Genomic DNA, 72,089 nt, shown 5'->3' on the forward strand with positions numbered 1-72,089 from the left:
TGATGAATTACTCGCTCGGTGAAGAACTTCCTCCTCACCTCGAGTCTAAACCTCCCCTGGTGCAGCTTGAGACTGTGTCCCCTTGTTCTGGTGCTAGTTGCCTGGGAGAAGAGACCAACCCCCTCCCAGCCACAACCACCCCTCAGGTAGTTGTAGAGGGCAATGAGGTCACCCCTGAGCCTCCTCTTCTCCAGGCTGAGCAACCCCAGCTCCCCCAGCCTCTCCTCATAGGGCTTGTGTTCAAGGCCTCTCCCCAGCCTTGTTGCCCTTCTCTGGACACGTTCAAGTGTTTTGATGTCCTTCTTAAACTGAGGGGCCCAGAACTGGACACAGGATTCAAGGTGTGGCCTAACCAAAGCAGAGTACAGGGGCACTATGACCTCCCTGCTCCTGCTGGCCACACCATTCCTAACGCAGGCCAGGATGCCATTGGCCCTCTTGGCCACCTGTGCACACTGCTGGCTCATATTCAGGTGGCTGTCGATCAGCACCCCCAGGTCCCTCTCTGTTTGGGAGCTCTCCAGCCACTCCGACCCCAGCCTGTAGCTCTGCATGGGATTGCCGTAGCTAAAGTGCAGCACTCGTCACTTGGACTTGTTGAATGCCATCCCATTGGACTCTGCCCATCTGTCCAGTCGGTCTAGGTCCCTCTGCAGAGCCTTTCTACCCTCTAACTGACTAACATCTGCCCCTATCTACTAGCTGTCAGTAATTATAAAAGAGAAATGCCAATTTTTTTATTAATGAATAAAAATAGAATCTAAAATCCTGTTTCTGCTGCAGAAGTGGAATACAAAATCAGTTTTGTCACTCAGTGTAGAGGTGCTGATCCTTTGAAATATTAATGTTCTGTTTAGCAAATAAAAGCAGCTTGCCATTTGGGTAAACTGGTGACTGTCTCCATCTCCTTACCTTTTAGCACATGACAACTTTCCTTGGGGGGGGGGAAGGAAATCTGTCAAAAACTATTTAGTAGAACATATAAGAAGAAAGGATGAGAAAAACTGAGGTATTTCTTCAGCCCATTAGTTCTAATCATCAACATAAAATTCATTTTGATTTAGTTTGGAAATCCAACAACTGCTGGGTTTAAGTTTTCATTCTATTACAAACACAGAAACATTGCAAAATCTATTACAAATTCCAGGCCTTCTTTTACAAGATTATATCACTGCTTGTTCGAAGTCTACTGACTGAATTTGTAACTTAGCTAATCACTGTCAATGCTGGAATGCTGCAGTGTGCTCTTCATTGAATAACACTCACCATTAGGAAGCTTAGAGTTTTTTTCCTTAGGTTCCCAAGCACTTTTAGAAGATCATATTAACCCTCTGTATATAGAGAATTACAAAATAATAAGGTGAAGCCAGCTCCTGGAAGGTGGCCTCACGGTGAACTTGAGGAGTCAGCTTGCACCTTTCCCTAGGATGTACCAAAGAAACTCCTTCAAGAACTTGGTCAACACAGAACACCTCCACTTAGCCTCAGTAGCAAGTCCAGCTAGAAGACTTCAGTAGTTGAATTCCCAGGTTTTAGGGAGTTTTTAGGTACACAACTTCCATAAGAACGTAATCTTAGACATCTCTTATAGGATCACTAGAGGCTGTGAGACTGACTGAAGATGTCTCTCATCTACCACATTTTCAAGCATCCAACCCACACAGGCTAGTGGAGAATAACATATTTGTGCACACAAAATCAAGATATGTAACATGTACTTGAACATAATTTCCCAAGTGGGCCATTGATATTTTCAGGTTATTGGACTCATCTCATATTTGAGCATGTTGAACATTTGGACTGTGCAGTTTTCAAGCAATTCAGCTCAAAAAAACAAAAAAAATGTGACTCAACTTATTGCTAAGAGGTATATTTTCCTCTTCAACATTAATAATTTAAAGGGCTACTATTACACATAGTTGGTTGGGTTTTTTTACAGTTTTAGTGGTTTAAAAATGTTATTTCCCAAAGGCTCTTCAAATGTGAGGAGTCTAAAGGCTTTTGAACCTTCCTTGATCTGAGAGCCTGGAACTTGCTTTCTATATTGGGGCATACTCTGTTAAATACCAAACAAAATGTCACTATAAACATAGCTGAAATTGATGAACAAAAGTTATCCTTTTAGACCTGACTGACCACAATTGACCACAATTTCTGTGTTCACTTCTTTACACTTATATCAGCATGAATGCTTATGGGACCATACATATACCTAGCTTAACTGGGGAGGAATAAAAGGGGAAAAGGAGGTAGTGGTAGACGCGAGAAGAAAGAAGCAGAACGTTCTCTGTCTAACTTTGCTGCCGGTGAAAAGGGGCATGTAACTATACCCTAAATCAGAAAGTGCAGAAGTTCAAGCTTAGCTAGGGAATGAAGATCTAGCAAAGCTTTCAGCCAACCTTCCTTAGCACTCAATAAAGCATTTTTAATATATATATATCTTTTGATTAACCACAGGTAGGCATATTACTGCTAATTTTCAGTTTAGGTTAAAACTCCATGGAGACCTTTGGTTTTCAGTGCCTGAGCTGGCATTCACAATTTGTGAGGTGTCAGGTGAGTACTGATGAAGTACCACTAGGTGTTGTCTTGCTAATGTGCTTGGCCGGGAAGCAGAACAAATTCACAGCAGAAAGAGCTTATAATAACTCACGGATGAGGATACATCTCAGAGTGGATGATGGGTGTTAGAGGTCTGGATAGAGCAGTTTAAGACTGGATTTAGGCTTTTTATGTTATGAATAAAGAAGTTTATGACTGCAACCTCAGATTTTGAACTGGGTTAACATATAGTGTTAACATACAGTGCCTAAAGGCAGTTTTATTCACTTACCTAGGGTAGATGGCTTAAATCTCAGACTAAGTGGAAGTAACAAAACAGTTTAAAAGTATGTAGATGACAGAGACCTTTAAGCTTACAGATAAACTATATTTAGACAAAATAATCCCTAAAAGGTCCTAAAATCATGGTATTATTGCAGTTTACCTCTTCCTCTCCCAATCAACCTGAACATGAAATTTTAAGTTGTACAGTTTTCTTCTGTAGTTATTGATAACTGGATACTCTGCATTTTTGACAGGAGTATTCCCAGAGCTCTAAAACAGCTTCCTTTGACAAGCCACAAGAAATAAATAAAACCATAGATAGCACAGACAATTTCTCTGCTTCTCTATAAAACAGGCTAATGGATTATTTTTTGTTCAGCCACTTCCACTGAGAATTCTGTATGCAACCAAATATTTTAATGCAGTTGTCTGTGTTGAGTCTTGATGTATATTACTTTTGCAAATCACAACCAAGTTACCTTGATCCTTGGCAGTGACTGGTATCTTATGCATTAAACATGCAATCGTGTGGCAATTAAGGATGGTGAAATTATATCAGAGTTGTATGATGATGAATTTCACTTTTTGTCAGTGTTTGGGAAACAACCTCTGTGTAGGATCTTCTAGGAAATGTTTTGATTGTCTCTTCTGTTTAGTAGCATTCCTCGCTGGAAGATCATAGGGAAGTGTTCATGAAGGACATACTTTAGCAAACACATCACAATTAATGTGTCAAAACCAAGGCTGGCATAAACCAGAGAGTTTTGCCAGTTTATATAGCATCATGCAAACATTCAGATTGGAAAGGACCTTGAAGATCATCAAGTTAAATCATTGACCTGACAATACCAAGTCACCATTAAACCATATCCCTCAGTGCCAGATCTATATGTTTTTTAATGCATTCAGGAATATTCACTCAGCCACTTCCCTGGGAAGTCTGTTCCAATGCCTCACAATGCTTCTGGTGAAAAAAAAAATAAATTCTAATATCCAATCTAATCCTCCCCTGGTGCTACTTGAGACTGTTGCCTCTCTTCTACTTGGGAAAGAGGCAAACATTCACCTCTCTACAACCTCCTTTCATGAGATTGTAAGTGTGGTAGAGTGTCCTCTCAGCCTCTTTTTCTCAGGTCTAAACAATCCCAGTTCCATCTTGACACTTGTGCTCTAAGACCTCTCACCAGCTTCATTGGTATTCTTTGGACAAACTCTAGCACTTCAATATCTTGCTGTGAGGCACGCAAAACTAAACACAGTATTTGAAGTGTGGCCTCACCAGTCAGTATAGAGGGACAATTGCCTCCCTAGGCACGCTGGCTTCACTATTTCTAACACAAGCCAGGATGCTGTTTGGCCCTCTTGGCCAGCACTCTCAGGTCCTTTTGCATTAGACAGCTTTCTAGCCACTCTCTCCCAAGACTGTAATGTTGTCTGGGCTTGTTGTGACCCAAGTGCAGGAGATCCAGCACTTGAACCTCATTCAACTAGCCTCAGCCTCCTAAGCCTTGGGGAACACAACCTGGAACTGGGTATCAACTGGATTTAACACAATTCACCTCACCACCATTCTTTGGGCTAGGCCATCTAAACAGTCTTTTACCCAGCAGAAGGTATATCCATCCAAACCATGAGCAGCCAGTTTCTCCACCAGAATGCTGCGGGAAACGGTGTTAAAGACTTTACTGAAGTCCAAGTAACAACACCCACAACCTTTCCTATGTCCATTACATGGTCATTTTGTTGTAGAAGGTCAGGTATGACAAGTAGGACGTACCTTTCATAAATCTCTGATGACTGGGCCTAATAACTTGGTTATCCTGTAGATGTGACATGATGGTAGTTGAGACAGTCTTCTCCATAACCTCCTCCAGCAATGAGGTCTTGCTAACAGGCCTGCAGTTCTGCTGCTCCCTCATCCCCTTGAATGATACTTGTCAGGTGTCTCCATTAGTTTTCACTCAGATGAGAAATGTGCTGTTGAAGATACTCTCCTGACCTCCCCCACCTGCAACACATTACATTCCTGAGCAGTCTTGAGGGTGTAAATTTTCATGCTTTCAGGTGAAATGAAACTGCTAAGGTGTACCTGCTCGTCAGGTCTAGCAGAACTAGCCCCCAGTGCAGCCCTAAAATCCACATAGCGCAGTGAGAGCGCTGAAAATCCAACAGCTGTACTGACTGAGTTGCAGTATGTGCTCTTGCATAGTAAACCTTTTAAGAAAATCTAGTTTGTCTTCATCTCTGGTAATAAAGGAGCAAGAAAGTATATTTTCCTCAAAGTTTGAAAGATTCAGTGCTTTCTGCAGCTTTTTGTGGCTATAAAGTTTATGTTTATTAAATCAAAACATGAAAGATAATATCAATGAGGTATTTAATAATGCAATCAGATCAGTAAAATTTTTATGTGGAATGCTGAGTCTCAACTATTTACAGTAAGCAGCAGAAAATAAAGCCCAAATCTGAAACATTAAAAAAACCCCAAAACAATAATTCATTTTCACTTCCTCCCCACTCACGCTGCTGCCAGAATCATTATTGCAGCTTACAATTCATTCACCACATTCTCTGATCAGTCCTCTGGAAAGAAGGCAGCTAGGAATAGCATGAATTTTTCATGCTGTGGGAACGCATTCCAGTATTTGTGGCAACTCAGGGAAGTCCTTGCTTGTGTTGCACGTGGGATACTGTGTACAGTGCCAGCAATTTGGACATTTGCAGCAAGTCTGTCACCTTGCTCAAGTACCAGTCTCACTGTGTCATCGCAGATGATCTGCAAAATATGGATCCATGCTGGTCATACATGTTGGAGTAGATACCACATTATTATGGAAATAGAAATGATTCACTTATGTAGCTACACTATATTGTCTTCTATAAAGCTCTCTATCATCTTCTTTCAGAAGATTGGTCCACTTCTCAGAAAAGATAACTTTTTTTTCCAGAGATATATGGCTAGGGTTTTACTAAAGGGAATTAATCAATCCAGTTTTGGTATCTCCCAGAAAAGATGTTTACTATTTAGTTTTGGCTGGTTATTGCTTGTTTGGTTTTGTGTTGTTTGTGTTTTTTGGTTGGGGTTGGGGTTTTTTTTGTTTGTTTGTGTTTTTCCCTGGTAGATGACCCTTCATTTACCCACAACTTCATTTCACTTTGGAGATTCCAAGAATTCAAAGGCCTTTCTGAGTATCAAAAACCCCTGGGCTACCCTTCTCTTACACCCAAATCTGCATCAAAAAGGATCTGTTAACATTATCTACTATTTTCTGAAATAAAATCATAAACATATATTTTTAATTCTTTTTTTTTTTTTTAAAGGAATTAAAAGAAACAGCTGGCATAACTAAAAATAATCTTTTCATACCAAAATTTGGCAGCATCAGCTGAGAGGTTAATTACAGGTTAATTTCACCAACTGCAATGCTAAGCAAAAGTATCCTGTTACTCTTGCAGTCACAGGAAACTGTGACCTGAGTAAGAATTTACTGACCTGTATCATAGGCTAAGTAGCTAATTCAAAGATATTGTTGAAATTCACGGGTGTGGTTTCACTTTTTCATATGCTAGAATTTATTTTGAATTTTTCTTATGTTTACCTGATGAGTAATGTACCATGTGAATGTATAACTCACACTTAAACCACCCAGTACATAAACAGAATACTGCAAGTATTGCAGAGATATTTAGATTTAAATATCTAACTCCTAACACCAAAATCCACCCTAAAGGAGAAGGCAATCATGCTAGTTACTCAGTGTTCCAGTACTCCACGTTGTGTTGGTTACATAATTTGTAATGGCAACCCTTACTCTGAAAAGTCAGCACAGCGCAAGCCATTGTGCTGCCAAGGGGAGCTGAACTTCCATGCCAACTACTTCTGAAGTGGCTCAATCTTCCTCATATGCTGCTAATATCTCTTTTTCATTTAGGATGTAGAACACCTTAGATCATCTATATCATGAGCTCCAAACCCCTAGATGTCAGCTGTCTCTCTGGGTGCTTTCCACCAGTCTGCAGGTAGCGTCATGCTCCCTGACTCACCTCTCACTTCTGATTCTGTGCAGACTGGCCCAAGGGCTGCTGCATGAAGTATCTCCTGTTTGATCTACTCAAAGACTTGTCACTGCTAGGGGTGAAAAGTTTTCTTTCAGGTGACTTGATAGGGATGATTCACATGGTGACTGTCATGGATTAATCTCAGTCAGCAGCTGAGCACCACAGCTGCTTGCTCAGTCTGCACTGGCCAGCTGTGTGATGCTCAGCTGCCAAATGAGGTTAACCCACAACAGTGACTATTCTCAGTCATATTCATGATGCTTTGTTCAGAAAGCAGTGCTGTTAATTTCACTGAGGCTACTGAAGGAACTGGACAATATTCACTATAATTAAAGGCTTAGAGACCATAAGAATAAATGGGAAGAAAATATCATTATAATCTACATTGCTGATTCTAATTAGATAAAAGTGTTTGAGTGTTATATACTATAAAACTTTTTTTAGCTATCCTTGTATCACTGAACTTACTAAATCCAAAACATAATTCTTTCACTCTCAAGGATATTTTCTGTTCCTGAAGAAACAATTGAAAATAGAAACATAGCTCCAATGCACGAGTTACCATGTATGTTAACTCCTTATAGTTTTATTACCCCCCCAAAAAAATCCCTTCCTTATCTTGCTCACAGACATAAGAAGATGGAAGAAATAATATAAGAAGGTAAACTACAAATATATCAGCAATTTTGGAAAAGTTTGCTATGCATAATGGCAGCAGCATGGATCGAAGTGCTCAAGCTAACTTTCCCTCCTTGCTTTGGTTTGCAACTTTTTGCTTCCAAGATCAGCCTATGCCAGCAATGGTTGGCTGTTGACAATATTTGACCTGATGAGATGAAAGCTGTGGGCGTACATAGCCTCATAACTTGTAATGCTATCCTGCCACTATAGCTTATATCTAAACTCACAAGAAAAGCCAGAAAGAATAAATACTCATGAGTATTTCACAAGAAGCTGCCTTTATCATGATTTAGCAGCAAGGTTTTCCTCTTTTTTTTCTTCATCTGTAAGAAATTAGGAGCATAAATTAATGAGCAAGTCTTCATTGTACAACCATGGAAATTATTACTGTCCAAAGCCAGAAGAGACCAGGTACTGTTCATGAGCTATAGCTAGCATACATACTATCCCAAAAGCAAACAACATGACTGTTTTGGGAAGAGCCACACAATTCATACAGCAATCTATTAAGGCTGCTGAGTGTGTCATTACAAGCATAATTTGACCTCATCAGGGATTTAAGTATTTTGATAGGAATAACAAAGGTTATACAGCTCCCATTGACTTCAGGATGAATGCTACAAGCAGAGTTTTCCATAATTAGTCATTCTTCTGCATCCTCCTACTTTGTTCTCTTTGCATTCTCTTACTAAATGAGACTGCTACATTTGTGGTTTCTTTTAAATGGCAAAACTTCCTCAAAAATCCACACCACAGGCAACAGGTACACATTACTCCACAACAGCATTACCTCACTAACAAGGAACAATTATGAGAACAAAATAGCTGTCATAATTGTTATCTAGTACATTCATTTATTGTTTAAGAAAGCACCATTAAACAGTGATCTCATGCAAAACCCTCAAATATAATAATCTAGCATATGCTGCAAAGTAATTTCTTTCAAAATCCTCAAAGATGTAGCAGAATATGTTGGAAGAAAATGAAGTACACGTTGTGTACCACTCAAAACTTAATAGAAATTGATGGTGTTTTTCTTTAGCTGCTGTTATAAATCTTATGTAGGTTCACTATCCAAAGAAAGCAAAATAAGTGATGTATAGGTAATTTTTGCTTCTGACATTGTTAAATATTGCAAGAACACGGTGCAAAAGAAGAAATTATACAAATTCCCTCAAGAAAACAGAATCCCTAAGGAACAGCAAAATAGAAGATTCTCTTTTAACAGGGTGGGATGGAAACAGGATGTTTGGGAAGATCTTCAAACTGAAATAATTTGGTGACCATACATTTTGAGTCCTGCACTGTTTTTTCACTGATGTGGTAGTAATTCATTTAAATTCATTAAATATGTACAAAAGAAGTTCTTCCTTTTTGTCTCAGTAAAGGACATTAGTAAACAGATTTAATATGTGCCAATAAAATTTAAGATTTTCATGTGTTTTATAATATGAGGCAGCAACCAGATTCAATATACACTAATGCTTCCAGTCTCTGTTAAAATATGTACAGATTCAGTTCCATGTGTACCCTACAACAGAAGAAAATTGCAGATCTTCAGAATATTTGGCAACAAATGCTCACTCTTTATAGGTTATAGAACAGCCCTAAAACAAATAGATCCAGATGGCTATTCAGCCTCTTCCACCATGTGGGAATATATAAAGTGGCACAGTAAAAATGCCTGGAAAAGTCACTCTCTTGGGCTGTTGTGCAGCTATTATCAGACCTACTAAAACACTCACTCCTGTACTGCTACTTTTTTTCTCTTGGGCACAAAGGATAGGAAATATATGTGTTTGATCATATATCCATAGATGTCAGACACCTATTTTTTAGGCTATACACTTCTGCTTAAACCTTTATTTAGAATAAACCAAAGCAGGTTGGAAGAGACCTTCAAGATCATCGCGTCCAAGCCATCAACCAATCCAACCCACCCAAACAGCTAACCCATGGCACCAAGCACCCCATCAAGTCTCCTTGTTCCTATATAGCTGTTTTAGGGAAGATAAGGGCTACTGTCTCCTCCACAGGTAGAATAAAAGAGCATGATTTCAGGATCCTATTGTGTAGCTCTTTACATCTATGCATGTAAACTAAAAGCAAATCTATCTTCAACATCTAAGAAAGAGAGTAAGTAAAAATTGTTTCTGCCAAATAAAAGCAAACAGATCACTTCCCTATCTTTTGGCAGACATAAAAGGTGGAGAAAAACAGAAAACAACAAAAAATGCAACATTGCTAACACTTCCCCTTTTGAATGAGGAGATTACAGAATGCATGGTACCTTCCAATTCAGGCATTGGTAAGTGTGTATGTTTTACATAGCTTCAGAATACAGAGACAAAGACAAAATGCAAGCTATCAGAGCTTACCCAAAGGCAGAGCCACTTACACATGATGCTTTAAGATCTGCTTTCCTAGAGTTAATGAATTTATTGTTAGGTTTTCTTGTTCAATTGTCTGTGTCTTACAGATTTACGGTACCTCACCAAAATTATTTTCTGTTCCTTTCTTCCCAGTTTAGCTTTATCTTAAAGAACACACATTTAGGCACTGTGTAGCTGGTGAGCTTGTCCCACTATTTAATTAATGTGCATAATAAATCACACAATGCCACAAGTGGAAAACTGCAGAGTTTGTAATAATGTAATAATGATTTTGTGTCCTGTATCCTCCAATGCTGAGAAATAAAATTGACAGTCTGTGTACTGCTGCCTTCATTTCCATGCATAAACCCCACTTACACACGTGTCTAGTCAAAATCATCCAGAAGGGAATGTGCCTCCCTTAACCAAACCTGAAGTAAATTGAGCCTTATGGTGGGGAATTATAGCAATCCCAAGGGACAGAATTCAGCTATCTCCTCTAAGCTATAGGTGTAGATCTAATTTTGCTTCTCCACAGAGATTTTCCTTCCTTTAGGCCAAAGAAGATGGCAAGGTTCCTCCATCTAACTTCCTGGCTTTCTGACCTGTGGCTCATCCTGCCCAGACCCAGTACATCAGGGAAGGTCTGCGGTGCCACATTTGCATTCTGTGTGGCACTGGGTGGGTGAACTTCTATGGTTTTGATGGTCTTCTCTGGACCCTTGAAACCAGAATTTATTTCTCCCTCCAACACAGAAATAATGTTCCAGCTGTTCAGCATGTGCGTAAATTGCATTATGGCATTCAGCCCAGTGTCATAACACAGATGCAGTTTCAGTTTACTGTTTATCTTGGCTGATGCACTAAAATTATGTCCTCAATCACCCTTCATTCACTTCAGTTTCTTTCAAGTTGATAAGCTTGATGTGGTAGTGAAATTACAAGATTATTCATGATATACATGTGTGCATTTCCAGTGCTGAGTGTGCAGACATCAAAAAAAACCCATCAAAAAACCCCCTGAAATTCATGGTTGGATTTCTCAATAATTCTGCTTGAAGCATGCAACCTGCTCAAACTGAAGAGCTCCAAAGAGATGCAAAATTTAATGAACACACATACTGCTTAATTTGTGTTGAGTCACTGCATAAATTTGGGAAAAAGTACAGGCCAATTCTCTATCTGCACTTCACACTATAAGAAATAGAAAACCAAAACATCAGAAATTAAATAGTTTAACCTCATCCTTGTGATTCCATAAGGATGAAATTTACTTCCCTGCATAGCCTGATTTTAAAATACTTACAGCTGGAAATAGCTTCGATAGCAGCATCCATTTCCAGTTAGAATAGAATAGACCAGGTTGGAAGAGACCTTCAAGATCATCGTGTCCAACCCATCAACCAGTCCAACCCACCCAAACAGCTAACCCATGGCACCAAGCACCCCATCAAGTCTCCTCCTGAAAACCTCCAGTGACGGTGACTCCACCACTTCCCCAGGCAGCCCATTCCAATGGGCAATCACTCTCTCTGTATAGAACTTCTTCCTAACATCCAGCCTAAACTTCCCCTGGTGCAGCCTGAGACTGTGTCCTCTTGTTCTGGTACTGGCTGCCTGGGAGAAGAGACCAATATCCGCCTGCGTGCAACCTCTCTTAAGGTAGTTGTAGAGAGTAATAAGGTCATCCCTGAGTCTCCTCTTCTCCAGGCTAAGCAACCCCAGCTCCCTCAGTCTCTCCTCACACGGCTTGTGTTCCAAGACCCTCACTTCGTTGCCCTTCTCTGGACATGCTCCAGCAAGTCAACCTCCTTCCTAAACTGAGGGGCCCAGAACTGGACACAGTACTCAAGGTGCAGCCTAACCAGTGCAGTGTACAGGGGCAGGATGACCTCCCTGCTCCTGCTGGCCACACTGTTCTTGGTGGAGGCCAGGATGCCATTGGCCCTCTTGGCTGCCTGGGCACACTGCAGGCTCATGTTCAGCCTACCATCGACCAGTACCCCCAGTTAGAAAATCCAAATACTTCAAATGTATATATTTAAATCTTCTACTCCCAAAATATCATGCAAAGGCCCTAGAAGAGTGAATAAAATTTAAATATCAGAGGAACAATTCTTCCTGATTTGTTAGATGTGTGATGCATAGAAGTACCAGGGAAAAAAGTGTATTATTTTTGTGTTTCCCATATAAATGATATCTAAGTATTGGCATATAAATTTAAACAATCCTTAGAACAATCAGTATTTCTTCAGCAGAGAATTTTCTGCAGATTCAAAAGTAAAATATGTATCTCTTGTTTATTTGTAATATCTCCATATAGAGGGATTTTTTTTTTGTTTAATCACTGTGTTTGTTTGGAATGTAGTCCTAAAAATAGAAGCAAATTAAGCAATTTGTCTTCGCAGCTCATCAGCTTTTATCTAATCAGTGTGCCTTCAATACTGATTTCTATTCTAGTTCATCTATTTATATTTCATTTTCTTTTTTTTTTCCTTTCCTTTTCTTCCTTTCTTCTGGGACTAGTGCTTACTATCAGTGATAGCTTTGTTTAAACTTAGGTTGTCATTCTCTAGCTCATGGCCTCTCAATGCAAGAGCCAGGTAGCTGATAGAGTCATGAACTACAGAAAGGGAGCTGCCCCACTGAGTTCCTGAAGTCAGCTGGAGCTAAGGCATCCACAAGCCAATCCTGAATCTATAGAGTTATGAATCCACACACAGAACTCCCTTTTCTTTGCAAGGTGTGGAGGAATGGGAAAGAGAGTTTTCATTCCAACTTGACGTATCTTAAATAGCAGCATAGGGAGTAAAGAAAATGGCAAGGCAAAGAAATTGGTTTCTGTATCAATGTTGTCTTTTTTTTCAAGTGGATTTCTGTATAAAATTGTCCTTTAGGGATTTGTAAGCATTATTGCTACAAACATCCATTTTCAGGAGATCATAACATGGTTAGAAAAATTTGCCTGAGGCCAAAACACAATAGACAAGATACAGCCAACCTTAGGACTGCAACAGGAAAGAGGTTTCTGGTGAGGATATGGAAATAACTTCTGCCATTAGAGTATAACTACATGGCACAGCTATATTTATACAGCAGTTCTAGCTAAAACAATGTGAAGGAGAAAGACAGTACATGAAGAGTCTATTTTAAGACAGAACTCTAGAAAATACTTATTTGTCTAGTACAATTTAAGAAAAGGACCTGCTAAGAGGGATATGTTTGCTGACTACAAAGATATCGAGATGAAACTAAAAGACAAATAAGCACCACTTAGTGCGGTTGATTGACCTTGACTGGCCTCTAGGTGCCCACCAAGGTTCCACTTTATCAACAGTGCAGGAGAAGGAATTATGATTAAAAGCTCATTTGTTGAGACAAGGAAGTCATTCACCAATTACTGTCTTGGGCAAAACAAACTTGAGTTGGGAAAATTAATTTATTGATAATCAATAATGGAGTAGGTTATTGGGAAATAAGAACAAAGGTAAAAATACCTTCCCCCACCCACATCTGACACCACTGCTTCCCAAACTCATCTAATTCCTGATTCTTCTACTTCCTCCTTCTGAGTGGTGGAATGTGAATGCAGAATGTAGGTTGTGGTCAGTCATTACCCTTAGCCTCTGTTGTTCCTTACTTCTCACAAATATCTCCTACTCCATCATGAAGTCCCTCCCACAGGAGACAGTCCTTCATGACCTAATCCAGCATGGGTGCTCACCATGGGCTGCTTCAGGGTGGTCCTTTCCATGGCCAACAGTCTTTTTGAGGACAAACTGCTCCAGCGTCTTACATCACAGGATCACAGGATGTTAGAGGTCAGAAGGGACCTCTGGAGATCCTTGAGTCCAAAGGATCTTTGAGTCTTAGTCAATTGAGAACCGAAATAGGTAACCCAGAAGTTCTGTTGGCATCCTCTAACTCCATGTCTATTATTGCCACCAAGTACAGTACATTCCACCATCTAATCATTTCATTATTTTATTTTGTTTTCAGATCTTTTTTCAGTTGAGGATTTTATAATTTCACTTGGCAGTTGTCAAAGTTTCTCCTGACTAAAAAAATTAGTAAATATAGGGGTCAGTCCCAAAATAAACGAGCTCAGAAAGTCAGCACTGCTCATTAGGTAAATAAGCAGCATACAGCTTACATTTGCTGGATTGGGTGCATCACAAATTTTTTCACCCAGTGTGAATGAAAAAAGCTCAAGTCAAATAGAGACTCTCATGAGGCATACAAAGGAAGGCTTTACAAGACCTCCCCAACAGATAATTTGAATACTGCAATTTGTAAAGAGGATCTAATTTTGAATGGACAGGGTAAAAAGTAGAAGAGAGTTATTCTTGTCTCCTTTCCGTTCTCCTCAAGGTCAGCTGTTTCATTTTAGTCAGATGGCATCAAGAAAATTCAATGTCCCATTTCATAAGACACAGTCTCACTCCTGAAGGCATCTAGTATTTGTTTACTGTTTGTTTTGATGAGACAAGATACATGAATGACAGTAATGGTTAACATGTTTTGAAGGAAATCTTAATGGCATCAGTTCCAGCAGGTTGATTTGAGATCACTATAAGAGACAAGGCCATCCACACAAAATCAAACAACATTCTAAACCTCCAAATATCAGTAAGAGCTTTTCGGGCTACACAACAAAGACAGGAAATTTCAGTCTCCATGAATCACTACAGGCCCTTCTAAACATTCCTTCCCCAGCCTTCTTGTAGGTCCCCTTCACGTACTGAAATGTAGCCATAAGGTCTCCCCAGAGCCTTCCCTTCTCCTGGCTGAACAGCCCCAGATCTTTCACCCTATCTTCACAAAAGAAGTGATAAACCTCTCTTGTGTGATAACCTGACTGGATAAATAATTTACTGAGCTCTGCACAGACTGAGGGAATGTTTCCACCAGAATCAAGGTCTTCTCCTTCTGAAGAGTCTTCAAATATTGTACAAATACCTTGTTCTTCAACCAGTAGAATATGGGCAGACTTAGGCACAATATATATTTACAATAGTAAATGTAAGAATGAAAATCTAAGAAATTTGTAACAAAAGATGCACAAAGGAGAAAATAAACTTAGATAAATTACCTACAGCATAAATATCCCTTGCAGAAAATCTTACAAATTTTGCTTTTCTTATTTTTTCCTTACTTTTTATAAATATTTCTGTAAGAAAAGCACCCAAAACTCTATGATTGCTTAAAATCCAGTACCTGGGGCATAACAGACATTCCATCAAGTAAGAAGCCCTACAATGTAAAGGATAAGACAAAAAGTTCTCACTTAGGCAGGTGATACCTTATGTCATACATTTCATTATTTTAAACAATCATGCTTATTAACTAACAGCATCAATCAGTGGCTGTGATGGTAGAAATGATGATTTGTGAACATAAACACCCTGCATTATTTATTTTTTCCCTAAATTAGCTGTGCCTTTCTGGTAGTGTAAATCATACCTACAGTTATGGCATGGCATAGTGCCAGCAGCAGTTTAGGATCTGGCTATCAATCTTAAGAAGTTCTACCTCAATTCCACTCAGTGCCGTAACTGAGATCCCATGTGTCATACTTCTTTCTCCTCTTTATCATTCTAATTCTTCAAAAAGTTTGTTGCTTTTCTCATTCATCAGGAAGGGAAAAACATCACTTTTTTTCTTTTTAGGAAGCCAATGCCATAGGGCTCTGTATTTATTCATATTTCTCAACATTTTCCATTATCTTGTCAGCATTTCTGGCACTTAAATCACCCAGCTGAAATTACCTGAGGATTTCTGTGGGGCTTTCTAGGTTTCGTATCAAGAATTACGTGAGGCACCTTATGAAACTATTAATCTATGATCCAAAGCTACTGTTCACAGTCAGCCCTGGCAGTCATAAATTACTGACATCACAGAACTTTTTTGGTATTTTTTACAGCACTCTATTTGCATGAGTCTTTTGGGGCACTATCACCTTATACAGTCAAGTCAGTGGAAGACCTGTCTTTGATTTAGTGCTCATAGAAATAATCCACTGAACTGGAAATATTGAATGTATTTGTCTCAAAGGTATCTGGAAGCAAATGAAGGTGGAAACCCTCAATATGCTGGGGGGTGTAAGAGCAGGTTCCTTAACCTGTTCTTGTTAACCGAGCCTGTTTTACTTTGTATAGAATCAATTCACCATTTATTTTGAGGTCATATTATCAGATTAGAATGAAAACATTTTTTAGTTGTATTTAAGAACTGGAAATGATTGCTTAATCTGTAAGGCATAACGTGATGGTGAGTCATTAGAATCAGCTTTTATCTGGCACACGTCATGATCAGGAGTTTTTTCTTCCCTCCATGTTACACTGTCCAATAGTTCAGAATCAGCTATTACAGAAGTCAACACAGCACCCCATCTGACGTAATATGCATGTCCCAGCCACCAAGATTTATGGCATAATTCTCAGCTTGGTTCCTCACTCTTCCTGAAATGTGAATACCCTATCAAGAAGGTGATTTTCATGACTATCATTGAATCATGAGCTATGACTTTACATCTGTCCTTTTCATTATCACCATATCATTATGCAAATGTAGTTTCTGGCTGCTCATATCTTTCTTCAGTCTGCCCATTAATTACACAGCAATGCTGTACTGTAAATACCTCCCTCTTGAGTTGCACATTTTGATTTACATAATAACTTGAAACACGTTATTGCAAACATTTGTCAAGATATTCTGCATGTGAACTAAATACATGTTTATAATCCAACGTGGCTAAAGCTATAAGTCCATCATGTCTTCACCACCACATACCTACAGCCCCCCGGTATACAACTACATTCACTGAACAGTGGAGCTGCGGATAACACAAACACTGTTGTATTCCACATATTGCCCCAGTGAAATATATTCTATAATTAGACAAGCAGTGTCAGAAGCATCATTTTGTCTACCAAAAGCACAATGTATTCGCACATTTGAGGCAGTGCTTAATTTTAGCGACACAAGCAGCAGTGTTATTAACCACTGATACCTAATTTTTACAGCTCTACTGTCTCAGGAGAGACTTGTTTTCAAAAACAGAACAAAACCAAGAAACAAAGATATGCTTTCCTCATTTAATCCTAATTTTATGCAGTAAATGTGATTCATGCCACATCGTGAAGAAATTCCTTTCTGTCCTATGTACTGTCAGTCCAATGCTGCCAACAGAATATATAGCATTGACAATTATTGCTGTGATGATAGATAGCTCTGGGAGACTTGTTCTTAATATGCATTTTACATCAGGACTGTCCCCTTACCAGGATACATAATCAGAGCAATGGCTCCTTGTGTTATTCTTCACTTCAGCAGTATTGCCTTGTGTTATTCATCAGAAAGGCAGTGACACTTAAAGTCATACATCATCAAAATGATGGTCCTCCATGTACAATGCAAATAAGCATTTCTCAATATTGTAGGTGTGCTGAAGATTTTATAGGAAACATTATGAGAATTTTAAAAGAAAATGTATTATACATAAAAATTAACCACACCACCTAACAGTATCTCATCTGCAGGAACTTAATAGCACACTACTGTCTCATGAAATCAACCAAGATAGCTCTTTCAAATTTTGTTGGAACAAGCAGTATATTTATAGGGGAAAATGGAAAAAATGATAACTTACAGCATAATTGGGAGTATAAGTAGTATCACAAAATAGAACAATTAAAAAACCCTCCAAAAACTCTAAAGCTGAGGCTCCAACACTCACACAACTTTACTCTAAGTTCAGAAATCCAAGCAGTATTTCTAATTGTTTGTCTCATTTCCAATTAGACTGATTTTCTGAATCAATGCGTTCTCCAAGAGGAAATTTCTTGAACAAGGACAATAAGGACACTTGCAACCTTCTTTCAGCCTAACAGAACTGGAACTTAAATTTTGTATCTAACCTATATTCCGCAGTGATCGCAAACACTGCAAACCTGACCATACGAATCTTACCTTCAGATGCTTCCAGATTCCTCAAAGAACAGTGCTCCTCTTTTAAAAAAATCATCCAGGTAAATTTTTTGTGTGCTTTAAAGCCACAAACTGATGCCCTGGGAAGTGAAATGATGTTATACATTCAAACTGAAAACATCCTAGAGGAGGTTTTAATGCTATTGATCAGGAATTCAGCCCTTTGCTTGTGCAACACAGGTTACAGAATTCAAAGCAAATGTTTGAGTGCCTGCCATTGAAGACACCATCAAGGCGCTGAACAGAAAAAGGAACTCCATTGTCTTCACTTCTATTTAACTCTCAGCAGCAGTACAAAACAGTGTAATTATTGCAATAACAGTTACTACACCTTTCTAAAGGGATTCAAAGAAAGTATGTGGTTTAGCATGTGCTAGTGCTTATTGACCAATGTCTCCTCTGTCCATTAAATAGAAAATTCCCTCCTGTCTCTGCTCCTAACTTCTAATGGATATTAAATCTTTTCTCTCTTAAAAACAGAAGGAACAAACAACCAATGTCATCTGGGAGCCAAAGGGAAATTGTAGCTAAAAAGCACATTTAATACAGATCTTAAATGTTTTTTAAAAGGTAATTTTTATTCATTAGCTCTTTTTTCCATTAAAAAGTTATTATGAAACTAAACTTGCCTTTGTATCATCTCTTTGCAAGTTTAACTCTCTGATTCTTTCTGAAACTATTAGTTGTACTATGAGGTTACAAAGATGCATATGAAAACCTCTTACCTTCTAGGATTGTGGCATAGCCGTTGGGTTTCTGTCTTAAACCTCTTACCTTCTAGGATTGTGGCATAGCCGTTGGGTTTGTCTCTTAACAAACCTCTTACCTCCTAGGATTGTGGCATAGCCATTGGGTTTCTGTCTTAACTTCTGATATAGTAAAAAAAAATGTTAAAGATTATTTTAAGGGGTTAAGGAAAAAAAAGCAATTAGTTAAAAAATAGCAATTTCCCACCTAAATAAAAATCTATACTATTAAGCAGAGATCTTAATCTTATTTTTTTTATTCCATCTGCCCATATTCTTTCACTGTAGTTAGATAATCACTTCAAATTCTATGTATTTATAAAAATCAAAGGAAATAAATGAAATAATTGAATGAATGAACTAAGCAAGATGAAGAATTTCTTTCTATATTGTTCCCACAAGGGTTGTTCTTATTTACAAGGCAGTATATAATTAGGCTACAATTTACAAGCTGGAACACAGGAGGTTTACCTCAACCTGAGGAGACACTTCATTTACAGTGAGGGTGACAGAGCACTGGAACAGGCTGCCCAGAGAGGTTGTGGAGTTTCCGTCTCTGGAGACTCAAAACCGACCCAAATGTGTTCCTGTGCAGCCTGCCCTAGGTGATCTTGCTTTGGCAGCAAGGTTGGATTGGATGATCTCTGGAGGTGCCTTCCAACCTCTGACATTCTGTGATTCAGCATTTCATCTATTGCTCATATTTTTCTTAATTTTTACTAGTTTTCACTAGGATAGAGTTACATTTCTTTACTGTACCTTGTATGGGGCTATGCTTTGCATTTGTGACCACAACAGCATTGATAATACAGGAATGTTTCAGTTATTGCTGAGCAGTTCTTGCACAGCATCAAAGCCCTATCCATCTTTTACAGCACACCACCAAAAAGCATGCTGAGAGTGTACAAGAAGCTGGCGGAGTACACAGCTGGGACAGCTGATCCAAACTGACCAAAAGGATATCTTATTCCACGTGACATCATGATGAGCAACAAAACTGCAGGGAGAAGGAAAGTTGGCTGTGGCTGACTTGGCTCAGGAACTGGTTTGGCATCCATCAGTTGGTGGTGAGCATTTGTGGGAGTTTTGCATGATTTCATTTTCTTGTGACTGCTCCTTCACCTCCTTTTTGTCTTGTTTCTTTTTGGGTTTGTTTATCTTTCTTTTTCTGGTTTTGTTTGTGGGTTTGTTGTTGCTGTTCGTTTTCTTCTGTTTCTTTTTACTACTTATTTTTCTTAATCATTAAGCTGTATTTACTTAAACTCACAACTTTTCTCATTTTTATCCTTTCAATTCTCTCCCCCATCCAATTGGGTGAGGGAGCAAATAAATGTCTCTGCTCATAAAAGAATGGTGCATGTCCTATAATACCTACAAGACTTGAAATTAAGAAACCTCAGCTCCCTAACACTGGCCTTGTAGTTTTAGGTAAAAGTAACAACATCAGAAAATAAGGCTGGTGTTGGTCAAATAGTCTTGCTCTAAACAAATTAGGTTATTCCCAAGAAGAAAAAGGCTGATTAGAGAGTCTGAGAAAAAGGAGGAATGATTTCTGGTTAAAGAACCTATACAGCGAGAGTGATTGCCCATTGGAATGGGCTGCCCAGGGAGGTGGTATCACAGTATCACTTAGGTTGGAAAGGACCTCGAGGATCATCGAGTCCAACCTATCAACACAGACCTCATGACTAGACCATGGCACCAAGTGCCACGTCCAATCTCCCCTTGAACACCTCCAGGGTCAATGACTCAACCACCTCCCTGGGCAACCCGTTCCAATGACGAATGACTCGCTCGGTGAAGAACTTCCTCCTCACCTCGAGTCTAAATCTCCCCTGGTGCAGCTTGAGACTGTGTCCCCTTGTTCTGGTGCTGGTTGCCTGGGAGAAGAGGCCAACCCCTTCCTGGCTACAACCACCTTTCAGGTAGTTGTAGAGGGCAATGAGGTCACCCCTGAGCCTCCTCTTCTCCAGGCTAAACAATGCCAGCTCCCTCAGCCTCTCCTCATAGGGCTTGTGTTCAAGGCCTCTCACCAGCCTTGTTGCCTTGTTGTGGCGGAGTCGCTGTCATTGGAGGTGTTCAGGAGGAGACTTGATGGGGTGCTTGGTGCCATGGGTTAGCTGTTTGGGTGGGTTGGATTGGTTGATGGGTTGGACACGATGATCTTGAAGGTCTCTTCCAACCTGGTTTGGTTTATTCTAAATAAAGGTTTTTATTCTATTCTAAACCTGAGCAGAATATTTAAAAACAAATAAGAAACATCATATATATTAAAACTATACAATTCTTCACCCAAATTGATACAGAGACAGAGATAAAAGACATTCCAGGCACCAAAACTTTCCGTCATTAAAGAAATTAAGATCTATAGTAAAGCCTTTGAGTATTTCTAGGAATTTTACATATATTAACACCATGAATTTTATGGCTCAAATATTACAGCAAATATACTCACCTAGCAAATTACCCTGCCAATTGGAAAGACTTAGCTGAGGCTAAAAGTTCATTAACATATGCAAATGATAGTTCCCAAAAATGTTCTGTTTACTTTCCCTCTTTCATTCAAATACAACTAATCTTTGCAGTTCTAAGCATTGGTTGTCCTCAGTATGTGATCTCATGTCTTACAGTAAGGACTACTTTGCAAGAACCAAATGTGCATCATGAAAAGTTTTGTTCACTATTAGTCTACAGTGCCTTGCTTGTTTGTTAATTGTGGGGAAACCAGGAATAAAATATGAGACAACCCATTCCTACAGCTTATTTTTGACTGCATCCAGCTTGGAATGTCAGGACGAGAATTTAAATAACTTTCCACTGACTTTCCCTTAGGCACCAGAAGTAGCTCTGTGTAGCACAAACTAAAAATAAGGTGTTTGTTTAAATTCTTATATGCTTTAATATGTAATATTACTTACAGCATTGAGAAAGTGGCATTTTATGTGAAATACAGAGGAAATATAGAATATATACAGTTTCAAGTAGAACTACTACTTTAATCAGGTAATATTTACTCACCTAGAACAATGTTTTTGAATGATGCAAAGGAAGGAAACTGAGTGTTTTAAAAGCTATATTAATGTTATTATAGCTTTAGTAATTCTAGAAGGGCTATGCCTTTATTTCCTCATATCAAAATTGTGGGAAAATTCAGGAATAGCCATAATCAGTATTCAGCTATTGTTCCAATTCCCTTATGTGCAGTGCTTGTTTAGATATAAAAAGGACCTTCCTGGCTAGTAACCAGGCAATTATTCATGTTTTAAAAACATCATTTCACTGCCTGTAGGTAAGATAAGTTTATTGTGTGGATGCCTAGCCCACATCAAACAGATTAAAATCTCAATTTTGGATTTAGTAGTTCACCCATGTAAGTAATTAAAGATTTAGGAATAAAAGGTCCAAGGTAAACCAGATAACTTCAACTTATTCAGACATTTAAAATGAGTTTTAATAGAAGTTGCTCACCAAAATATGAGAGTCTGAAAAGCCAGTGGCTGATTAATGCTGCAAAGTGTTGTGGTGAATAAAATTAATGACCAAGAATTAAAAAAATGGGAATAAATAAGAAAAATATGATGCTTTCCCCTCAAAGACCATCCTGCTTCAAGAATAGTCTCTGAAAGTTTCTTATAAGCAACTCTGAAAATGAAAATAATTAAATCTTAGACCGATTTGGGGGATCAGGGCTGTTAAACATATTTAAACAGTGGCTTGAATGAAGTAGCAAACAAAGAAGGTTGAAACAGAGGCTGTTCGTGATGAGTTATTTTTGGTGTTGAATGCTGCAGGCTCTAAGATGGCAAATAATGAACAAAGTGGGTCAGGACAATGACAAAATTACATATTAACCACGGCAGGGAAAATTGCATGGAAATGATTCATTTTTTTCTGCTTACACACACTGATAGATCCTTAGTGGCTGAAAACATTGTGGGAAAAAACTAAAAACACCCCAAAAAAAAACCCCAAAAAAACCTAAACCACAAAACCAAAGCAAAACAAAAAACCAGAGCAACTTTAACGAGAAATCAATGACTAATCAGGTGAAACACAGCGTTCATAAGCTTAAATAACATGCTGTGATGGACATAATTAGAAATGGAATAATAAACTATATGCAATTGCCATAAGTGCAGCTGTGAGATGACCATCTTCAGGCTAAGAGACTTCTTTTCACACATAACAATAAAATATTTCTTCTTTTCACACATAACAATAAAATATTTTATCCTCTTATAATGTCCACAGACCTAATATAATCTCAATCTCTTGTGTAAGCAATGATTAAGCAAGATGTGCTGGAAAAATATAGAATTGAATAGAATTAACCAGTTTGGAAAAGACCTGTGAGATCATTGAGTCCAACCTATCATCCAACACCATCTAATCAACTAAACCATGGCACCAATATGGAGCTATTTGAAATACTAGGTCTGTACCTCTAAAAATACACCAAGAACAACTTTGCAATCTGACTCTTCACAGTATCACAGTATAACTTAGGTTGGAAAGGACCTCGAGGATCATCGAGTCCAACCTATCAACACAGACCCCATGACTAGACCATGGCACCAAGTGCCACTTCCAACCTCCTCTTGAACGCCTCCAGGGTCGATGACTCCACCACCTCCCTGGGCAGCACATTCCAATGCCGAATGACTCGCTCGGTGAAGAACTTCCTCCTCACCTCGAGTCTAAACCTCCCCTGGAGCAGCTTGAGACTGTGTCCCCTTGTTCTGGTGCTGGTTGCCTGGGAGAAGAGACCAACCCCTTCCTGGCTACAACCACCCTTCAGGTAGTTGTAGAGGGCAATGAGGTCACCCCTGAGCCTTCTCTTATCCGGGCTAAACAATCCCAGCTCTCTCAGCCTCTCCTCATAGGGCTTGTGTTCAAGGCCTCTCACCAGCCTTGTTGCCCTTCTCTGGACACGTTCAAGTGTTTCGATGTCCTTCTTAAACTGAGGAGCCCAGAACTGGACACAGGACTCAAGGTGTGGCCTAACCAGAGCAGAGTACAGGGGCACTATGACCTCCCTGCTCCTGCTGGCCACACTATTCCTAATGCAGGCCAGGATGCCATTGGCCCTCTTGGCCACTTGGGCACACTGCTGGCTCATATTCAGGTGGCTGTCGATCAGCACACCCAGGTCCCTCTCTGTTTGGGAGCTCTCCAGCCACTCCGACCCCAGCCTATAGCTCTGTATGGGATTGCCGTAGCCAAAGTGCAGCACTCGGCACTTGGACTTGTTGAATGCCATTCCACTGGACTCTGCCCATCTGTCCAGTCAGTCGAGGTCCCTCTGCAGAGCCTTTCTACCCTCTAACTGACTAACATCTGCCCCTAACTTTGTGTCATCTGCAAACTTGCTGATGACTGACTTGACCCCCTCATCCAGATCATTGGTGAAGATGTTGAAGAGGATGGGGCCCAGCACTGATCCCTGGGGGACACCACTGGTGACTGGCCACCAGCTGGATGTGGCACCATTCACTACTCTTAATGATGCTGCTCTTCAAAAGTAACCTAGGCATGGAATTTGTACTATTCCAACTATATTTCCTAAAGCATTCTTATCAACACAAATCTTCTCAACACAACAACAATAAACCAATTTATAGATACACATGGACTTGTGGTATGCTGAATGAAGAGCAGTGGGAGAGGATATCTCATATAGAAATAAGTAGCTAACGACACACTGAAAGCTATCAGAAAAAAAACAAAGTACGAAAAACTTAAGTTTCTCTGTATCAAACCATGTGATCACTAAAAATACAATAAGAATTCATGAGTAAAATTGGATGAAATATCTGCTTTCCCCTTCCTTGTTTCTCTCTGACCAAAATGCCTTGTGCACTGTCTTCATTCATCTCTTTGCCCATGTTCATTTTGACAATTAAGAAAAAAAAAAGAAATCTAGGAAGACATCTTTCAGAGAAGATGAAAGACATCCTACAGGGATATCTTACATGTTCCTATTTTGAGAAGTCCTTGTTTTCAGTCAAATTACTTGTAAGGGTGTACACATAAAACAGCATCAGTGCTTAGTGTTATAACAGTCCCTCATGGCAGTGCTTCCTTTTGCATAGTAAGTCTGCATGTTTACCCTAAAGAATGTCAATCATTCTATATTCAGTCACATATCTGCAATGAAAGACTGCTTAAATTATTCACAGTCATTATTGCAGATTAGAAATGTTGGGGGTTGTTTTACATAGCCCCCTCCCTCCAAATGGAAACTACAAAGTAAATGATCCTCCCTTCCTCATGAAGAACTGACTTGGGTGGGTGATCTACCAAGCACTGCCTACTGCAGATTTACAAATTGCTGGCAGTACAAGTCACATTAACTGAATTGCACAACTGAGGTCCATGTAAGCACATGCAACACATCTTATATATCCTGAGAACACCAAGAAAAAATGTGGGTAATGCAGAGAAGATTTGAACAGTGGTTCTGGGAACCCATCTACCAAGCTGTGTATGCATTTCAATCATGTGAACTTTCATTTCCCTGACTTGCCGAGTTCTCAGAAGGGATTCAGAACCATAGAATCACAACCTCAAAATATGTTTGATAGCAAGCTTGATATCTGTTTATTTTATGTAAGATAGAAGCTTTAAGCTGCTACAGGTCCTTACAAACTACACAACAGTTGCACTTACACTTCAGAAACCACCCCACTTCTCAGCTAGGCCCTGCTTAAATGTCTTTTTTTATTTCCATTACACAGTAGAAGACATTTTCTCTCTTAAATCTTTGTGGCTTTGCAAGGATTAATACTACTGTTCTCCTGAATCCATTCCCTCTTGCTTAGCAAGCATGAACACATGCAAGTGTGCAGTTTGTGAACCTGCATATTGAAGTTGCCATGGCTTTATCAGCCTTTCTTTACATGCAGCTATTTTGGTAACTGGTTTCCTAGCTTTCTGCAAACTCTTCTCTTCATCCCACACAGTTAAAACAGGCTTTTCTTATCTACTTCCTCTTCAACATACAGAATTTTTTTGAGCAAGCTCTTTTTGTATACTTGTAGCTATTGTATATTGATCTAATCCCAGTACTACAGCTGCCTGACCATATCCTGTTCTGTTCTTAGGAGATGTCTCAGCAACTGGATGAACTGAAATAACATGATACAGCATCTATAGGCAAAATGTATTGGTAGTGTAAGAATGGCTCTTAAAAGAACAGAGCAGAAATTGGGGCTGGATCTGCATGTTAAGTAGCAGCATATAACAATTAGAGATAGAGCTTATATTAAAAGTCCAGATGTTAAACACCTCCATACACAATGCACCTCCAGGATTATGGAGAATATTTTGTTTTAAACTGTAGTCTGTCTCAAAGAAAAACTCAGCCAAAGCCACACACAAAGCTTATACTAACCAAACATTAAGTATTGTGCTTTGCTGTAACTATCATTACAGCTTTAATAATCAGACTTCCCCTCAGATAAACCCTACCATGATCATTTAGTTTGGCAGGAATGCTGGCAGGACATTCTGGCCTAAAGAATTTATAGGAAGCGCATTAAGTTAACATTGACATATGCAAATTGTCTTGTTATCTGACTATGATGATATCTCATTGTTCATAAAGGGAAGTAAGATATTTTCACTAAATTAAAGTGTTCAAATCATTTGCCATGATTGTTTTTGGTTGGTAATTAAGTAAATGTTGTTCTATAATAATACAGGAACTATGGCAATATGATAATAAGTAGGGATGGAGTTTTGTGAAAGCTATCTGTGCCACCAATAATAACTCCACTCACCTGTATTCACCATTGTGATTAAGACATTATCAGACAAGTAATATCTAGAGTAGAGTAAAAAAACTAATGTGCAACTGGTATTTGCTTGCACCTTTCCAGATTGATGTTGGACATAATGCTTGGCTGCTTCTGCCAGATAATTTAAGATAAACAATAGAAATAGCTTATGTTTTTAAATGCAAAGAAGGATGGCCCATGACTTTTTTACTTATTCCTTGCATCTGGCATGAAGTGAACCTCAAAGTGATTTATTTTTCATTTAACCATCTATAATTTTAGATTTTTCAAAAAGTGATTCACAAGAGTGGCTGAACTTGGCATCACATAAATTTGGTCCTCTCAACAGCTGTCCACCTCCCATAGGGCACATACCTGCCTGCCTTTAACAAGCAGCGCCCATCAGTCTAAAAGACATAGTCCTGTGCTCACATTTGTATTTTAAAGATTTTTTAGTAAATGTAACTGTGATAGAATTTTACACTATTTGATAAAAGCATAGCTAATCTTACAGGTTTCCCTACCTGGGAGACAAACTTTCCTCATTTAAAATGAGAAGTTCTAGAAATGCCAGAGATCTGTACAGCTATAGATTTGAACCCAGTTCATGTTTTATCTGTTTCCATAGTAAGTCACTACAGGCCACAGACTGAATTGGTTCATACAGGATAGAGATCAAAGGACAGCCCACAAGCAAGGTTTACAGCCAGCACTAGGCACATTTGAATGTAACCTGCTCTGAAAGCAAGCATGAGCTGTTCCTAATCCCATTCGATAAACAAGTCCAGTTATCCAGGAAAAAAGATACAAAATAACCTTGCTCTTTGAGTGGGGCTTAAGTAGTTTACAGATAGAGGGAGAGAGTCATAATAAACTACAGGCTGAAGTAAATGCTGTGTATCATTTCCTGGACTGTGGTTAAAATCCCATAAATGGCTTCATCCTGTTAGTGGGTATGTCAGGCTGTGTAATTTACTTGAATACACAAACTACTCAGAACTTTCATTTCTCTCCCAATGCTCACACTACACAGATGCTTTCACATTAAATGTGATGCCAACTGTACATCGAAGAGCAAAATCCATCTTTCAGAGTATCTTGTGCACCCCTCACAAAGCTGCCTTCTTATTGGGTGCAAAATTTACAAGGTACAAGGCTGAACACATCACCTGATTTCTAAACTGCTTGTTCTTAAACTACAGAAGGGATTCAAGAATAACCATGGGGACTGTGAGGAGACATTAAACAATGAGGTCCAACTTCAGGACCACTTGTAGGTAACCTAAGCCTTGTTGAACTGCAGTGGAGAATTGTCTTTTGGTCCCTCTACTCTAGACCATGAGATGGCCAGAAAAGGAACTGCTTGTGACAGGGAGAAGGAAAAAAGAAGTGCTGCTGGGCTCTCGGGGCCAAATGTTTAGCTGCATACTGCCAGGCATAACGAAGTCCTAATGTTACAAAGATGAATGAAAGACTAGCTACATGTTAACCATACGTTCTTCTCTCCTTAATCATTAGATTATTTCTAACTGTTCCCTCAAACCCTCAAGACTCTCTTCAAAGGCCACTTCAGTTAAGCAGAGCAACAAAAGCTATTAGGAAATCTGTCCAGCGTTTTGTTTTATCTGGCACTGAGACATCAGGTCATTGTCAAGGAAAACTATTAAGAAGCAGATGCTCAAGTGTTTCACTTCTTCACTGAACAAGAATTACAGGAAAGTAATTTTCTCTACCATGAAATACAGTAATGGGCTTTATTGCCTTAGCCTTCCAGCATTTATCTTTTGGCTAGTTGCTGCACCTTCTCCCTCAAATTAACAAGGTCATCAACAATAATAAGAATGAAATACCTAACCACTCATATAAAATGTGGAAAGGTGAAAATCAAATACCACACTACTAAGTTTTTGAGAACAGAGTAGGTGCAAAATATTAATTTGGGTTTTTTTGTAGCAAAGTTTGTTGGCATCAAATTCACCTAACTATTTTTATGCAAATATTGTGCTTTTATGGAAAAAAACCAAACCCAAAACTCTTTTATAAAGCAAACCTTCAAAGTTTCCTTGAATAAAATTGAGGATTTCTTGTTACAAGAGAATAACAAACTTCAAGGTACACAGGTCGAACAATAAAGCTGTATAATATGGGATGAACTTATTCCAGACATGCCCCAATAAACTTTTGACCACTCATTTTTCGTCGTACTCAAAGCACCAATTTTTATTGATGGGGTTTGGGATTTTTTGGCAGGTGTATATTATTGAAGTGCAGTCTTCTGGTACTGTCATTTTCCCCTAGTGAAAATGAACCTGTAAAATAACCTCAACATACATGTGTGGCAAACTAAGGAAGAAGAGGTATGATAAGGTGTAGAATTGATACATCTTAGCTGTAAATGCAAAGGAGAAAACCAATCATTGTAGGTGTTTTTACTGTTCATCTTTAAACATCATACTAATGCCATATTTATGTATAACCACATTTTTTAAAAATACTATCAGAATTTATGGGTTCACAAGAAGAAAACAGCAGCATCTCCCTAAAAATCTGATATCAGTCATTAGACAAGGGAAATAAAGCACAGTTTTCTTAAACAAGAGCAAAAGCAGACTCACAAATGCCCACTTCAACACACATACTTCCTGCCCTTCCTAGCTTTTTTCTCTTTTAATGAAATTTAAAAGGAAAGAAAATCTATTATCAAAGAATTTCAGTCCAGTGATAGAAAAGCTCAAAACCCTAACAGCTTCCACGAGACTCACAGTGTAAAAGGGCTGTGAATAAAGTAGTACAGACTCCATTGCACTCTGAAGCTTACTTCATGTAGAACGTTTATTTTATGAATGCTGTATTTCTCTTGAAGATGGTACTGTGCAAACTCCATGTCCCTGCATTCACACAGAGGTTTGCAAACCACCCTTAATGTGAAGAATCATGCCTGATGTTGAATGTAACATTCACAGTTTCCACCAATTTTAAATTACTCAATGTTTGTTCAGTTGCTACTGGAAACAGTTGACAGCGTGCAGCAAAATAGTACTGTGATACGGAACATACTGCATCAGCCAGTGAGCAAAAGAAAGAAAAAGCAAATGTGATTAGCTACTAAGTGTATTTGCCATTGAAATATAAACCACTGCTGCTCTACAAATGCAAAAACTGACAGGCAACTGAAGGCCAGTATTGTCCAACTGAAAAGGAAGAGGAGGAAATTAAATAAGAGAACTATCCTGAAGGTCTCTTCCAACCTGGTTTATTCTATTCTATTCTACTTTCAGTGGAGGTTTATTACACATCATCTGCTTTGTTTGTAAGTCTGTGGACTGTTTAGTGGAAATCAAGGATCTTACTGATTTTCTTAATTACCTCATTTACCAGTCTGATAAAAATAGAATCCAAATAAGGCAGAAATCAATATATGACGTAGTGAATGCATTAACTAGGTAAAATTCCACTACTATTTTTTCCTATCACACCTCAAAACCAAATATTCTACTAACTTCTTATCTTTTCACCAAATTTAAAGAACACTACTGTACCTCCTTGGTGTGTCTTTATTAGCAATAAGTAATTCCAGCTGGTGAGCCGTGTACTGAGCACTGTGTCCTTTAATGTCAGAAAACCCAGGGGAGATAGCAGGAAAGATAAGTATGTCAGATATGCACTACCCTCAACTGTTTTATGGGTACAGAAACAGAATAGTTTCGCATTTTGGACTCTTTCAAGTATGAAATGGCATTTTTTGAGTCCTCATGAGTTGGTTTCTGTTTCAAAGGCTATAGAAAAATAATTAAAATTTAACAGATTTTTTCCCTCTGAACAGCTTCTCTGAGTGCACAATGTGTCACTCCCAGTGATTACAAATAAAGTAATGCTCTGTTTGGAAACTGTATTTCATGAATCTGAAAATACTGTGTGTGATATGTGGTAAATTAAATTATAAGAGTCAGCAGAAACCAAGTGATCTAATTTGGTCCTATATCTGAGCAGGAAGGACTATAATATGCTTCACTGCTTGTGTGTCATGCTTGCTTAAACACAAAGTAGGTAGGTGATCCCCAAAGCTGGGGGAAGATGATTAGGGAGATGTCTGGAAGCAACCAGCTCTCACTGACTTTGAAATGGGAGCTGGAAACTAATTGTACCTTTGTGTATCTCTTTCTGAGGACAATTCACTTCTGTACCATATGCTGCCTCATATTATATGCATTCCAATTCAGCTATCCTATAAAGGAGAGAAACCTGGGACAGCAGCAATGCTTCTTCAACTTCTAAAAGGGAAAATGAAGACAAAGAGAAGCTGAGTTAAAAGGGGATTACAAGTATTTGATGAAAAAAAAAACCAAAAACAACACACCAAAGTATTTATATACAAAATGATGACTACTAAAAATATGCCAGAACTAAAAATCTGATCCTTAGAAAAATAATTAAGATAAATAGAAAGACATCCTTTACCCTTTTTTTTTGTTTTCCCATTTGAAAAATGTTTATTTCATCATAGAACCATAAAATCATTTTGGAATTGAAAGACCTCTAAGGATCATTGAGTCCAACCATCAACTTAACTTCACCATGGCCATTAAACCATGTTCTGAAGTGCCATGTCTATAAGTTAAATATTAACATGGCAGTATCTTGTTTCAAATTATTTCCTTCTTGCAATACTTTTTTTTTTTTAAACAATAAGGTCAGTATGTTGCCTGCAGGGAGAAATGCTGGACATGCATTGCTAGGTCGCAGTTTGGATCAAAAGTGCAGTTTCTTTGTACCATTTCTGCTCCCAGTGGGCACAGTGCCTTCAGTGCCTTTGTACTGCTCATGGCCTTCTGGTTGCAGCTCGTTAGCTTGCCATTCCCCTGCCTCACTCTACTCTTCCTGCCAAGCTGTTGTGGCTCTGTTTTCCAGTGCTTCTGGGCAGTATTTTTTCCCATGGCTCTCATGCTGTTATTATTACAACCTTTAACTCATACACCCCAGTATTGTTACTATGGGTAGTTCTCAGAGGAAATAACTGACACTCGCATGAGAATCATCTCTCCTTTCTTCTATTTTCTACCCTTAGGTTGAACTTTTGCATTAAGTTTAAATTTAACTTACATCATCCAACTAAATGGGTCCACAAATGTTAACATCTAGTCAACACGCATCTCTCCCTGATCAAAATGTGTTCTAATACCATAAGAGCAAAACCAAAAAAACCACACAACAGGGAGCTTTGAGTGAGCCCTGACAAACAACTTATGGTTACCATAGATGAAGTATCCAACTGGTGTGTCAACAGAAGAGGATATGCAACAAGCTAAACAGTGACACACTGCCAGGAGCAGATGGTACTCACTCAAGAGCTCTAAAAGAACTCAAATGTGAAATCGCTGCAGTATACAGCTTAGCCTTTAGGTCAGCTTCCGTACCAAGAAGCAGCAAATGTGACAAAATCTGATAAAAATCTCCTAGGAGAGGTTAAAAAATGATAGTTCAGGAAGGCTGACCTTGATACCAACTAAATAAATGTCATAGGGAATAGAATGGGGAGATATGTCTATAAACCAAGTATACTAAGGACCATTTCCCAAAGGAAAGGGCAGCCTTGCCTCAATTTTAATGTTTTTGTTTACTCAAACAGCAGCTGTATGAAGATGTGATCAATGAAATACACTTGGGTTTCCAAAAAGCTTTCAAGTTGTTTCACTAAAAGCTATTAAGGAAATGAAACCACTGTGAGATAGGAAGAGAGTCCTTTTGAATTCACAGTGGTGAAACAACAAAGGAATGTGGTGATTAGAATCTGGACTAGAGAAAGGACTGTCCCAGGCAGGGTGCTGGGAGTATGGAGAAGGGGTCACAGAGGAGCAACAAAGTTAACTGATGATTTAAAAGTGCTTAGAGTATATTTGATATCACTAAACAGAAAATGTGTACAAAAATACATCCAACTGTCAGATTAACATTGTCTAAATTAACTGCTAGCTTTCAATAAAGAGATTTTACATGCCCCCTGGCCAGAAATATCTAAGGGCTGCTTATGAGAATCATAACTGCTGATGATAAAACCTTTTCAAAACCAAAAGAAGCATGAAACTACTTAGAGTTGGAAGTGCTAGGAAAGACTCAAAGAGAAAAGGTCTTCACTAGGAGCCACAGGTGGGTGCTAGATAGTGGGTAAAACATAAATAAGAAGCTAAGAATTATTGTTAAAAAAATAAATAAATCACTGAAAGCAGGACAGAAATTATGACAGTAATCCACCAATGCTCAATGATTGGTCTTTAAAAAAAATGTTACCTTGGAAACTGGATAAATCCAAATTTACAAGCAACAAAAACCCCAAGACATATGCAAAACAGGCTACATAAATTAAAAAAGACATTACAGGGCAGTGAAGAAAGATGGTGGCAGAGCATGTTTTCATTTTCATGTTTATGTTTTCATATAGAACACATGGAAATAGCCTCAAGTGGTCCTTGACTGAGGAGACAGAAGCCATAAATATCAACACAATCTGCTGGAGGCAAGGGCCCTGGATGAATGATAATTTGCTGGTACACCAAAATCCCCTAACCAACCAATGTCACCAACCTTACGAGATTGAGCATAACACCAGAGAGGGAATAGAAAGAAATCTTGTCTACACATAATTTTGACTGCACAAGAACTGAACTGTAAGTGATGGTATCATTGCAACCGGACTAAAAATAATTATTAGACTATTAATGCTCTAATTAATGTGCAAAACCAATACTTTACTGCTAGTTTAAGTGCGTTCCTCTTGCCTATAACAAGATTTTTAGTTTAACAGACTGGTAAGCATTCAAACAGCCTATTTCACAAGTTGAATGCACAAACTGATAAAAATCTACTAGCACAGAAAGCATCAAAAACCTGTCCGAATTTGAAGTCAGAATTTGTAATATACTGGAATTATAGTGGAACTTCTTCACTGTAAGGGTCACAGAGAAGTGGAACAGGTTCCCCAGAGGGGTTGTGGAGTCTCCTCTGGAGACTTTCAGGACCCACCTGCAAGCATTCCTGGGCGACCTGTGCTAGATTCTATGGTCCTGCTCTGGTGGGGGGTTTGTACTTGGTGATCTCCGGAGGTCCTTTCCAACCCCTAACATCTTGTGATCCTGTGATCCTGCAGTGCGTTATAACATCTGTTAGAGGCCAGCACAGTATTTTATCTGAGGCTTAAACTTTTATGAAACTTCAGTACCCCCTCACTATCACCACCAGAAGAGTGGGTATAACAGTCTTAATGTATGGATACAACCCACAGTTATAGATCTATTGAAACCTCTCATTTTACAGACTGCCTGAAATGAAACCAACACCTAGCTAACACTGCACACAGATGCCACTGCTTCACTCAGGAGGAAAATGCTAAACAATACTAGTACAAATGCACCTCTCAGATTTCAGTTTTACAAAGAAAAAAATAAAAAGACAGCAATTACATAGTGCATTAAACTACTCTAGAATCAGAACACATATTTCACAGACTAATGAACCAAATTTCAATTTGTGTGAGCTACAGAAGCTAGCTTCTTGCTCCCAAATGTTAAACAAACCCAGAGACAGAAAGAACCATAACTTCAAATGCCACCATTTCTGCGCCGAGCAAAACTATTTAAAGAGTGTGTGCAAAAGGTATGACATTTATACAGAGTCAGACCACATCCAAGAACTCTTAAAGCCTCATGGCATGTTTGAAAAATAGTTTTACAATGTGAAGCGAACATAAAATAGGTCGATCCATTTCTGAGATTTCAAAAGCCGCATATAATGGAGTGGCATGAAAAGGCCTGATTTACGAGGTCTAGGGAAATCACACTCTGAATTTTACATCCATTTCTGAACCCCTTCTGTGACACATGAGTCAAATATATCCCAAATAAAATGAAGAGAGCTTATGCTTTAGATCAGAGCAGAATGTATCACTCTGTAATAATACTATAACTTCGTTAACGCAGAGCCCATTTAATCGATTAATCTCTAAGCTCTTGACCAAAGCAGTAGTTCCTATCCTGTTTATGGTAGAATGAAAGACTAGAAGTACATTCCTGGTTTTCTGAATCCAGCTGAACCTTAGCAATAGTCTCCTGGGGAAAACATTCCATATGGAATGCCAAAGACGCAAAGCAGTGAAGACTACGCAAAGATGCAAAGAGGTGATACCTTTTTATCTGGTGCCAGAAAGGCTAAGCTGTGCAAATATGTACACAGATGATCCAGTTCTATCTTCAGATTATCAATTATTAAAGACATTTCAGCTGGACAAGTTTGCTAGTAGAGCCTTGCCCCTAGATTGTATTCAATAAGTATTTTCTTATAGAACAATCACAGCTAATGACAAGTTCTCGGTGAGCCCTGAAATGTGGGCACATATAACATCTTTCAAGGATATCTGCTCAGGCCTTTTGAACACAAATGAAAATCTAGTAAGTGGATAGCCACTCTTGGCAGACTAGATTAGGGCTGTATCACACAATGAGGAAATGCCCATCTCTGTTTGCAGAGTGCCTGAGTTAAAGGCATTACAGTTAATAGAATAAACCAGGTTGGAAGAGACCTTCAAGATCATCGCGTCCAACCTATCATCCAACACCACCTAATCAACTAACCCATGTAACCAAGCACCCTGTCAAGTCTCCTCCTGAACACCTCCAGTGACGGCGACTCCACCACCTCCCCGGGCAGCCCATTCCAATGGGCAATCACTCTCTCTGTGTAAAACTTCCTCCTGACCTCCAGCCTGAACTTCCCCTGGCGCAGCCTGAGACTGTGTCCTCTTGTTCTGGTGCTGGCTGCCTGGGAGAAGAGACCAACCTCTGCCTGTTTACAACCCCCCTTCAGGTAGTTGTATTTAGCAATAAGGTCACCCCTGAGTCTCCTCCTCTCCAGGCTAAGCAGCCCCGTTCCTGGAGGTTTTCAAGGCCAGGTTGGATCAGGCCTTGAGCTTCCTGATCTAATGGAAAGTGTCCCTGCTAATGCCAGAGGGACTGGAACTTGATGATCTTTAAGGTCCTTTCCAACCCAAACCATTCCATGAACTGAGTCTGCAACAGCAGGTATGTATATGTATATATAACACTGCAAGAAAAAGCATTGGAAAAATGGAAAAAAAAATTGAAATAGCTATATAAAAATAGAAATCAACTGCACCAGAGCTGAGATTAAATATATATATATAAAACAAACAAAAAAACCCCAACAAAAAAAACCCACACCCCCCAAAAAAAATCCACCCCCCCACAACACTAAACTAAACCAAACAACAAAACCAACCCAAAACCGCTACATTTTTTTTGTTTCATCTGAACACTGACACATGATAAAATGGCATAATGAAGATTAAAATGTGAGTACCCCTGGATAGGAAAGGAAATTGCATTTCAAGTTCATGTGTATACCATTTGATAGAGCTAAAGCTTTAAAGTTATGCACAGTTGAAATATGTCAGCTGCGTCAAAAAACAAAAGAAGAAAATTAGGATGACTTCACTTGGATGTTTATAATATAGTAGTAATGAGCCAAAAAAGGGGAATTTCAATTTCATGACTGTTTTATAAGATGTGTACAACACAAAGAAATGAATAGTATCATAGTATCATTCAGGGTTGGAAGGGACCACAAGGATCATCTAGTTCCAACCCCCCTGCCATGGGCAGGGACAACCTACACCAGATCAGGCTAGCCAGAGCCTCATCCAGCCTGGGCTTAAACACCTCCAAGGATGGCGCCTCTAGATGCTTCTGTAGATACTCAACAATAGCTTTTAAAGTGACATGATTCCATATAGGATACAGTCAACAGTATGCAGACTTCATTAATTCTCCATATTGTTCCTTATCACACTTGTGTGCTACAAAAGCTCTCAATCTTATCATGCTGTGCCCATCTTGAACGGCACCCAGAGTCAGCAGGTACACAGCACTCATCTTCAGGCTGAAAATATTCATCACTCTAAATATTATTGCTTGCTTGATGGGGATTTCCAGACTTTTGATTCAATCCACAGTTATAGAGGGAAGTAGATTATTCTCTATAGCTTAATTACACTCTCTGAAACCTGTATTCACTACAGGAAATGACTCCTCCAGGGTTTTTTGTGCATATTGGAAAACAATAAAAATTAACTCTAATCCCATATTATATATTGTTAACCAGGACTAACTAGGGATTAACTGCTCTTAATTGTTGAAGCACAATCTCCAGTGGGCCCTTCCAACTTATATCATTCTGTGATTCTGTGACCTGCTAACATTGTAAATCACTCTAAATTGTGTCAGATAATATAACACTATTTTCCAACACAGCTTGAAGTGAATGCAGAAACTTAGTCAGCAACATTTCAGGTCCTGTTGTCTTGGATTTGTTAACATTAAGGCCAACATTTGTCAGACAAAGTAGAAGGAGGAGGCTGGGGAATAGAAGCAAACTTCTCAGATTCCAAAGGGAGGAACAATCTGCATTAACAATTTATCTGAGGAAAAAGCTGCATCCAGTTAAAGATGAGAGGAAAAAAAAAGCAGCTTCACTAACAGAAGAAACAAATTTGAGATGGAGTAAGATTTGTTTTGGCAAAGGAAAAAGACAAATATAAAAATAAAATAAAGGCATCTCAGTTCTCATTTAATATGTATACACCACACCCACACTTGAGAAGGAAGTGCATACATAGTCACAGAGGCACACACATTTTTAAGGAATTGAGTCACAATGTTGAATCCATAAGGAAGGCCTGAGCAAATATTCACTGGGATCCATGGCAATAGCCACCCTTTACAGGTCCAGAAGTGCAATTCTGCTTGATAGAAGTAGGGAGTTTTATTAATGCACTCCAAACAATTGCAACTAACTACAGTTCATTTTCAGAAGGAATATCTTAGCTAGACACAAATATGTAGGTGTTCATCCTTTTTGCTGTTGTATCTATCTCAAAAGTGGATTTATGGCATACCTATTCTGGTGATAATGTTGGTCCACTCTGACTTCTAATGTAATTTATAGCAACCTTAAAACTGCTGTAAAACTTACCTGCTTGTCCAAAATATAAGGGCTAATTTTGGCTCTGGTTGAAATATGGCCACAACACCTCTCCTCCGACCACACTCTATAAGCTAAAGGTTGACAGGGTCTTTATCACTTGAAGTACTCTCAACATTGGAAGAACTCCCAGGGACTAGGCAGCCAGCTCTCTCTCCCTTCGGCTCTGCTAGCTTTCTAAAGCATGAATGAACACTACCTTTACATAACTGCAAGTTTCACTGTGGTGCAATCCAAAGGTAAGACAGGAGTCTATTTGAAGGTCTTCATATTTTATCCTTCTAGCTCTCTCATTTTGATATCCCTTATCTGTAGCTTACAAGCATAAGTCTCTGCTCTTTTTAAGCACAGCAATTCAGTCCAAATGCCTAGGGGAAAAAAAAATCCACTTTGCATTCTGATGTGTGTATAACTGGCTTAGACTACAGAAAGTGAAGGAAAAAAAACCAACACATTTCTTGTCATTCATAGGTCTAGCTTTCCACAGTACCCATGGAATTGAACTTCACAAGCCTCTGCCTGGATTGTACACAGAAAAATTCCACTCTGTAACAAGTTTAAAGATAAGTAATCCCATATTTTTTTGCTTTTCAGGATAAGGAAAGGTAAGAAGGTAGAGAGAAGGGAATAAAGGGAAGGGACAAGTTAAATAGGATGAGGACAAGGCACTGAAGGTAACTTCACGATCCAAAGCTTCTGTGGTGAAGTGTTGCCATAAATCTTCCCATCTGCAAATAAACACATACACACAAAAGGCTAATTTTCAAATGGACATTGTTAGCTTTATTTTCACCTATTTTGCCTGTGCTTATGCATAGAGGAGTATGGAGTAGTGTTTATGAAACAGTCATATTTTGCAGTTCTGCAGGTTACACTACTTAATAAATGTATAAATAGGCTGATGTTAAGTAATAGTGATAAAAGGTGACAAAGCCTAGTAATAGCTACATACATTGATTTTCCCAAAACTCACATAGTTCATTTGAGATTATTCTTTGCACTTCAGTCTTCTTCAGTTATGATCTCAACTTTTATAGGTAGTTTTCTACCTTATTTCCTGCATCTCTCATCTTCTCCCAGTCACCTCCATGATCTGTTCTAAATTTTCTTATTGTTAGAAGGCTTATGGATCAATCAGCAAAAAAATCTTAAGCACTTATAGAAATTATTCTTCTCAAAGTCAGAAATCTCTTTGTGAAGGCTATTTAGTTTTTAGCTCCCTGGCTTCTGCTTGCAGCTGCTTTCTGCTATGCTCTTTCTTTAAAAAGGCTAACCTAATTGTGCATTTGTACTATGTTAACCTGATTTGCTCAGTAAACTCTGATCTTATCTCACTGGTTTTTATCTCAACACAGAGGATTTCTTTGTATGTTGCTTCTCTCACTCATGGGTTGGGGGAAGCAGACAGGCTCACCCATAGTTTTGATTTAACCCATTGCAATCACTTTCTCAAGATCATGGAAAAAAACCCTTCAGTTACAGGAGGAGAAAAGAAATTTACAATTCCAGTTACCACAGTGTATCAGACATCATGTTAAGATGCAGCACAAGGTTAACCAACAAGCCTTCTTGAAGCCTTTGCTTTAGAACAGGAGTCTAAAGTTTACAGTACTATTTCTCACACTCCAGGTGTTTAGGGGCTTGGGGTTTTTCCTTGCAGTCAAGTTGTTCTTGGAATCATCACCTTTCCCTTCTACCTTACAATGTGAGGTATTTCGAATGAAAAACACCTGACAAAATCCTCACAGCATGACATTTATAATCAGCTAAGCGACTTTCAGACTCTGAGATGATCAGAAGTACTTAGCACATCACTTCAGAAATTTTAATGAGCATCATTAGGGCAGACATATTCTAGTGCATGCACTGCAGTCTGGGAACTGTTGAATGAGGAGTTTATGATCCTTATTAGACTTCTGCATATTTTTCTTCTTGCAATTTCCAGACTTTAGAAATGATTGGAAACCTGGTTTGACATGCCTACAGTTAACCTTGTAAAAGATAAAAACCTGCTGCTGAGCTCAGTTCTTCTCAGGTAATTCTTACTGTTTTGTATTTTTGTTTCTCCCTACACATTTTATACCTGATTAGTATCTATTTCTGAAGAGATCTGCTTTCTTCAAATAATCTGAGAGATTTCATGGCACTATGTGACTTTAAAAGGCTCTTTCAACAATAAACATTTCATACAAAAAGAATTTCATAAATAGACAACACATTGTTGCCAGAAAGTTATTTACTTTACTCTGTACTCACTACTGCAGCAATAGTGTGCTTTTTCTCACATGAGCTTTGAAAACTAAGCTTTGTTTAGCCCATTAAAATCCTGTATCAATTATTATAGAATAGACCAGACCAGGTTGGAAGAGACCCTCAAGATCATCACGTCCAACTTATCACCCAACACCACCTAATCAACTGAACTATCTCTTCCTGAACACCTCCAAGGATGGTGACTCCACCACCTCCTCAGGCAGCCCATTCCAATGGACAATCACTCAGGATGCATACTGATCCAGGTCAGGACTGCCAAAACTCTAATAGACCTCTACCAGAGTTGTGCCTACTCAAGAAGCAACACGTGCACAGTCAATAGCCCAGCAGGCAAATTAATGAACCCTACTAAAATTAAGTGAGCTGGATCATGTGTGCATGTCCATTGCTCACACTATGGTTAGTGGAGCATTGCCCTCTTTGTCTTTTCATTTTAAAATGTTCCAACCCTCATCTCATTTACAAATAAAGGTTCAGTCCACTGATGATTCTACACCCATGTAAGCATTGGTGCTAAGTCTGTCAGTCAAATATGAGAATCATTTCCTTACATGAAATGTTCAAAACTGTAGCAAAGATATACAAATGTAGTAGGTAACTTGGCTTTTACATTGGGGTAGAACCTTTGAAAGCCCATTTCCAAGTAGAGCACAAGTGATCTGAGTGGAAATCCTGCAGGTGAGGAGACTGATAATCTTGAGTGAGACCTTATTTTGGCAGTTCTAATTGAAAATAGCGGAGGTGCACTATGCTAGATATATACAATGCTGGTTAAAATCAGGCCTCACCTACATACCACCAGTGTACCAATATTACAGTGAAAAATACCTGGATTATATTGACACAAAAGACCTTCAGTACAAAACACTATATTATAGACAACAAATTGCAAGGAAGGATTGATCACATTATTTTCAAGGATTTAAATCTCAAACATTATTTAAAAAAAGACAACAACCAAAAAACACTAAAGCCAAGCTGATGCCAATCTGTTTAGAGACAGCTTTTCACTTCAGGGCTGGATTTCTACAGAGCATAGAAGGTAAGTATGGAAGAAACTTGAGAGATCACAAGGTAAAATTACAAGGGACTCAATTTTCACAAGGCTGCAGCTCCCACACAAACCCCTGAATGAATGGCAGAATTGTTTAGCTTCCAGGGGCATTAAACTGCAGATTTTCAAACCTCACTAGCCAGGTTAGTGAGCTTTTCTGATAATTTAAACATCTGTCCCCCAAATGGGAACACAGTGTGTTAGAAAAACTGGCCTCTGCTTAGTGCACTGAATGCTTCTGTAATCTTGTCATTAGTGCTTTTATTAGGATCAGGACTTTGAACTCTGCTTTGAAGTGAGTGAGAACCCAACACAGCCACAAAGTAAGTGTTCACATCAGTCTTTGTTGCTAACGAGGTGCATTCTGTATACCACAACTCAAGAGTTTTGTGTAGATATTACTTCCAAACCCAGGTAGATTAAGTTCAAGAAGTTCAGCCTGGAACTGAGGAGTACAAAAGAAAAAAAAGAAAGAAAAAAATAACTTCATAGTATCAGTCAGGGTTGGAAAGGACCACAAGGATCATCTTAGTTCCAACCCCCCTGCCATAGGCAGGGACACCCCACACTAGATCAGGCTGGCCAGAGCCTCATCCAGCCTGGGCTAAAACATCTCCAGGGACGGTGCCCCAACCACCTCCCTCGACAACCCATTCCAGGGCTTCACAACTTCAACCACTTGAAATAGAGCAAGAGGAAAATATCCACATACTTGCTGAAAATAGCTGTCTACAGTACAGCATTCACACCAAGTGTTAAACCTGCTCTCACAAAGCAAAACTCGGTGAACTGAATTGAAAACAATCAATCATGTTTGGAAAAATCTTCATGACGGTTTTAATTATACCCAGAACAAGGTTCCTCTAGATTGCACACCTTCTCCCTCTTGTACTAGAGCGAGATAGATGAAGCAATGCTAACTGCTAGAGTAGTCTATACCCCATAGAGGGAGGAAATTGTGTATTTTGCTCTAAACTGAAGTTGTCCCTGCAGTACTCTAGCAAACAAGCAGTGGTGATGCATAATTTGTAATCTTGAAAAGCAAAGTTGCTTCAGGCTTTTTAACATGGCTCCACGTAGAAAAGTGTTTGGGAAAGGAGAATGCTATTTTCCCAGCATTCTACAAGACCTGTTATTGGATGGAACTAGTCCAAAATTAGAACAAACAAACAAAATGTTTGAATGTTTTGTGTAAAATAAAGCTTAATGCCAGAAAGGTAGGATGCACATTTATCATCTTGACATGAACAATCCTTGGCTTAACTGTCATCACTGACAAAGTGTTTTGAGGTGTCTGAGACACAGTGGAGGTCCTTTTGATTTTTAACAAACCAAACCAGCATTATGAGAAAGCTGACAAATCACTGCTGTTCATTTTCTGTGTATGAAGCAATTTCCTTTTCCAAGGAGATGTGTGAAATATAGGAATATTGCTAGTTTTGGAATTACAAGATGTTATGAATTAAAACTATTCCAGTTTAAGGTCTTGAAGATCATTTTGCTTCCATTTGCAGTTTTTACTTTTTTTGGCATTATTATTAACTAGCACAGCATTTAATCACATCAAAATACTCCAGAGCTGTGGGAGGATTTAATCATGTAAAGCTTAATTTATACTTCATGGTATTTCATCCTGACTGGGAACAGGAAAAACAGCACAACAGTTGTTTTTCTCACAATTAAATGAGCAAAGAAGTGTGAATTTTGAGCTTTCAGTCAAGATCTTAGGACATAATTAGTGCAGAGGAAAAGAAACACATGGAAAATAAAGGAGAGGTTTTGAGTATGAGCTCTCAAAGTTCATATATTCTATACTTGGTCATATGTCATTTTTGACTAGGTAAAAACCATACATTAATCTTTTGCATTGGTATGCAGGTGATATCGAAACAAATTCAATTTACTTGGAATAGATTACCAAATAGCTATTTCTAATATGAATATGTTGAGTAAGCAAAGCTTTTGTGAAACATTAGGAAAGCAGTTAAAAAGTATGAAGTAGAAGATTAATTCTAAGTGTGACAATAATCCCCACCATGGTGTCAGAATCCTTACAGAACCATAAAAAGAGTGGGGAGAGAGGAAGAAAAATAAAACCCAAGCAGCTAAAGGAGACCTTGCAGAGGCCATTTAATCCAAATCTCTGCTCAGGTGTTCCTTCAACATCTGAACTTTCTCTGCTTGATCTTGTGCTTGAAAAAAAAAGAGAGATGGAATTTCTTCAGTCTCCACAGAACAATGCACACTTCATCTTCCATCGGTTTAATTTTTTTCTGTAATGTGCAGCGTAAATCATTTGCAGTAATTAAAGCTCTTCTTCTAAGAACTATGGTTGTAGAGAACTGTTTCTTTCATCCATGAAGTTCTGGTTTACATATTTTGAGACATATCACGTGTCCTGCCAGTCTCCTTTTCTAAAGGGTAAACAAATCCTGTTCTCTTTATAACTTTAAGAAACTTAGCTCCTTTGGATTATTTCTGAATCCAGCTTATATGTCACTCAAACCCACTTAAGGAGAGGGTCAGTCTTTCTCACAAGGGTACAAATTGCCCTGGAGAGCGCTTTTTAATGCAGCTTAGTTGTTGAAGCATGTAACACACACTAATGAAGTTCCCCACAGCTGATTTACAGACACTTAAGAGACTAGCCTAATCTGAGAAACAGTCACAGCCATCCCAAGAATACTAGTTCCCGTAAGAAAAGGCAAATACATTTACTATGAGGTATTGTTTGAATTATCCTGTTATAAAATGCATTTTAAATGGGTAAATTAAGTTTATTGAGGAAAACAGAATCAAAAGGACATGAAATAATATTGGATTTACATTCCAAAGATGATAATATATAGTACTTCAGATAAAACCTGTCATTGGCATGACCTCCTAAAGCTACAATAAAATACAGTTATAAAGCATTAATTTCTTAATAAGCAGCATGTAGATTACACAGAAGGTCAGTTCAGAAGGCTGCTGCATGGTAGTCATTCTTCCCATTTATTGGGAAAATCAGTGGGGCAGATTATGAGAATACAAACCCATCAGACCAAATATCTTGCATCAGTGCGTACTGTGTACTGTAGGTAAATATGCTGCTATTGCCTAGTTCCAGAAGATTAATCCTTACAATGAAGTTTGGTACCTAAATGAAAAATGTTAATTTGAATATACTGCCACTAAATTAAACTTCACTTTCTATTCACAGAAAGCACTGTTTCTATCCTCCAATATCTTAGCCTAAGTTGGTGTCACAGGTAAATCATAGCTCACATTTAAGAGTCACTGAGTAAAACACTACTGCCATATGGTTGTTCTATTTACTTCCATGTTGAGTCTTTATCTGAAGTTAGTAAAGAGCCACATTTATTGTTATACTACATCAGGTTGTAAAAAGATGCTGAAAATATATCTTAGGAAGCACTTATGCACTTAATTCTTATAAGTAAGTATTCCTTTCCTATTAAATGTGCCAGGAGAGGGCACATTTTCATTATGTGCCTATCTTCACACACACCAGTAAGACAGGCTGACATAAAAGGGTGCTTCACTTGTGCCAAGGCAATTCAGCACAACACAACACAACACAAGGCAATTCAGCACAATTCAGTCTTGACTCAGATGGATCCTGAGACATTTCACCTCCCCAGCCACTTGCTACTACACCTACCATACACTGCCTCACTTTGCCGGTATAACCATTTGGGAAGTTATGTTGTAAACAGCACTGACTTCTAAAAATCACCTTCAAAGATTCTCAGTGATCGAGAAAAATCTGACATTTCCTGTTTGCTACAATTCTTAAACTAAAGATTCTTCCATCATTCACATTTAGGAACTGACTGGATGCACATTTCCACTGTCCTGACATCTGTGGATGTCACTCTGCTGATCAAACCAAAGCCCAGCAGTTCATTCCACCTCTGCTGATTTGTCTAGCGCATAATTCATCATCTTGCCAAGAAAGATGTTACAAGAGACAGGATCAAAAGCCTTGCTCATTTTCCAATTACTTAAAAAACACCCCAGAACAACCACCAATCAAAAACAAACCACCAAACCAACCCAAAAAAAAAAGCACCAAACAAAACCTAATTACTTTCACAGTATCACCAAATTTGGAAGAGACCTCAAAGATCATTGAGTCCAACCTTTCCATACAATGAAAAAACAATTAAAAATATTAAGTAAAAAAATTCTACAGGCATTTGTGACAGTAGAGAAAATTTAAGGCAGAATATCAATATGATCAAGCAGATTTTACCTAAGACTTCTTTTCAGATCAATCAGCAACGCAAAATACCTCAACTCTATTTTTGGAAGACACACAATGAAAGGATGAATTCTCAAACACAAAAGCAAAAGAAAAATTAAAACATTATATTGAAACAAACCTGAAGACCATGGTTTTAAAGGTTATTTCCAAAAAAACTGCTTGAGAAAGCCCTCTTCCAAAGTGCATGAGCAGATTTTCAACTGGAGTAGTTAATGCACTGGCAATGGGGTAATTATAATCATCGAATGAGACTCCAGGCTTTTCTGTCTAAAATGGTAGTTCACAAAAAAAACCCAACTTATCTGCCCATAAGTGCACAGAGGAGGTCTTTGTATGCATCTAGAAGCAAATTCCAGGAGTGCTGGGAGCTTAAACAACAAAATTGCAGACCATCAAACCTGGCTATGGGCAGGTAAATTAGGACAACTGTCATTCAGCATAATTTAGAAGTACATTTATTCCTATTAAGGGAGGTAACCCCAATTTTCCAAGCTTATGTCCATTTCACTTTCGGATTGTAAACTTTCTTATGATGAGAGCAGTTTATTGTGAAATTGCAGATTACTGTGATAAATAACATGTAGAATCCCATCCATAAATCACTGTATTTGTGAGCCATCTTAAACCTTTCACTCCAGACTTTTACATAACTATTTTTCCTCGCACATAACTCCCTTTCCCCAGCATCAACATTCTGGTCACTTGATATTTGCCTGTTTACCATGCATCTGCAGTAACACTGGCATGAACTTCTGAACTGAGAATTCCATATACTATTCTGTGCAAATCCAGCTTGGGCAAGTTGAATGAACAGACCCTTAATTTTATTATCTCCCCTGCATCATCATCACCAGTGCTATTCAGCATTGACCAGCAGAGTCGTAGCCCTCCAGCAGATGAGAGCTTACCCAACAGTTATCAGCGTTTTCTAAGTGATCTGGCAGAGGCCTAAAAAACCATCTCAGACAAGACCAAGACCATGGTGTTATTTGTAGAGGGGGATACAGCAAAATTAGCCAACCCTTTAAAATCATGATCATGTAGATTTAGGTAGAATGGCCTCCAATAGGCTCCCTTGGAAACTGAGTTATTTACCAGCAGTTAAAATGGAATTGAAAAGAAATCCCACTGTGCTTTTGAAATAACGTAAGTTAGCATCAGTAACAACAGATTTATTTCCAAACTTGTACCTATAAATGAAATCCCAGCTTATTAGTTTAAGAAATATCAGAGACATTAGCTTTTGGGTAACAAAATGTGGTTTTCTCAGATATTTCACACATCTAACAGAAGTTGCCCTGGTATAGAAAAGCAAATTTCACCCCTGCAGTATAAATCTGGTTTTAACAACTCATTACACTGCCTTTTTATTTTGGTTTTTCTCCCCACCAGTAAGTCAATTTTCTCATTTGCAAATTAGCCAACATACCATTTCAGAAATGCTCCAAGCTGGGCACTCTGTGTGACTGAAGATACCAACAAGGAGACACCAGCATTTGCTGTGCATTTTCACAGCAGCTGAAAGGACCCAGAGGCTTCCACAGGGTAACCAAGCACAACAAACTGATCTTGTCCCTGGCATATTTCACTGCAAAATGAACTGTTTTCATGAAAGCATGCTAGGGAAAAAAAACCACACAAAAATAGAGAAAGTACATGTAATTAACTAAACTTTTATTTCTGCCCTTTCCTGAAGAAAAATTAATTGTATTAATTAACAGCCTGTTGCAGACAACAGTTATAATTAATTATAATAATAAATAGATGGTCACATAAATGTGATTAGAAGCTTGGGTGGAACCCAGGATTTTTTCACACTGCCTATCCCTAGCCTATCTTGCTTAAGCAAGCTATCCTTTCCATTTTCCTCTGCATAACTTCTCCTTCCTGTGGGTTAATTGCCTGGCTTACCCATTGGACAACAGGGCAAGTTGATTTAGCATGCTTCAGGACCAAGGTAATTTACAATCAGCAGGTGTTTGTATTAAATGAAGATCTGCCAAGCTGGACTGCCAAAGAGCTGAATGAGAGAGTCTTGTGACAATAAGAAGGCCCTGGTTTGGCTAAAACTGACAAAGCAGGGACTCAGCATAAACACTTAAATTCAAAACAGAATTTGAGAGACAGTTCTCATACTAAGACCTTTGCCTAACTAACTGTTGAAGTTGGCACATCTCAGTATGCTAATGAGCAAACCCACACATGACTAGGTTAACCAATTCTCCTCTCAAACCGTGTCAAACATCACCCTGAAGGCAGGGATAGCCATGGCTAGAATATAAAAACCATAAAAGAACATCTTTCAGGGGAAGAGGGCGGCAGCAGCTGCAATAGTTGTGTGCAGAGGCACCTGTATTGGCCCAAATGAGGATGGTCAACAGACTATGCTCCTTTCATTCCACTCAAGACAGGGACACCTTTCTTGGTAAGAATTGCATCTTCAATATACAACTGAAACTTTACAGGCGTTTCTACTACATATTGGGCCTACTGCAAAGGTTTACATCTCCAGCTGTGTAAGATGGTACCCAAGATTTATTAACCTGACATCACCTTGCAGTCCGTGATGTTATCACAGACATTCCCCAAACTGTTACATCTGTTGCTTTGAACAATTAAACCATTTGATTGTTTGAACTTGCTGAACCTTTGTCAGTGCAAGTCCTTATTGAGGCACTTGAAAGAGAAGTAAACATTAATTTTTCTGAATGGTTAAAGAAAGAGTCGTGGGCTTTGAGGCAGGCAGACATTGGGATCTTACCCATACGCTGACACTTTCTTTTCATAGCGGTGAAGTATGAACCAGCAGATAAAACGGACCCAGCTTTCCCCTAGCATCTGCTCCAGGCTGGTGGTTTCTGAGTTTGTTTGTGATCTGGAAACCATGGTCAGACTTCTACAGTTTGAATGCAGTGAATTTGTTCTTCTCATTTCAGTAAGTGTTAAAGTCACGAGGTTACTAAACACCTAATCTCTAGTCTGTGTCTAATCCCTTTCCAACTGAGGAGTGAACGTAGTTCATATGAAAGGGTTACAACTTGGGCATTGTATCTAGGAGTGGTGTTTGGGCCAAGAATCCAACCTTCAGGAAATACTTTTATTGCCAAATGAAAGTCAGAGCTTACTTTAGGAGAGAGGCATATCCTTGTACTTTTGTGTTTGTTGGCTGATGTAAGCAACCCCACTCCATATGCCCATGGTCATACATATGTCTGATTAATGAGGTTAAAGTAAAATTACTATTATTCTAAATTGATTGTTTTCACATTGCATACATTCCATTGTTGATATGTTGTACAAAATGGAAAAAAAAGAAAAATCTGATTAATTATATACCTCATCTGTATAACGCTGTGGTCAATTATGTAAGTGCAAACAAATCTCGGGCCTAAACTGCATTTGCTTTACTCCACTGAGTTGTTCCATGATCCTTTGCATATCTGAATGCTTGAGAGAGAATTTCTCTACTTATAAAGTGGAAACTCCGATTTTTGCATGCTAACCTGTGCATACTGGGAATAATTCTGAATGAAACATCCTTTCACTGTATGACATTTCATCACATGAGCTTTTTAGCCAAGAGAAGCTTTGCAAAGAAATAGCGAGTTCAATAAAAGATAAGTGATGAATAGACAGAGTATTAAGGGGAGTGGAGGTTCAAATCCTTAGTCTGCCTAATCCAGCATGCTCTAGGAAAGAAGGGGGTGGGGGGAAATAAAAATTGAAAAAAAAAGAAAAATAGTGTACCCTGGCTCATATAGAGCAGTGTAACTGAACTAGGGTTTCCCCTGTGGCACGCCAATTCCCTAATCATATCCACATGTTTTGATACATAAACACTGATTTTGATAATTCCATTTGTGCTGTAGCATTCCAAAACATTTTGGTCACGTTCCAAGGTGAAACGAAAACAAATGTTAGCATTGCTGTGAAATGGAACTGCTCTAGTTGTGACACACAGCACAATATGCTCAAGTACGTTATACTTTAAAACATTAGTTAAGGGGGAGTGCGTGCTTTATAGTGTATGGATGGTCAAGAGCGGTGTCAGATTAAAAAACAGCTGTAAATATTATCTTGTAGTGAGCTCTCAGACAAAAATTCAACTGCTTTAATACCTCCACAAGCTTGACAATTTGGTTAAAATCTACCTTGAATTCTACTTTGCAAACATATCAGTTCTCACCGGTCTTTCTCTGGCAAATATTGTGACAACTGAGATGTAAAGCATTTTGTCTACTAATTAGATCATTAGTGTACTAAAGAAACGTGAGCTAGGTACATCTGTACCTGGATGTACCTAGACAGGAAATTTGTCTGGTAAACCAGGAAAATCACACAGTCAACAGCTCAGTGGATGAAACCTTCATCTTAGGAAAAACAAAACAGTTAAATACATGTTTTGCTTAGATAGTCTATGTTTTTTTCTTGTAGGCTAACATAGAAACTGAACTTTCTTGTAAGCAGAAGGGAGAGAAGGGAAGGAGAGAAAGAGGAATAGGGAGGGGAACAAGGGGAGATAGGTTTTATGTTTTTGTAATAGCTAACCTGTACTACTCACAAGGGCACTTGAAAGTTATCCAAAAGCTGTTTCAAGAAGCATATCTGATTTTACCAAGAGAACTCTGTACAAGTTTCTGCTTTCTTCTTGAAATATGAGTTTGCAAATATGATAAATGGTTATTTTTTATTTTATTGGAGATGAGATATTTTTTCATTGATTCTTTCATTTCATATGTCCACACCCCTGCTCCATACAGTGGTCAAAAAACAACCTAATATTGTAGCACTTACCAGAACGTCTAAGATGCATACAGACCTTTTTTCTGAAGTAGCTGCAAGTCAGTTAATTAGATTTTGCACTAGGAATTCTATATTCTTACAAGCAGACTTCCAAATTTAGTCCACTTTGTACTTTCATAAACATCATAAATGTAACTCAAATTCCCATTTCCAAATGTTATTCTTACTCTCTCATGCAATGCTATTTGCCATAAACAGTTAAAAACTCAGTTCCTGGAAAACAAGTGGATGAGTTTCAATTTAAGTTAGGTAGCACAATCACACACAAAAAAAAACAACCCCAAAACCAAACAAGCATACCAAAAAAAACCCCAACCCAAACCCACCAAAAAAAAACCTCCACAAAAACAGTTCAGTGAAAAGATTACAAATGCAATGTAAATAATAAAATGTGCTGAAGCAGGAGTAAAATAAAGCCAAAATTATTCTTTGGCTCATGAATTTAAAGCCACTCCTGAGAGTTGTAAAGCTTCAGGACTGACAAAGCAGAGCGATCCAAAGTTGTTAGTGCTTTGAAGTTTTTGTTTTTAAAGCTTCAGAGGTGAGATGGTAAATTGATCATAGTTGCATTATTATGACAATGGTTTATAACTAGACTTGAAGCAGTAATCCCACTTGTAGAGAGAAGTACTATCTTACCTAAGTAATCACATTTTCTAAGTATTATCTTTTCCATATGCCCATGGACAGGAAAAACATGAAGTCAGTTGTGTCAAGATTTCTTAATCCTCTGCCTTTCTGCTTTTTCTTGTGTGAAATTTTGATCTTTTAGTACTCTTGAACCTATAATCTAATTTTTCATATTATAATTACAACATTAAGTGCCTCACAGTGTCAGGTATTCTCATGAAGATTTGAGGCTAATATACAGTACATGAATTATTATTCATGTGCATATATGAACAACAGATGTAGAAATATTTAATACTCCAACAGAACATAAATTTGTTTATCTGATAGTCTTGTTATAGAAGACTATAAGGCTGTGAAAATACTGTACCTGCAAGTATACTCAGTCCTGACTACAGAATTCTGTCTGTGTCAAAACATACCATGTTAGATTAGAACAGATCTCTTGAAATAAAATATATTGCTTAGATTATAGGCTTGCTGTGGATATTTATTCAAGAAAACTGATTCTTTGTAATGAATAGCTGTGAAAAGCTTTAGAACAAATATTTGCAGTTTACCCTAATGCTACCTGTATATAAAGGGATTGCAAAGCCCTTTGTATGCTGTAGCCTTAAAGATGCAGTAGGATCTCTTCTGGTGAAGCTTTAAAACTCAATAGGCTTAGCAATTTGCTCAAAGCAATTTGTTCAAATGCCCACCCTTGTGAATTCAGCTGCAGCATCAGATATTATTCCTGCTCTCACCTTACCCACCACAAACATTTATGTTTTGCTGAGCAGGAAGATAACCATAGCCTTTAATCAAAGATACATCTGAGCTGCGTCAGACAATATTGTAGTGATGCTATGTACACCGTCAAATTAATTTTATATGGTGGCACAGGTCAGTCTGCCAATAGCATTATATATGGTCAAAACACTTCATAAGCAAGCTGTTTACAAGAGGGAATTCCTAAAATTTGAGAAAATGCTCAATTCTCAGGCCAGTGAAAGTTTATTTTATAGTGCAGTATTGATTCTACATTATTGTAAGTCCCCAACTCCACTTACTGTTATGATTTCTTTAAATCACTCTCCAGTGAAGAGATGAACATTAAACATTTAACACTAGAAAACAAATTAGTCCTAATATGAAAAAAAAAAAAAGGAAAATCCAGTAATAAAATGGGACATACAGTCAGTAGGTCTTGAGTTACCTTTATTATATGTTAACACAGCAGATACAATGAAAAGTTCATGTTAGGAAAATAAACTACTACAGCCTTCAAATGGATAAGATAACTGTGTGGTATGTCTCATAGAAATATTATATAAACATCAAAGAACAGGACAAACAAAGCAACCAACCAAACAAATAAAAGCAAAACAATCAAAACCAAAACACATGATAAACCATGTGTGAATAAACCAAACCAGGTTGGAAGAGACCTTCAAGATCATCGTGTCCAACCTATCAACCAATCCAACCCACCCAAACAGCTAACCCATGGCACCAAGCACCCCATCAAGTCTCCTCCTGAACACCTCCAATGACGGCGACTCCACCACCTCCTTGGGCAGCCCATTCCAATGGGCAATCACTCTCTCTGTATAGAACTTCTTCCTAACATCCAACCTGAACCTCCCCTGGTGCAGCCTGAGACTGTGTCCTCTTGTTCTGGTACTGGCTGCCTGGGAGAAGAGACCATCATCCGCCTGTCTACAACCTCCCTTCAGGTAGTTGTAGAGAGTGATAAGGTCACCCCTGAGGCTCCTCTTCTCCAGGCTGAGCAACCCCAGCTCCCTCAGTCTTTCCTCATAGGGCTTGTGTTCCAAACCCCTCACCAACTTTGTTGCTCTTCTCTGGACTCGTTCCAGCAAGTCAACATCCTTCCTAAACTGAGGGGCCCAGAATTGGACACAGTACTCGAGGCGTGGCCTAACCAGTGCAGTGTACAGGGGCAGAATGACCTCCCTGCTCCTGATGGCCACACTGTTCCTGATGCAGGCCAGGATGCCATTGGCCCTCTTGGCTGCCTAGGCACACTGCAGGCTCATGTTCAGCCTACCATCGACCAGTACCCCCAGGTCCCTCTCTGCCTGGCTGCTCTCCAGCCACTCTGACCCCAGCCTGTAGCACTGCCTGGGGTTGTTGTGGCCAATGTGCAGAACCCGGCACTTGGATGTGTTAAATCTCATGCCGTTGGATTCTGCCCATCTGTCCAGCCTGTCGAGGTCCCTCTGCAGAGTCATTTCAATACGGAGTTCAAAATACATCTTTTGGATCATATTTTCCAATCAGGATGCTTTGCATATTGAAAGCCATGCTTTCAAGCTCATATTTGGAGATTGAAATAGAAGCCTCGAAATTGTGCAAGTGAGATATGAATTTTGTGGACTATGCTTTTAATTTCTCAAGAGGTTTCTTAATACTGCAAATGAGATTAGTTAAATACTATTAACATCCTAGAAGCACATAAATGAAATTACAAACCAGAACTTTGCCCTTGTTATAATCCAGAGATACCATATAAAGCTTATCAGCTGTTTTGGTTTCCACCAGGTTTTACTTCACACAGATAAGAAAATTGTCACACTCTCCCTTTTCTTCCTTCACTTCCTTGACATAGTCATGGTGGAGCTTATGCATCCCAAAATTATTATTCACTCAATTAAGCCTGCTGGAGAGATGCCTTTGGAATAATGTTAATCTTCTAGAATATGAAATTCACTATTTTATAATCCATTTTAGGGATTGCAAACCAAAGCACTACCAAAAAACACCACCAAGAAAAACCCCACCCAAAACCACCTACAACCAACCCACAAACCCAAACACAAAAAAAACCCACCCCAACTCACCACATGTTGGAAAGTTTCCATGGTGGAGGTTAAAAGACTAATTAGAGTTTTAGAAAAATGACCTCTAACAAAGCTGAAGGACTTTGTTTAGTCTAGAAAAAGGAGAATACTAAGGAAGGAAGGACATTGATAACAATCTTCCAATAACTAAGTGGCTGTCATTACGAGAAGGACAACCAATTGTTTTCCAAATGCCTGGAGACAGAATGAGAAGGATTCAGCATAATTTGTAGTAAGAGAGTTATGTCAGACAGTGTGGACATTTTTTCCTCCATGAAATGTACCAATAAGTATTCTAGAGGTGCTGTGAAACCTCTCCTTGAGATATTTAGGAAAAGGTTGCACATACTGTGATATAATCTAAGTATACTTAAATCCTGCCTGCCATCCTCAGTGAACTACAAAATCTCTTAAGGTCTTTCCCTGCCTTATTTTTCTACCATTCTGTGACAGTATAACACAAAAATAAAGTGCATGCTCACCCTCCTTTTCAAGTGCTTAGAACAAGAGTAGGTAAGTAACAACTGTTGATTTTGTTCATGAATAACAACACATCATCACCTGCTAAGGGTGACTGCACTGTCATAGGAACTACCAGCAGAAAATCTACTTCTGTCTCTTAGTCACAGAAGGATAAAAGTGGCATTTCAGACACATACAGCAGGCCTTATACCACTTTTCTACATTAAAACAAATTCCTTCCATTCTGTATTCTTTTCTACCATGTTCTCAGTCAGAGAACACATTCAAAAACAAAGCCCACTAAAGAAGGAAGATGAAGACAGAAAAAAACTGTCTCTTACCTTACACAAATCTTTGCTGAAATAACCTTTCAGAGCATGATCTTCCCAGATTTTTTTACTAGGAACACACCAGTACATAACTGCCTAGGATTTCATTATGATCATGCTTTTGCAAGAAATTATTATGAGAGTGACCACAAGTATGCAACAAACATATTGACTCTGAGATTTATGTTTTTTTATGCAGCAATTACTCTGGGAATAGAATAGAATAGAATAGAATAGAATAGAATAGAATAGAATAGAATAGAATAGAATAGAATAGAATAGAATAGAATAGAATAGAATAGACGAGACCTTCAAGATCATTGTGTCCAACCCATCAACCAATCCAACCCACCCTAAATAACTAAACCATAGTACCAAGCACCCCATCAAGTCTCCAAGTTTAAGAGCAGAACTAGCTAGCTTGGAACAAGAAGTTAAACAACTAAACCAAAACATTATAAAAATTAAACAGATTTGCTTTGATTTTTTTTTTAATAAGAGTATTAGACATGAAGTAACACTAACAGAACATGTTCACTAATTAAGACAGTACTCACATATTCCAACTCACTGTGTGATTAAAACTGTTTGTTATTCAGGAGTAACAAATGATGGTTAAAATGTTGATGTGATTCTTGAATGAAAATTTGACTAACAACATTTACTTTATTAAAATATCTGCATAAATTGCTGCAAGAGGTTTTGATGACAGAATTCACGAATGCATCAAAGTGCAATGCAATATTTTGACATATGATAATCAACCACAAAATTGCCTTAAATAAACCAAATGAACATTCATGTGACATTAGTCATTAAAAAAAAAAAACACTATTAGCAGCTTATTTGAAAATGCTTATTTATCAAATTATCCAGGCTGGAAAACTGAGCATGGAATCTTCCTGAGGTATAAGCCTGTGAGTTGTTCAATGTTATATAAGAAACCAGCAGGTACTTGTATTTTTGCTTCTAAAGATACCACTGAACAGAGTATTCTGCACTTGCTCCAGCTGCCTTTAACAGACTACAGAAAACTCTACAGCAAGACATCGTGTGGCCCTTAATCTAAGTAGATGTGTAATGAAACGTATAACTGAGGACATTTGAATTGCCAATGCCTAAATATAGGCAGATGCTTGGGAACTCTGCTAAACTAGGGACCCTGGTTTAAAGAAGCTGGATTAATTTGCTGGAAGATATCTGTTCATTTTGCTTATTAGGAAAGGAGTAAGCTGAAAAATTAGTTTTAAACACTGATTCAAGTAGCTCACATAATGTAGTGTAGTAGTTTATTTTACTTAGGAAAGAAAAGTAAAAGGTTGGTTGAGGTTTTGCTTGTTTATGTGCTTGCACTATATTAGTAGAGCACTTAAAAACATAAGTACAAAAATGAAACAGCATTCAAATGTATAATGAATAAATTCACAAATGTCAGTCTCAGAGAAATATGTGAAAAACCAAACATGAAAAAATAGTAAGAAAAACACCCACCTGAGTGTACACCACCAATAAAGACATTCGTCAAGCCACAGAAGAAGTATAGAGTTGAGGAACATGACTAAGATAAAAACCAGAAAGGTCACATACTAACACAAATCAACCAGCTTTAAAACTGGCAGAAATGGTTCTGCCTCCTAAAGAGTCAGGTAATGTGGAGGTAAACAGAACAGTGCAGTGGATCTAAGCCTGCAGAGCTGTGGCCACTGTCGTTAGCATAAACTCCAGAAAAGCACAAATTTCTGCATACAAAGGCAAGTTTTTATTGCTTGACCTAAAGTTTAAGGAAATACATTTTTTAATGGTAGACCTCAGTCTTCTTTTCCTCTCAAAAGTAAACAGTTACACATATACAGCTTTTAGAGGCCGTCAGATTTATCATCAAGCTACATGTCTACTCAACACTAAGTTTCTTTCACTTTCTTTCAATGTTGTTTTCACAATAACTTCTTTCAGGTTCCTTAAGGACCAACTTTCCAAATCACCATGAACTTGACCTAGATCTACTCTGCAGTTTATGAATCTAATTTTGTGCTTTGGCATTATTGAATTTCCAAGATAATTCTGTTCAAGCATCAGATACAATAACAAGATGTTGTTCAGCTGTCCTCTGGTACAGCTAGCCCTAATTCCTCTTCGTGCTTCAGCTACTCCATTAAAAATTTTTCATTTTGCCCATTATCTAAGCCAATATTCTAGTATTATTTAGATAATCAGCCTTAATTGAAAAACAGGTAGTATGTTTATGCTTTTACTGGAATTGGCAAGACTGCTACTGAGCAGTGCATTAAAATAAGATGTTGGAGTTTTTTCTTCTTCCATCTTTCTGGTTTCAAAATGTATTCTCAGACACCTTTGAAATTAAAATTTGCAATATTTAATAGATTTATAAACAATTTTTCACCTGATATAAATCTGGGAAAATAGTACTTTGAAAAAATATGTCAATATAATAGGTATAAAAATTGAAAAGAAAAAACTTTCTCAAGAAGCAGCCATCTTCCTGAAACTGAGTGGAACATCTAACAAAACAGTATCTAGAACAGTACAGAATAGTATAGAATTAACCAGGTTGGAAGAGACCTTTGAGATCGAGTCCAGCCTATCATCCAACACTGTCTAATTAACTTTATCATGGCACCAAGCACCCCATCCAGTCTCTTCCTAAACACCTCCAGTGATGGTGACTCTACCACCTCCCTGGGCAGCCCATTCCAATGGGCAATCTAGCACAAGGATAGTAGTTATATTAAAAATGTATTTCATTGAACTAGCTTCATGATTACTGAATAAAATTATGGGTTCTGATTAGATATAAAAATATGACAAACTGACTTGGAAGACTCAGATGAGGACCTAATTCTAATGTAATACCCTAGAATCTCCGATTATCAAGCAGTAAGATCCAAGTAAATATTTAATCCTATTGCTTGTCTTTGTATTTCTTAAAACATGCCTGAAAGTTCCTCATAACAGAATTGGTCCCTGCAATTAAAAAGCAAAATCCATCCTGCACTTTTGCAATCACTCATATCTTGCTGGATCAGGAACTCAACTCTGCAAAAGTGACAGGTAAATAGTAAGCATCTGTGAACTCCTTCCTGGTACCAGCCCTGATTTTAGAAAAAGTGAAGACTTGTCTTAAGAAACTGCTTCAGAAAAATGCTGCAAGGATCAATTGGATACATTCTATTGATTTACTTTTACAGATGTAGCCTACCATTTTAACATTGTCTACTGCGTCTAAATGTAACATCCCATCTGAACATAATGATTTTCAAGAGTCAGTTTGAGTGCAGTACCCCCCAAATAACTAGTTATTTGCTTAAAATCTCAGCTTTGGAATGTTATGGTCGTTACAGAACATGGTGGTTATCATTTTCCAGTCAAACTATTCTGTATAAATGAACAGCCATGTTATTTTTTTATTGGCCAAAAACCATTGCATTTTTTGAGGTGTGGTATGACAACCAAAGAGGATACAAGAGACGAGGAACAGCAACTCAGAAATGTCACATCTTTCTGACTACCTGTGGAATAAAGAAAACTGAGGTTGGCCTACAGTTTTTAAATTGACCAGAAAGCAAAAGGCACAGAGCTCATTCTCATGGGCATTGCTTCTCTGGGGAAACATAGCAGAAAACCACCCCGCACATTACAACGTGATGGCTCCAAATGGGGGAAAAAGTAAGATGTATTAATTTCATACTTACAGGTTTCATTTTTTCATTAACTGAGCAATTCCTTACTGATATAGGCAGCCCAGCATACTTAGTAAAAATCAGAAAAGGTCATTTGTTCAAAATGCTTGGGGCAAATGGTCATAATTTTCACTGCAGTGCTTTCTTTAAACACAGGGCTACTGGGAAAAAGAGATAGTGGCTACTGTGCCAATAGATTATTTGGACAAGTTGTATGCAGTGATAAGCTTTGTGATACTAACTAATCTCTGAAAGCAGTAGCAAGCACATTTGTGTTCTTTTTCACAACATAAGTAGAAAAACATTATCTCTCTGTAAAGTTACACATCCACACATTTCAGAATGATGACCAAAGAGCACAACCTGAATGGAAAGAAATCCTGCAAGTGTGACTTCGAAACCTCACTCGGAGCTGAAACACAATACAAGGAAACAAAATGAAATCAAAATAAGTACTACATACTCTACAGTGGAGCTCTTGACATGTCTGGGAAGCCTAGGAAAAGTTCACTTCAAGAGTGTTAACTCTTCGTGAAGAGTTAATGTTTCCATTTCCACACCATTAAATTGCTTTGTAATTGAAGCAGAACCAGAGAAGTGAGGAAAAACAAAACACTATTAAACCTAGATGATTGTGTTGTTAAAAACCAAGAGCTATCTACGCCGTCTGAGTAATAAGAACATATTCTCTACAGACAGCATTAAGTAGAAGACTAAAATAATGTCTTTGCAGTACTCATATGTGAAAGTTTAGGGTATATTGAAAAATGATAATAAGAAAAATTATGAAGACAGCAAAAATTTGATTTCAACTTCACAGGAGCTACAGAGGATTAAATGCCAAATTAAATGCATCAAGAACAGTGTGGCCAGCAGGAGCAGGGAGGTCATTCTGCCCCTGTACACTGCACTGGTTAGGCTGCACCTTGAGTACTGTGTCCACTTCTGGGCCACTCAGTTTAGGAAGGATGTTGACTTGCTGGAACGAGTCCAGAGAAGAGCAACAAAGTTGGTGAGGGGCTTGGAACACAAGCCCTATGAGGAGAGACTGAGGGAGCTGGGATTGCTTAGCCTGGAGAAGAGGAGACTCAGGGGTGACCTTATTGCTCTCTACAACTACCTGAAGGGAGGTTGTAGACAGGCGGATGATCTCTTCTCCCAGGCAGCCAGCACCAGAACAAGAGGACACAGTCTCAGGCTGCGCCAGGGGAGGTTTAGGTTGGATGTTAGGAAGAAGTTCTATACAGAGAGACTGATTGCCCATTGGAATGGCCTGCCTGGGGAGGTGGTGGAGTCACCATCATTGGAGGTGTTCAGGAGGAGACTTGATGGGGTGCTTGGTGCCATGATTTGGTTGTTTGGGTGGGTTGGATTGGTTGAAGGGTTGGACACAATGATCTTGAAGGTCTCTTCTAACCTGGTTTATTCTATTATTATCAGAACATATCTGAGAAAGATCTAGTGCATACAGCTTAGTCATGGTCATTAAAATAAAGGCTACAGTCTGTCCACAACACACGTATACAAAACTAACACTACACTGAAGCAATAGCAAAAAACAGCACACATAAATGACAGCAAAAATTCTCAAGCAAAGAACTGGTGGAATGCACTAAAAGGAGGTTGGACTTTTATTGTTGTTATTGTTTTGGTTTGGGGGTTTTTGTGTTTTGGGTTTTTTGGGTGGAGCAGGGGTTTGGTTTGGGGTTTTTTGTTGTTGATTTGTTTTGGGGGATTTTGTTATGTTTGGGTTTTTTTTGTAAGGTGGGAATTGACAATCCAAACTTGAACTAATTGTTTTAATAACAATTATTTCAGGGAGCAAAGAGTAAAACAAATCTCTGCCACAGAGAGGCCACACTACTCCTTCAGCAAAGGTCTTGATGAACTAAAATTCTCCATGATGTGTTGGATGGGGGAAAGAACCCCACCACTACTGACAATGAAAGAAACTACAAGACAGATTCACACGCAGTAATAATTACTGAGGTGTGTTAGCTGTGCTTTTTGCCACTCAGCTGCAGTCTAAAAGTAACCAACACAAGCTTCTGCCTGAGTAGACTGTGCACTGGGGACAATTTTTCTCCTGTCATAACAGTTGCTAAACTGCATCACTCCTCATTCTTCCTGGAGAATGTTTGATGCAGTTGTTAAGATGTTGTTATGCAATTTTCCCTCCATTTCAAGTCTTTTTTCCTCAGAGAATCACACACCTACAGCTACTTCTGTCACTCCTGGTTGCAATCAGAACTCAAGGGCCAGGCAGGTGGTGCTGGCTGAATATAGGCACAATCAACAAATGCAAGTGAGAAGAGGTGAGCACCTGCCATACTTCCAACTGGTTTATTATCCACCACAAACAAAACTGTCTATGTTTAGCCTGTATCTGAGGCTAAACTCTAGAAGTTGCTCTGTTACCTGATGCCCTCTGCACAGGAGAGAAGCAGAATCACAAAAAGGAGAGAAAACCCATAGGTTGAAATGAAAACAGATAGGAAATGGACAAATTAATACTGATGTAACTATAAGATACATAAAGTTATATACTCCCAGAAAAAGTACAGCAGTGACACTAAATAGAAAGGAAATCTTTAGGAGCAGAAGGGAAAAGCAGTCCAAGCAGGAAGTTCTACTCTCCTCAGCAAGCTTCTCCCTTTGCACTGTGTGTGATGGGACACATCTGTAGCCAAATGCAGTCAGCTGTCCTGGCTGACTCAAAACTGCTAAAGGTCTGCAGCCCAATGGCTGGACTAGAATTCTGTCTCAGCAATGCCAGGACAAGAAACCAAAACATGCAGACCTTTTCCTTTTGGCAAAATCCATTCATTTATATTTTTCTGTAAGACTTCACTAAGCAACCACAAAGTATTTTTATTTTACTCCAAAGTGATGTTTCCTACGTGATTACTTGTGTGACCTTTTTTTCTAGATACTCCACAGCCTGTCTCCCTTCCTTCATTTGCAGCAAAAACAGACACAGTGTATCAGCTCAGAAGGGTGGAAGCATCACCTCACTCATAAGGCATTTTCCTACTCACACTTTCTGTTCTCTGACATCTTTCAAAATCATGAGATTGCTGACTCTTGTTCTTTTTGTAATCTTCTGTAACTTCAGCTGCTTCCTAAAAAGCTGTTACTCATATCTGTCTTATTTAACTATGCAGTAGTTTTATACAAGTAATCATCTGTGTCATCTTCCAGCCAAGCAATTAGATACCAGATAAAACTTCCAAAGGTAACAGACATAAGTTTAACCCTAGTGATCTGAACATTCCAAAAAAGACATGGTAGAGGTGAGCATAGGGAAGTTATAGATGCCTAAAATACTAGTATAAACTTGTAGAGGGTGACAGGCATTCCATGTGTTAAAAAGAGGGGGGGAAGCAGAAAAAAAAAGTTTAAAAAGAGCTTTTTGTGTAATTAGAGTGAACTAAAGGGGAAGGGAGCACTATTTATACTTGCCTGTTGGTTCCCTGAAGGGAAACAAACAGCAAAGTGATGCAAAATGAGCCATCTATGTCTGTAAAAGCTGTTGACACTGCAAACCAGAAGTCACATGAACTGACTCAAAGAACAGAGAAAAACATTCTGAGAACCATGAACCACCAAACTTTTTCCTTTAAGCTAGCTTTTATTTTCAGATAAGAACTCCGAGCCAAAACCAACCCACTCAGATTCTGCCAGCCTCAGCTTGCTAGAAAATGAAATCACACAGCTTCCTTTTGCTTGACCGTCCCAGATCCCCCGACCTTTGGTGTCCCATTTATTGCTCCTGAATAGGAAGCAGGAAACCTATCTGCTTCCTGCAGGATATACCTCTATTATCATTCTTGAGTGACTAGACTGGAAGTTTTATGGGGCCCCAGGGTCTACAGAAGGCTCCCTGGGTTGCAGATGGATGCTTGCAGTCCAAGAGTTCTGCTGAAACCTATTTGAGAACACTGGCTTGGGAATCAGCCATCATCAGTTATGATGACAGCAAACAATCAAGAAAAAAAATAAATCTAATACTTAATCTTATTTTTTTTGAAAACATGAAGAAGAAGAAACAGTGCCTGAACTGACTGTCAATATTTTAAAATTAGACAAGATTAAGAAGATGGTCAATAAAGGAGAATAGAAGCCACTGGTGAGGTGAAAATAGATGAACTACTGAGCGAAGTTTTCTTTAAGACACTATCAAAACTACTTTCTGAAGTTATCCTCAGGTTGTATTTTTCTCAGCAATGAAAACAGACGTGGCAAGGGGCATGTAAGCACTAAACAGAGTTAGTTTAGGCACAACAGTGCCATCATATGTCCAAATCTCATGCATTTCAAAACATTATTTGAGAATCAAAGTGAGATAGAGAGTAACAAAGAATGAAACAAAAATGCCCCTTTGTTGTTGTTTTTTAGGTTTGGTGTTTTGCCTTTTTTTTTAAACACATGAACAGAGGGGTCCAAAGAGCTTTTGTGAAATCAGATGTTTCACATTTGACAATGGAAACAATTCTGCTGAGTTGGTAGTAAAAAAACAACTCAATATCTATTTAGTTCAGATAGCTTATAAGAGACTTCGAATTTGAGTTCTGCATGCATAGAAATCTAATGAGTGCAGACATTGAAGAGAAATCCCCCCTGCAAGCAGATTAGAAATAGCACAAAACAACCAATCAAGAAAGACACACACACAAACACAACCTTGCAATGTGTTTTGTATCCTTGTCTTTGTTAGTGTTCTCTTTTATTAGAGCTTAGAACTTTGGCAAATTCTCTGGTTCCTAACGTTCCTATAGACAACAATCCCACAGTGGGTTCCGTTGCTTTTCCTAAAGAGAATCACTTACAGCCCAAACCTATGGCCACTGAATCGAAGCATCCTCAGTGTTACTGAGGCTTCTCAGTTCTACAAACTCTGGAAAAACTTCACAGCAGTCTCAGACCTGTTAAGAAAAAGAGGATTCTCCTTAAATGAGTTTGAGCATGAATAACCGAACCAGCAGCCAAGCTCTAAGCTTTTATTCAGCTGGGTTTAGGTTGTCCCCAGCATTTTCAACTTAAGATCTGCTATAAGGTTTTTATAACAATAATATTTGCTGTTTCATTAAAGCTGCTAGGGGAAATTGAAGATTTTCACAGTAGGATATTGGGCAGCTGGAATTTTTGGCATCTGAAAAAGCAAGGCAAGCAGCTTGCAATCGAGAGATAAGCATGTTGGTTAGATTCTCCTGCTAAAACATCTGTAAGCAAGACTGATATTTCTCTTGCCACAAGGAAATCTGAGCACGACAGTACTGCAAAGAAAATGGACACCACTAACACTTTTTTCCCAGGGTTTTTTTTATTCTGAAAATTCAGGAAGCCATTACTGCTGTAGTGATGGGAGGTTGTCTTTTCATTTTCAGTGTTTCATACTTAAAGTACTTACCACCCAATATTAGTGTTCTTGTGCAGTATGGAAGAGTCACTGAAAATGATGGCCGTCCACTGCACATACTATGAATTACATACACTTTTGTATTTGTTTCTAGACATACTCAAACCTGCCTATTGAATACTCAAATCTGACTGCCTCAATTCAGCTCCCTACACCAAGTGATACTTAAAGTGAAAACAAAAACCAAGCAACTGTGAAAAATGCGACGTGATACAAGGAACAGTGGGTTATGAAGTGACATAAATCTCCCCAGAACTCAGGTGATATCAGAATGGAAATTCATTTACAAGGAAAGACAAATTCATGTTGCATTCTACAGAATACATAGACGTGATCCAGAATCTAGTAATATGCTATAACTTATGCTTAAAGCTTACAACATTTTTTTTTTCCCCATATCAGCTATGTATCCCAGAGGCTCTATGTGTTTTTATACATAATTATGAAGACAAGTGACTAAGAATTCAGGCTGATTTTAGTTCTATGTAATTTGATAGACTTTGGCTTACTTTAGATAAAGTAAACCAAAGAGCATAACTCATCTCTACATAAATTCTGATGAATTAATGTATTTAATGACTACTCCACACAGTTTACTAGGCTGAGGATAAATTAGGAGAAAGTCTAACAACATATTCGATACAACCTTTGCTAGCTAATAGTAAACAGTTTTAAGGACTAAAGACTTACAGCAAATTGAACTTCTGCTTCAGGTAAAGAACTTTGATTAAGGAACATGCACTTAGTAGAGGACAGAAACACACTTTGCATTAAAAAGATCTAAGCAGTCCAAGTAGTTTATAGAAGGCAAATTACTACTTTTCATCTTCCTTAGAAATAGCATGTCACCTGACTCACGTGTCACATGTTTGTTAAGCCCAGGTTGTATAAGGAATGGCTTCTTTAAAGTTCCACAGGATAGAAGCTGTCATCTCCAAGTTCCATATAAAAGGGAAAGAGGTGGTGAGGCCATTTTCAGATTTTTTTTCTCCAGCTACCCAAATGCCTTCATTCTGCCACAGTCATCCTGCTGCAGTCACCCTTCCATTCTTTTGGTGCAGGACACACTCATGGAAACTGCACTAAATGATTTTCTGGACCCTCACCTATACACTATAAATCTTTGCACAGACAGTTCAGATTTAGTTTTATTTTGATACAGGAAATCCAGAGGAAGATGATCCCCTTTCAAATGCTGCTATTTCTACCTTGTGTTCTTGGTTTTATGCATTGAGGTTTTACATGTTTTTTCATGAAGACACATTTTACAGCTCTATATATGAAAAGTGACTCTCGCTTAGAGAAGATGTGTTTTTTTTCCAATGATGGTATCATAACTTTTGGAGAAGTGAAATTTGATCTAAAGATTTTGCTGACGTGAAAAGGTTTTGCTAACACATCCTGTGGAAACAGCTGACTAGTGCCTGGGCTGTGGTAATGACTGTGATTTTTGGATGGTGCTCTCTGGAACTAGTCTGAGCTGGAAGTTCTGGTGTCTCAAGCTATGAAGCTCATCCAGAACAACAATTCAAAAATGTGCAAAGTACTTCCCCCCACACACACACACTTCACTCATAAAGCTAGGCTACCTCCCCCAGTTTTTCCACAGATTTTGGGGGGAGTTTGTTTGGGATTGTTTATGTGGTTTTTAAGTGAAAACAGACAAGTTTTCCAACCTTTTCAAAAACTAGATATTAATGACTCAGGGACTGTATACATGGATTCATAGGTGTAATAGTTTGGGCAGAAAAGTGTAGTCAAAATGCAAAATCCTCTGGAAAACTTGCAGATTAGAAAACATGCAGATTATGACTCCCTTCCCCTCCCCCCCCCCCCCCCTTTTTTATTGAGCCATGTTAAAGATTCCAAGTGTTTAAAAACCTAAACTTCAGCATCAGCAACAGTAGTAGCTATTATAGATTCCTAATAACATCATTGATGTTCAGCCAATCAGACGTATGTTAGAAGCAAAGATTAAAGAGTCCACTCAGTAGTTTATCCCAATTGGAAAGGTGAATTTAGAAGATTATTACTTCAACTCAGAATGAAATATTGAGAGAGCATTTTGCAAAATGGCTTCATAAAAGGTTTTGAAACAGACAATCTTCCCAGAGCCTTATTAGTTCTGCAAATGTCTTCATCTATTCCCAAAATGACTGCTGTTAAAGAGGATGTTAAGAGAAGTAATGCAATTTAGTTGAGCCATGGAAATAATAGTTACCACATAGAAATGAAACTGATCCCATTTTTAAATAGAAATAGGGTTTTAGCTTTGTTCTGTCACACATGACTCTATGGCAATCCAGACTACATTTATTTAGATATCACACAATAACTATGCAGAAAAAGGGATTCTTTAAAACCATAGTTGTTTTAATCTTGCTCTTAAGGAATTGGATGAGATTGAACGTATTAGAAAGAAAAACAAACAACATATCAAAACTATGCCAATAAGCCTCAGTGAATTGTTATATATAGTTTCAATAAACATCCATAAGTGGCATATAAAACAAAAACTCTAGTTTAAGGACTAAGAGCCTGATCATGACTGATTTGGAGACAGGCTTCAAGAGAAGAAAAAAACTACTTCGTAGCTCATTATACTAGGTGAGCAGATACCTTTTCACAGGAGCAGAAAAAAATGCTCTTATTAGCCATGCAATGCAGGATGACCTCATTATCTGGAGAATGGCCACACAGGAACCTAATGAAGCTCAGGACATGGTAAGTCCTGCTTCTGAGGAGGAACAGCCCCATGCACTGATATATGCTGAGGGCCACCCAGATCAAAATCAGTCTGACAGAGGAGGACTTGAGATTCCTGGAGGACACCAAGCTGAATGAGCTAGCAATGAGCCCTTGCAACAAAGAAGGTCAACAATACTTCAGGGTTGCATTAGACAAAGTATTACCAGCAGCCAAAGGGATATGATCCTGCCGCTCTACTCAGTGCTGTAGAAGCCACACCTGGAGTGCTGAATCCAGGGCTGTGAGGAGGATTAAGGGTCTGGAGCATCTATCCTATCAGAAAAGGATGAGAGACCTGAGAGAGTTTAGCTTGGAGAAGAAAAGCCCCAGGGTGGACCTTCTCAGTCTGTACAAGCACGACAGAGACAGACTCTCTTCTGTTGTATTTTCTTTCACTCTGGGAATTTTTTTAATCTACCCTTACAATTTTAGGAGGGAAAAAAGAAATCACAACTAAAAGAAAGGAGTACTTTCTATCACTATGGAAATACTTGAGACAATATTTAGCATAACATTATTTTCAGATTATAATGAAGCATAAACTTGAATATTCAATGGTATAGTCTTTTACTAGTATTAACTAATTTACAAAGATATTTAACCTCTGTTGCTGTTTTGTGATGAATTAAAAGTTTGAGTTTTTTGGGGGGCTATTTTATGGACCTAATTAACAGTTGTGTAATTAAGCAATTTGTAGCTGGAGAACTCAAAACTGTAACAAGAAAGAGCTTTTTAAGAGAGACCAAAAGTGTTTTCACACTGTGTTTCCACTATAATTTTTACTTGGGAGGTCAGAAACCAGGACAGTCTAGAATCGTGGGAGTTCAGAAAAGTCTTGATGCAGGGGATGCCCACAAACACGAAAATCATTAGCTGGGATTGTTGTTTTGGAGAGAGGGTGGTTTCATGTAGTTCCCTCTCTACTAGCTGCACTGAAGCAAATTTTAAAAGCTCCATATATGATCATTAACCAGAGGAAGCCAAAAGAAAATTGTATAAATATCATGAGAATGTAATACCGTAAGATCAAAGGAAAACAAACACAGGGTGAAAGCCTGAAGTTGTTATTCACATTTCTGTTCAGGGGAGTCAAAAGAAGGCAGATATTCAATACAAACTGCAGATGAGAACATATTTTTGTAAATAAGTGCAACTTTATGAAAACATCCCCTTCTCATGCAAAAAGTCTTTAATTGATGGGAGTAAAAGGGATATTTTTTTTTCCCCCCTTTTCCTATTTCCTCTTAGAGGGTCTGAAACTTTCTGGCAGACCGAAAAAAAAGCAAGAGACTTTATAACCACATGGAATATTGAAAGCTCAAACTGAATATTTTCACAGCCAATTTATGAGTTCATCTCCCCTTCAAAATGAGCTACATGAATACATATAGAAATAATTCAAAAGGTTAAGGGGAAAAAAAAAAAAAGCCTTCTCTTTGTAATAGGCAAATAGCTTTTCACAGCTGCAATTATTAGAGAATCATTCTTTTGATCACCTTCATTATCAGGAAACTCATTTCTATACCCTACCTTTGGCTTCATAAAGAAATCCTACAGGAAAAAAAAAATACTGTTTCTTCCACGGATGTAGATTCTGATCACTGATTTCTTTCACTGTGCTAAGACTAGGAAACAGCAGAGGGAAGATTAGTATTAGTTTTATTGTCACCAATTAGCAATGAGGGATGAAATTTTAAGTGTCTATAAAAGTATTTTCCTACTAAAAGGGAAAGAGCTAGCCAAATCTTTCTTTCTCACCTCAGTGAAACTCATTAATGTCATGCAGCTGTTCATATCTGGGTCAGTGAGGCATCAGATCAGTGTTGTTTCTTACTTCATCAACCCACAGCAGATACATTTGAGGGAGAAGTTCACTAGCTGTTTGAAGAGATCTAAAATGGGGGCTATGATAATCAGAGTTTCTTCTGTTTCCATTGTTCTTCACCTGACAAAGCAATGAAATCATTTCAGAAGTCATACAGATTACTTCTCTGAACTTTGTAACCATCATCACAGCACAAGAATCCTGGCCCAAATGCCAAGGAGGAAACTAGAAGATGCAGTATGGGCACAGAAGTTGTATTTCAGATTACATTAAGATACTTGAGTGCTGTCTCCTATATCCAGAGTTTTGTATGCACTTTAAGCAAGCATTCCTGTTGTAAAAAGCAGTCTCACTTTAGTCCTGGCCACTAAACCCTGCTCTGCGCTATCCTTTCCCTTGGAGCAACACTATTCAGCATCCTTGATCCGGGATAGCAATATCACAGGTCAGCTCTTTACCTCCCCATCATCACCCAGATGCTTATGCCCATGGGAGGGGAGGAAGTGGGCTGAAGGTTGAGGCTGCTTCTTCCAGAACATGACAGCATGTTTGGAGAAACTGAGCTGTCACTGACTGGGGTGGTCTCTTCCCCAGCCTCAGCTGCTCTTTCACTCCCTTACTGCAGATGTTAACTAATCTGCAGCTGCAGGATGAGTCACTTTAGCAACCTAGTCTAATGGAAAACTAATTTTTGTTTGTTTTGGGTTTATCCTTTCAGTGGTGGGCTAAATTTCTGTCATTGGATCTGACTCAAGGGAAATACTGGACACACGGAGCCAAAAGCAGGACTGGAAGAAAAGAGGGAGTTTCTTTTAACACCGCTCACATTTACACCACATTAGGGATGATGTAGTATCTGACAGTAGAGAGGCAGAAAGTATCCCTTGACTACTCCGTACTGTCAATTTCGGTGGATTTGATGCTAACTGAACTCTATAGCAATTTACTACTGAACCTGTGTAAATATGAAATTCTGGTCATATTGAACACTGACGTCATCTCCAATAATTTCCATTTTCCCTTCTTTGGAATATAGCAGATCAGTTACATCAAGGACTTACATTAGAGGCTTCTCAGCAACAGGTCTGGTTTAAATCATTATCACCTCCCACCCACTGTCAGCTGTTCATTCCCACACTTCTCTCCTGCCAGTTATACTGACAAGTATTTAACCCTTCCCTAAGCTATATTTGTGAAGTGATCTAGGTTAAGAAAAAACTGTTTAAGAAAAAACTGTTTAGAAAAAAAACTAGCCAACTAAATAAGTACATACTTACTTACTTTCTACAGAGATCATTTCACATACTCATTTGAATAAGCAATGTAAGTTATGTCAGCAGAGTTACAGAAATATCAGGAGCAGTCAAAGGGCATCTTTGATCCCATTTGCTTTTAGTTCCAACTGAATCATTAATGCTTCCTGAGGGTAACTTATATTACTGAAACTGTGCACAGAACACCTTTTCAGATATCTCTAAAATGAATTAGAGGTTGTACCACTTATTTTTTTCAGTGACAAGGTTCAACTTCTGAGATTAGACAATACTTTTTAGACAATCCTTTATGCTTGAACCCATAGAACTAGGGTCCTGCATCTGGGTCGAGGCAATCCCAGGCACAAATACAGGCTGGGCAGTGACTGGCTGCAAAGTAGCCCTGAGGAGAGAGACTTGGGGGTGCTGGTGGACAAAAAGCTCAACATGAGCTCTCAATGTGCACTTGCAGCCCACAAAGCTAATCAGATCCTGGGCTGCATCAGGAGAAGTGTGGCCAGCAGGTCGAGGGAGGTGATCCTCCCCCTCTACTCAGCCCTGGTGAGACCCCACCTGGAGTACTGTGTCCAGTTCTGGAGCCCCTATTACAAGAGGGATGTGGAGGTGCTGGAACGTGTCCAGAGAAGGGCCACAAGGATGATCAGAGGGCTGGAGCACCTCTCCTATGAGGACAGACTGAAGGAGTTGGGGCTGTTCAGTGTGGAGAAGAGAAGGCTCCGAGGTGACCTAATTGTGGCCTTCCAGTATCTGAAGGGGGCCTACAGGAAGGCTGGGGAAGGACTTCTCAGGATCTCAGGTAGTGATAGGACTAGGGGGAATGGAACGAAGCTGGAGGTGGGGAGATTCAGGCTAGATGTGAGGAGGTTCTTCACCATGAGAGTGGTGAGACCCTGGAATGTGTTTTCCAGGGAGGTGGTCGAGGCCCCATCCCTGGAGGTGTTTAAGAGCAGGCTGGATGAGGCTCTGTCCAGCCTGATCTAGTGTGCGGTGTCCCTGCCCATGGCAGGGGGGTTGGAACTAGCTGATCCTTGTGGTCCCTTCCAACCCTGAATGAAACTATGAAACTCTGACAGCAGCGTTGAAGCTGCGAGAGAGCAAACACCACTATTTGTTTCATATATCACTCCTCTTGTCAGTTATTGAGTCAAATCTACAAACATTAAATCAATTGACATTACTAATTACAAGTTACACACACAGAGTCACTGACACATTTCCCCACCATTCCCAGCTTCTTACAAAAGGATGTCTGCAGGCAGCTAAGCAAAGGAAGGTGGCAGCAGCATTACCTGACATTTCTGGAGGACAGATCAATTCACATCTTGAAATTAAATAGTACAGCATGACTATAAAGATGAAAACAATAATAATTTGGTGATTTTAGATAACAATTTTGAAAGTAGTAATAGCTAATGAAATTGAAGTGTGAGTTAAACCACATAGGTGGCTGATATTGCATATACTATGCACAGCAAATACTTTATGCCTGCACAAACTACAAAACACTCTGACTGCAGGGAGAAACCAGCCGAAAGACAAGGAAAAGGCTCACTCTGAGTTTCCAGTACAAAAATAATATACTCAAAATACTTAACTTGAGTCATTAAAATTATTGTAGTATAGAATTACTATAGATGAAGCACTAACAGTAGAGATTAATCGATCAGTTCCTCAGCACAGAGAAATTCAATAATGTCTTTAAAAAAACAACAACAATCAGTACTAAATTTTCAGTTTCTTTACTGACATAAGTGCCTTTTCCAAAGATCATCACTTAGCATAATAAAAATATATACTTGCAGTGCAGCCTCAGTATCAGGGGTGGGGGGATTTTTGTTTTGGTTTTTCTGCTAGTACTGCATTGACAAATGTGAAACCAACATTCTTTTTTCTAAGAAATTTGCAGCCTAAAGACACAGCAGGAGCAAGAGTAAGAGCCATCAAAAAGGAAGGCACTGTGGCTGACCACTGCAAATTGTAGGTCATGTTCTATGCTTCACTAGACTACTTCTCTTTCATTTGGAATTTTCCCTTAAACCCATTTAAAATTGTTTTTTTCCTCTCTTTAGTGAGAAAACTTAGTTTTGACCATAATACTTAGAGTTTCTCAAGCATTCATATAATCTTTTTCCTGAAGACATTAACACTCAGCTTTTAAACATCCTTGATCTTCTTAAGGTAAGAAGAACCTTGAGTACTGTGTCCAGTTCTGGGCCACTCAGTTTAGGAAGGAGTTTGACTTGCTGGAGCGTGTCCAGAGAAGGGCAACAAAGTTGGTGAGGGGCTTGGAACACAAGCCCTGTGAGGAGAGGCTGAGGGAGCTGGGATTGCTTAGCCTGGAGAGGAGAAGACTCAGGGTGACCTTATTGCTCTCTACAACTACCTGAAGGGAGGTTGTAGACAGGCGGATGATGGTCTCTTCTCCCAGGCAGCCAGCACCAGACCAAGAGGACACAGTCTCTGGTTGTGCCAGGGGAGGTTTAGGCTGGATGTTAGGAAGAAGTTCTATACAGAGAGAGTGACTGCCCATTGGAATGGGCTGCCTGGGCAGGTGGTGGAGTCCCCATCATTGGAAGTGTTCAGGAGGAGACTTGATGGGGTGCTTGGTGCCATGGGTTAGTTGTTGAGGTGGGTTGGATTGGTTGATAGGTTGGATGTGATGATCTTGAAGGTCTCTTCCAACCTGATTTATTCTATTCTAAGTATTGTCATAAATTTGCATCTACTGGTTGACCAGACATTTTGGTCCCCTAAAACATAAGGGACAATTTCATAAGACATGTGTCTCATGCACCTGAAGCAATACAGCTATACACAATTTCAGCCACTAAAGGTCCTCCATAATTATTTGAAGTATATAAGCAATTCTAATAGTACTAAAAAATGAAATATCATTGGTGAAACAGAGATGATACATTTTAATAGTATAAAAAGTATTAAAATTCATTTGGCAAGAATTCCAATTT

This window comes from Melanerpes formicivorus, unplaced genomic scaffold (assembly GCF_026170545.1).
Source record: "Melanerpes formicivorus ecotype bairdi unplaced genomic scaffold, bMelFor1.0.p_v2 SCAF_40, whole genome shotgun sequence".
Lineage (NCBI taxonomy): Eukaryota > Metazoa > Chordata > Aves > Piciformes > Picidae > Melanerpes > Melanerpes formicivorus.